The sequence below is a fragment of the Coffea eugenioides genome, chromosome 10 (assembly GCF_003713205.1).
Source record: "Coffea eugenioides isolate CCC68of chromosome 10, Ceug_1.0, whole genome shotgun sequence".
Lineage (NCBI taxonomy): Eukaryota > Viridiplantae > Streptophyta > Magnoliopsida > Gentianales > Rubiaceae > Coffea > Coffea eugenioides.
This window is the reverse complement of record NC_040044.1, coordinates 3657108-3723963: the sequence shown is the minus strand read 5'-3', so window position 1 is coordinate 3723963 and position 66856 is coordinate 3657108. Positions and strand designations below refer to the sequence as shown.

At 36.8% G+C, this 66856-nt stretch overlaps 12 protein-coding genes across 16 annotated transcripts; 6 read left to right on the top strand and 6 right to left on the bottom strand.

The window, feature by feature from the left end:
* Positions 1–3251: 3251 nt before the first annotated feature.
* LOC113749968 (patatin-like protein 2) lies at positions 3252–5527 on the bottom strand. Its single transcript, XM_027293861.1, has 7 exons — positions 5316–5527; positions 4994–5175; positions 4702–4891; positions 4448–4609; positions 4028–4330; positions 3724–3896; positions 3252–3412 (listed from the first exon to the last, which is right to left on the bottom strand). The coding sequence occupies exons 1-7, from the start codon at positions 5445–5447 to the stop codon at positions 3331–3333; spliced, it is 1224 nt and encodes a 407-aa protein (XP_027149662.1). The 5' UTR covers positions 5448–5527; the 3' UTR covers positions 3252–3330.
* A 7840-nt stretch (positions 5528–13367) lies between these two features.
* Positions 13368–16914, top strand: LOC113749206 (26S proteasome non-ATPase regulatory subunit 14 homolog). The gene is made up of 6 exons (XM_027292883.1): positions 13368–13593; positions 13731–13908; positions 15221–15302; positions 15921–16097; positions 16187–16354; positions 16457–16914. Exons 1-6 carry the CDS (start codon positions 13452–13454, stop codon positions 16646–16648), a joined length of 939 nt encoding a protein of 312 aa, XP_027148684.1. The 5' UTR covers positions 13368–13451; the 3' UTR covers positions 16649–16914.
* Positions 16915–17129: 215 nt separating this feature from the next.
* LOC113749620 (probable carboxylesterase 2) lies at positions 17130–18287 on the bottom strand. The gene is given in 2 exon segments (XM_027293421.1): positions 17130–17392; positions 17394–18287. Coding segments are annotated over 2 exon segments (939 nt in total). The 5' UTR covers positions 18200–18287; the 3' UTR covers positions 17130–17259.
* Positions 18288–21779: 3492 nt separating this feature from the next.
* On the top strand, positions 21780–24355 carry LOC113749108 (succinate dehydrogenase subunit 5, mitochondrial). Its single transcript, XM_027292769.1, has 4 exons — positions 21780–22035; positions 22927–23237; positions 23324–23509; positions 24004–24355. The coding sequence occupies exons 1-4, from the start codon at positions 21858–21860 to the stop codon at positions 24058–24060; spliced, it is 732 nt and encodes a 243-aa protein (XP_027148570.1). The 5' UTR covers positions 21780–21857; the 3' UTR covers positions 24061–24355.
* A 711-nt stretch (positions 24356–25066) lies between these two features.
* On the bottom strand, positions 25067–26154 carry LOC113749852. The gene is made up of 2 exons (XM_027293720.1): positions 25803–26154; positions 25067–25622 (listed from the first exon to the last, which is right to left on the bottom strand). The coding sequence occupies exons 1-2, from the start codon at positions 26052–26054 to the stop codon at positions 25179–25181; spliced, it is 696 nt and encodes a 231-aa protein (XP_027149521.1). The 5' UTR covers positions 26055–26154; the 3' UTR covers positions 25067–25178.
* A 1062-nt stretch (positions 26155–27216) lies between these two features.
* On the bottom strand, positions 27217–29482 carry LOC113749803. Of its 3 annotated transcripts, none has more exons than XM_027293662.1 (3): positions 29193–29482; positions 28500–28916; positions 27217–27926 (listed from the first exon to the last, which is right to left on the bottom strand). In XM_027293662.1, exon 2 carries the CDS (start codon positions 28883–28885, stop codon positions 28511–28513), a length of 375 nt encoding a protein of 124 aa, XP_027149463.1. In that variant the 5' UTR covers positions 28886–28916; positions 29193–29482; the 3' UTR covers positions 27217–27926; positions 28500–28510. The 3 variants fall into 3 exon arrangements, with proteins under 3 accessions (XP_027149463.1, XP_027149464.1, XP_027149465.1); XM_027293663.1 differs by having other exon boundaries at positions 27217–27640; positions 28502–28916; XM_027293664.1 differs by having other exon boundaries at positions 28500–29482.
* Positions 29483–29909: 427 nt separating this feature from the next.
* Positions 29910–31891, bottom strand: LOC113749727 (DPH4 homolog). The gene is made up of 2 exons (XM_027293554.1): positions 31693–31891; positions 29910–30572 (listed from the first exon to the last, which is right to left on the bottom strand). Exon 2 carries the CDS (start codon positions 30538–30540, stop codon positions 29992–29994), a length of 549 nt encoding a protein of 182 aa, XP_027149355.1. The 5' UTR covers positions 30541–30572; positions 31693–31891; the 3' UTR covers positions 29910–29991.
* Positions 31892–37879: 5988 nt separating this feature from the next.
* On the bottom strand, positions 37880–44574 carry LOC113750218. The gene is made up of 7 exons (XM_027294196.1): positions 44023–44574; positions 43721–43809; positions 43455–43593; positions 40197–40292; positions 39338–39460; positions 38794–39056; positions 37880–38658 (listed from the first exon to the last, which is right to left on the bottom strand). Exons 1-7 carry the CDS (start codon positions 44213–44215, stop codon positions 38548–38550), a joined length of 1014 nt encoding a protein of 337 aa, XP_027149997.1. The 5' UTR covers positions 44216–44574; the 3' UTR covers positions 37880–38547.
* A 2191-nt stretch (positions 44575–46765) lies between these two features.
* On the top strand, positions 46766–49628 carry LOC113749703 (origin of replication complex subunit 2-like). Its single transcript, XM_027293528.1, has 6 exons — positions 46766–47015; positions 47112–47218; positions 47338–47470; positions 48315–48609; positions 48795–49022; positions 49106–49628. The coding sequence occupies exons 1-6, from the start codon at positions 46887–46889 to the stop codon at positions 49303–49305; spliced, it is 1092 nt and encodes a 363-aa protein (XP_027149329.1). The 5' UTR covers positions 46766–46886; the 3' UTR covers positions 49306–49628.
* A 1940-nt stretch (positions 49629–51568) lies between these two features.
* Positions 51569–55104, top strand: LOC113749129. Its single transcript, XM_027292796.1, has 7 exons — positions 51569–51998; positions 52678–52735; positions 52830–52910; positions 53128–53163; positions 53421–53660; positions 53754–53895; positions 54462–55104. The coding sequence occupies exons 1-7, from the start codon at positions 51820–51822 to the stop codon at positions 54953–54955; spliced, it is 1230 nt and encodes a 409-aa protein (XP_027148597.1). The 5' UTR covers positions 51569–51819; the 3' UTR covers positions 54956–55104.
* Positions 55105–55921: 817 nt separating this feature from the next.
* On the top strand, positions 55922–58202 carry LOC113749130 (putative dihydroflavonol 4-reductase). The gene is made up of 5 exons (XM_027292797.1): positions 55922–56232; positions 56329–56460; positions 56589–56756; positions 57073–57378; positions 57780–58202. Exons 1-5 carry the CDS (start codon positions 55939–55941, stop codon positions 57918–57920), a joined length of 1041 nt encoding a protein of 346 aa, XP_027148598.1. The 5' UTR covers positions 55922–55938; the 3' UTR covers positions 57921–58202.
* A 3073-nt stretch (positions 58203–61275) lies between these two features.
* Positions 61276–64988, top strand: LOC113749946 (B3 domain-containing protein Os06g0194400). 3 transcript variants are annotated; one of them, XM_027293834.1, is made up of 7 exons: positions 61276–61516; positions 61643–61738; positions 61884–61918; positions 62039–62204; positions 62811–63017; positions 63366–63494; positions 64583–64988. In XM_027293834.1, exons 1-6 carry the CDS (start codon positions 61379–61381, stop codon positions 63429–63431), a joined length of 708 nt encoding a protein of 235 aa, XP_027149635.1. In that variant the 5' UTR covers positions 61276–61378; the 3' UTR covers positions 63432–63494; positions 64583–64988. The 3 variants fall into 3 exon arrangements, with proteins under 3 accessions (XP_027149635.1, XP_027149636.1, XP_027149634.1); XM_027293835.1 differs by having other exon boundaries at positions 61276–61519; positions 62039–62159; XM_027293833.1 differs by having other exon boundaries at positions 61276–61519.
* Positions 64989–66856: the final 1868 nt, after the last annotated feature.

The following is a 66856-nucleotide window of genomic DNA, read 5'->3' as shown; positions in this document are numbered from 1 at the left end:
CTTGTTTTGGTTAACCAAAAAATACGAATGAACATGCACGAAAATTGAATGAGGATGTTATGTTTGGAGGAGTTTTAATTGAGGTGAAATTCTTTAATTGGAGGACTCTTAATTGGAGTGGGGAACGTAGGAGGAAATGTGGGAAGATGATTATAGGATTTGGGGTTAGTGGCATCGCAAGTTACAGCAACGTGCCAGTGGCATTTATAACCCACTACTTGTTACGTTCTTGGGATTTTTTAGGGGTAAATATAGTAAGATCCTTAACTTTACATTTAACTGCACTTTACCCTCTCAACTTTACATTTAGTTGCACATTTGTGATTTTTTTGAAACGTGATTGTAATTTGCAAAGCTCATTTGTAAGGGTGGTTATAGGGTTAGTGTGGTGAGAAATATTTCTTAATTATAAAAATGTAACATTGTATTAAAATAGCATACGAATGAACATTTGTCTTTAAGGAGTAAAAGGGATTTAAAGTATAAGTAACAAACTATAAACGGTTATGAAGTATATAGTGGGAATATTTTAAATTTTAAATTTGATTGGTGATAGGGTTGGTTATAACCCACTACTTTTGATGTATTAAAATAAATATAAAAATTTAAAAAAAAGAATGAAAAGTTTGGAAGCTATCGAGAGGATCTCTCCTAAAAGCTTACTCTGCAATACATATAGATATAGATATAGATAACCAAAGTCAAGGTTAGTGGAAGTTGTTTCACACTTTCACAAAAGTTTTTCTAGCGAGACTGTTCCATGGAGGAATAACACCCCGCAAAAGGTCGAAGATTACAAGGACACATCACTTTAACGTGGCGATAAGGGTCCAGGATCTTGTGGTTGCAATTACTGGCAGTCCCATAAAAATCTCTTCTTGCAACCAACTGAAATAAATTATCTTGCAATTGTTTATGGAAATAAATTAGACTTTATTAAATAGGGGTACTTCAGGATATTCATTTAAAGTTTTGACTAAGTCAATTGGAATTTTAAGATTTAGTTATTAAAATTATCAAATCTATGGAGATAGGTATAGTTTTTAAATTTAAATGGAACTTGATGTAATTGTCAGGAACCCCATGAAGTCTTCTGCAATTATCCCTTTGAATAATGCTAGTTTTGGAATTATTCACAAAGGTGTTTGGCCTTTTCCGCCAGTTTGCCCTACCTTGCACGCGCCATAAATGGTGCGCTGGTCCATCAACCTTTTGTCACCTTATGTTACACGATGCTTCTCGATCATTAACAGTACGAGCCCTCGCATCACCATGCACAAAAATCTTTAGTCACTCCTGATGCACTTGCGACTTTACAGCATCCTAGCATCAAATGCACTTGAATAAGCAAAAAGTAAAATGAAAGCTGGGGGAAACACCCCAAAAAAAAAAAAAATTTATAAACATGACAAAATGGAAGAAATGCAAGGATCATGCATCTTTACTTGTAGAAAATTCAGACAGATCGAGCGTCTTGCTGAGATTAGGCTAGAGACATTGTTGCAATCTGTAGCCCCTAGGTTCTTGGGTCTGACTGCCGCCCCTCCTGGAGGTTAATAAATAACGCTCGTGGATGAATTTTACCAAGCTCGATCAACAACTAAGCAAAATCAAAAACCATCTCAGGAGAAGGATGTACTTGGAATTATCTAACGTACAGTATATGTTTATGGGTCTGATCCGTGGAATCTTCTTAATTTAATTTTTCCTGAACCAAATGAGGAGGTAGGAGAATTTTTAACAATTTCTTCAATGTTTAGTAGTTTGAGCTAGGATTTTAATCAGGATATTTTATATCTACTCAGAATTGTTTTATAGATAGTTAGGTCTTGTAATTGAGTAGGATTAACTTTGTTCAGTACATTTGCAGATTGTTTATCTGCATCTGACTATTCCCTTGCTAATCTATAATGCTGATTTTACCTTTAAAAAAAGTAATAAAAAAAAAAAACCATCTTATCCTAAGAAATCCATTGTGTGAATGATACTGCAACGGTCCAAATTTGATTTGGCTATGGAGATAAGGGTCTGGGTCCTTGCGGTTGGTCATAATTTTTTGACTCTCTACGTAGCGTTTGGCTAAGTGGATTTGCATGTTGAAATTGAAGATATCGCTATCACACCTAGTGCAGGAATCGCGTCATTTTTGGTAAAGGCATTTGCTGCTTGCAATTAGTTTTGTTAATGGGACACCATCTAGGATTTTTTTTTTTTTTGGGTAAGAAAAGGTTCGAGTGAATTCGACTCCGAATATCACCACTGGTTAGAGCTATAAATCACCCACTAATACAACTCTAATGTCGGTAATAGAAATTCGAATACATGACATTTTGTGAGGAAACAACCTATCATTACCAATTGAATGAACTTGTAAATTTTGTGATGCGTGAAGATTTAGACAAAGTCGGATTCATTTAGCATTGGTACCATCTGATAGTGTCCATAAAAAGGAAGCCTACAACCAATTCCCCTTAGGTGAGTTGGTTACTATGTGAAGCATAAAGTGTAGATGTGATTGTAAGTTAAAGGGTTCAAATCTCTGAACCTTAGTGCACTCATGAATCAAGAATTCAAAGATCTAAGTTGAATTTGATAAAAATGAAATTTGAATATATTAAGTTATTGAATTTTTAAATATTAAATCTGATACATTTGAATGTATATCACATTAATTAATAAATAAAAAGTTAATAACTTACTTTTTGGGAGCAATTTTTATCTAAAAAATTTACTGCTACTTAATTAATTTAAGAGTTTAATTTTTTATTATTAAACATATTTCAATACGTTAAAATATGAATCTATTAAATTTAAGCATAGAATTAGATTACGCCTAACGAACATTATGATATATGAATGCTGCACGTTCAATACTTAACCAATGGCAATGGGCCATCCTCCATAGTTTTGGATCTTGTTCACATCGAAAAGGGAAGTTCACCCTAGAAAATCAATAGAAACCGCTGAGTTTGGGGTTGGATAATTAAGTCTCAAAGTTTGTCTCAAGAGTTACTGGCTTTTAGGATTAAATTTCGAATTAAGTTTAATTAACTAACTTCAAAAGTCTGATTACAAAAAAATAGAAACCGCCGAAGTAATCAACAAAAGAAAGTTCGTGTAGAAGAGCTTTAGAAACGAATAAATGAATTGATTCCATTCAAAAGCATTACTGCAAAGAATTACAATCCCTTCCCCACCACGTGCGTACGTGCATGCATGAGTGGGGGAATTTTATATACTTGTATTCATACAAATAATTAAAATCTTCAAACAACAAAAACTTCAGTTGAATTGTTGAGCTCTAAATAGCTTGTTGAGGACTGATTAGGATCATTTCTGGCGCTTTGGCACATGCGAAGTCGGTGATCTCAGATCCCGAAGCCGCTTCTCCTTGGAGAGTGTCTCGGCCAGCCTGTGCAAAGATTAAACTTGTAAGCATGTTTAGGTAAAACTCAAGAAATCTAGCGACTAAGAGCTGGTAATTAAGATAGGTGATGTTAAGAACAAGTGGGATTTTCTCGTCTATTCCAATTTAAATAAGAAAAATGTAATTTCAACAATGAAGTATTTTCAATTTTTATGACCGAAAATTTCTTAGTGCCGCTCTTCTTTGATCAGTTCATTCTTAAATATTTCAACTGACTAAATGGAATGGTAAGAGCATTAACTTCGAAAAAATATATACTTTTAAGTAAAAGAAAATGGGCTTCAGTCGGTTTCTACCTTTTGAGAGCCTCCTCATTTGTGCCTTTATTCAGAGGCTGAAAAACACCAGTCTGCAAATTAATCCTCGAAACTGGCTTCTTCAACAAATTCTCCCCAACTTTGACAAGATTCTGTAGATTTTCCTCCGTTGCAACATCCACGGAAGCCAAGTCTCCTGTTAATGTGTCATCCTGCATCCGTGATGGACAAGAAAAGTCATTAAACAATGGAAGAAGACTGAAAACTAGCAGCAAAAGGTTTTCTAATTTTAATATACGTTAGCAGAAAAAGAAAACCAAAAGAGAGAGAGGAATGTAGGTACCTGAATTCGTAAATAATTTTCTTCAGACTGCAGTGTTTGGAAAATAGTAGAAAGGTGAAAGTCAACCATATCGCTACTTGCTTGAGAGAATACATCCACTAGCGGAGTTGAACCACCACTTGTGAGCCAACCCAGAATTCCCCATTTCGCTGCTTGCTCTGCATCATACTTTCCTTCCTCTTTCGCTGTACCAGTTCCCAAGGATAGAACAATGAAGCGAGTATATTCCTGTGATCTAATCGAGAAGAAGTCGGAATTTCCTTGGCTAACCTCCTTAGTCACATGGTTCATTGCAACTAAAGCCTGAAATTTTATTTCATATTTACCTTAATCGTGAGAAAAAATGATTTTTTTTTTTTTGGCTAAAATATACACAATCCAAGTTTCTCAAAGTAACACGATAAAGATGATAAATTATACCGGATTGTTAGCAGCCACGCCACCATCGATAAGGTTAAATTCTTTGACGCTACCATCAGAATCTTCAGTTTGGAATTTATGGGCAGGAAGATAAGTGGGAGCAGCTGAAGTTCCTATGCATATATCTCTCAATAAGGCGTCTAGGCTTGGATGGTGCTTCAACTGAGCCATGCAAAACATCGGAATATGAGTTTCTTTTAGAAGGAACATGTAATACAATGATAAAAAAATGAAAGGGTTTGATCGAGACGAACTGCATAGCTGGAAAAGATGGTGGGCTGGAGCAATTTGATGTCGAAAGTAGGGATGACAACATTAGTCAGTGTTTGGTGCAACTTGGTCTCACCCAGCTTTTGCTTGAGCAGATTATGGAGATATTTGCCATCATATTTGGGTCCAGTCACGGCTTTAATTAGCTTTTCAGCTTGTCCCAGCATTAAGTGTCTGGTCATGAACATGAAGCATGTTAGTTAATTGGCACTAGCGGGTCGATATAGTAACTTAATTGTTTGGACAATGAAGATGGTATATAGTCAGGCTGATTACGTTTCTTGCGGGAAGATTTGAGGGCAATTGTCAAGGTAAAAGTCCTTGATCTCTTTGGCAGCAAAGAGAGGCCGATTCTTGTCATTTGGAGCGGCAAGCATTGCAGTCACAAGACCACCAGTGCTGGTGCCCGATATCACATCAAAGTAGTCAGCGAGTCTCGCATCTTCACCATCCAATTTCTGCACCAAAGACATATATCACATGAATTATTACACCAAATAAGAGTACCCTATGCAACTTAACGCACGCATGCGAAAGTCACAAATCGGGTTTATTCTCTTCATGAAAGATTGGAAAAGAAAACTGATGCTTGGCAAACCTGAAGCTCAGACTCTAAAAATCCAAGGATTACTCCAGGGATAATTCCTCTGATCCCTCCGCCATCAATGCTTAAGATGGTGATGCTATTTCCATAGGTTGGTGGCTGTAGAAATGATCTGGGGCTTTCCATGACAGATTGTAAGGTTAAATACAATATCAAAAGGCAGATACTGAATTATTTGAGAGCTAAAGATGAAGAGTTAAAGTCGTAAAATACAGCCTTTAGCTAGATATATATATAATGACAGAGATACTGAGAAGGCGATGAAAACCCTTTTGAAACTTTTTGAGTACTAAAATGATGACGAACTTGGGGTATTTATAGAGTTTCAGAAGTATCTAGCATTAATATATTGTTATCTTCTTTTGTTGACTGAACCTCCTGTATACGTTTGACCTGAAAGATTTGACCAATTATTCTATTATGACTGGGCCGTAGCCCTGTACGCAAAAGAAAAGTTCAAAATCCTACCCATGCACGGAAGTTTTTTGTGGCTTTGAGAAAAGAAAATAGTAACTAAAGAGGATTGTAAGTTTTTTTTTTAATGGAGTTTATTGAAACTTGAAAATTGATTGTCGGCTTTCTATTGGCACTCTCTCTACTTATTGTTAAAAAGATAGAGACGCCCACGTTTTATTAGGCTAAAGCATACTTTTATTTGGTTGTGGATGTCTTATTAATTAATTAAGCCATAAACCAATGCCAGGGCTCAGAAAAACTTTTTTTTTTTTAAAGGCACTGATCTACTTGTCTTAAGTTCTACAGACTCACAAAACTTCTTTTGGTCAAAAAAGGCCTCCACTAGAACAATCAGAATATTTGTGTATAATTTTCCCACGAAACACGATTTTATCAAGACTTGCTGTTTCCCTGAGCCTGCCTGTATTGAAAAGTTACAGCTTGTTTGGCATGGTTAACATTTATTAAATGCCCATTTTCATTAAGAAAGATGGAAAGAATTTCAATCATCCCATAAGAGTTAACGAACCAAATTATCCCATGAGGATAATGATCCCAATATAGTCTTCCGACCATATTGGGAAGACTATTCTAACGGCCTAGCCAAACACCCTAATTTATTTCCACGGGCAAGTGGTCCTTAATTCTTATTCAGGAAATAGCACCACCCAGTAATTATGAAAGTAACTATTTTAATTAGAGTGTTTCTCACTCTTATGCAGTATGTCTAATTGACGAGAATTAAAGGGTTGTGGATCATTTGGATTTTACCCATATTGAATATTATAGTGTATGTTTAAAAATTATCCCTAATTTTAAAATAAATTTGAAAAATAATAGTAATTATCTTAATGATATCTAAAATAACTTTAAATAATAACTAATCTTATCTTAATGATATCTGCTTTCTATCAAATTATTAAATAGATCAAATTACAATTATTAAAATCTTATATATTCAATAAATTATTTCCTTTCATCATCATATTGTCGATTAGTATTCAAATTGCTCATCATCTCGTCCCTTAATTTTAATTAACTTAGTTAAAAAAAAGAATTAACTGTTACACCGACAAAACTATCAATATTACTGGAAACTAAATATTTATGGATGAGAAAAAGCGGATTGCTGGATCCTTTCTACTTAATCTAATGTGAATATATAGTTCTAGGTTTATAGTCATTATAAAAATTTAAATTATCTAAAAGAATATTTATAAAAAAAAATATCTACCAAATTCTTTATATGGGATATACTATTTGATGTATACTATCATATTATAGAGAAAGTATGTAAACAAAATTTTTTAAAAATTAGTAAATAATTGAACATTTAGAATACATTAACTTTTTAAAGTTAATATGAATGAATATGTAGGATTGTTATTATTCATATTTGTATAAATTCACAACAAATTTTTTTTTTTATATAAAAAAGACCGTGCTAAAATACGTGCAAAATTCTAGTTCTTCTGTTCCGATAGCTACATTAATTAGCAGAGTTTGTGAATTTTCTAGCCTACCATATATAATGGTAGAAATGAACTTTTTGATTTGAAACTCAATAACATTTTTACCATACGCTGAGGGAGAATGAGGAAGCAAAATGATACTGTCTGTTAAAGACTCTTTGTTTTCTCATCTTAAAACGAGATTTAGAAACTTGCGATTTCTATTTGTGTTCCTTCTCTCTTGCGAATAATGAATGTTTTTGTACTTCAACAATCACAACGGTGATAGGGATTTACCTCTTATTAGTTACGTGCTCTAAACCTATATCATGTGAGGTAGACTGTTTTTTGGAGAATAATCAGTCAAAGGATTTCTGATAAAATTTACACTTGATTTCGCAATTTCATCTCCATACAACGCTGCCAACGATTTAGAGAACATTTCCAAGAAAATGCGTTTGAATATGGAACTTTCAAACACATAAATTTCACTTAGTAAACAGCCGAAGCTAATTGCAGGGATGAGAGTTGATTCTAACGGTGACGTTCCACTGCAAACATTGCACTAGTACATGACTGAACATTTCTTCTGAATATCAGCAATCAAGTCACTACTTAAATTACGTCATCGGTGATTCAGATCCATGAATGAATTGTTTCCTTGCTAGCGGCGCCATGCATGGAATTTAATTCCAGCTAAGTCACTTATTCCACGGGCATGCAAACCATTGACTTTAAGTGCAGGCCCTCAAAATAATAATATTTAATCAAATGTATATCACAAACAATGGACACAGAAACAAGCCACAAGGCTTGCTGTTGAAAACAAGAAAGGACGAGTGACAGCCCGAGGCCAGAAACGTAACTGAAAAAGACGGGAAGCAGGGGACGAAACTTCGGAGGCTTTTTATTTATTAACCATCAGAATGTTTTCACACTTGTATCAATGAACCAAGAAAGGGCCATTGAATGATAAAATCCTGTAAGGATTAGTTACGTAATCGGGAACCATAATTGAATGAAAATAAAACAAGTAGTTTCCTAAATAGATAAGGATTAAGTTTTTATCCATTGTCAGTGTAATTATTTTTTTTTCACACCAACAATAGGTAAATGTATGTCATTGATAGGTCATAATTTGTTGCTAAATCTATAATTATTCTTCCCTTCATTTTAGCCGAATATTATTTTAATTGTCGGATTCTACTTATATTTGGTTAATGGTGCTAATTGTAGGAAAATGAGCAAAACATGATTAAAAGTGGCAATTTTCCAGTTAATTTGATGGTGGTACGTTCGAGACCTACATTCAAGGCCAAAAAGTCGGAATTAATATTGGGCAATCTCCAAATCCGAATCAATTTCCTAATTTGATAGCTATCAGGACCGTCCTAATTTCGCGAGATCATTCTCAAGTGATTGGGAGAGTTTTTAGGAAATTAAATTGTAATAGGAAACTCCTTAGGAATCTGATTGGTACTAGGAAACCAATCAATTGAAAAGTCAGCAAGTAGAATCCGTGGGGGAGACCCATCGTTGGCAACATAGGAATTTCTTGTCTTTGCTTTCCTTTGAACGGATTTGAGGAAGAGCAAAAAGCCGGATCCTGCGTGATTAAGAGTCGGCCAGCAACAAATTCGGGGAGTCTTGTTTTTCTTAAGAAGCTACAAAATAGGAATGGAGAGGACGGCTGTGACTCGTCTCTTTTCTTTGTCTTCTTTCGTTAGTCTTTGGGGGAGGAACGAATGGTTATCAAGGGAGTCCTGCGGATTCCCCTGGAAGATGTGTAGTTAAATCTCCATTTTCTAGTCGAGAGTTAATTTGAAGACGCGGTTTCAAACATATGTGAGATCGAATTATTTTACTTATTCTTTTTATTCATTTGTATTCGTACGTTTTCTGGTTTAATTGCTTATGATTGTTTTGTTATTTGAATGTCAAGGGCCCGATATTCGAATTAACCTAATAATCTCCTATCACATTAATTGATTGAATCTGTAATTGTTCAATTGATTAATACTAGTGGCGACTAGCGTGATTGGTTTCATGTTAGGGAAACACATGATCTAACTTAAACAAACCCTCGTAGCGTGTTTGTTGGTTAGGGTTGGGCTTTTCTAATTCTTAATGCAATAGAGGAATTAAATCCTACGGTCGTACCTAGGGTTATTTCTTGGTTAGAAAAATAGTTAACAGTCGTACCTTGACTATCGAAAAAAAAAGGAAAGGTTAGTTGTTTATCGCGTGTATGACAACTATAACCAATCTAGTACTGAATAATTAAATTATCTTTGCATCGATGATCAGTTGAATTGATCGTGTCTGAAAAGTTTTACCTTTGGTTAGAGTCGTATTGGTTATTGATTAATTCATGTTTATTTTTATTAGTTATTTCATTAGTTAGTTAATTAGTTATTTTATATCCTCCAAAAATCTCCCATACTTCGGACTCTGGAAGAAACAAAATTATCTCTAGTCCCTGTGGATTCAACCCTATTCACCGCTATATACAAAATTTGTATTTTTCTCGAGTAGGTATATATTATTGCACAGGCTCGACACCTGTCAGTCACCTATGTAAAAAGTAAACTTCAAATTTAAAATTAAAATAAATGGCATGTATCAATATTCGCTTGCGTGTACCTTGACAGTGCATAAAAAACTATACAATAAATATACTAATACTAAAAAGGCTTAGTTTAGAATCCTAGATTACCTCCCTTAAACCAATGTTTTCAAATTTCACTATACCAATCATTTTTTTCAACTTGAGAAATAGTTCCACCTTTAATGGCTTCATGAAAATATTTGTCACTTGATTTTCACTCTTGCAATAGTCAATAGCAATTTCTTGATTTTAAACTAGTTCATGAATGAAGTGAAACTTGCTCCTCTCATAAAATACAAGATTCTTTGACAACTTAATTGCAGACATGCTATCACAATAGATTTTGGCAGGACTAACTTGGTCATGCCGAAAAAATTCAAAAATTCTTCTCAACCATATATAATGTTTGAGTAGCACTATACGCAAATGCCATATATGCCATAGAAGAGTGATGTTTTGAATCAGCGGAATCAAATTTTCAGAGGATGAGGATGAGGCCATGGTAGAAACAATTTTAAAGGCCGAGGTAGAGGCAATTTTTACTAGCAAAGAGATAACAATAATCCCAATAATAAGCATGAAAATAATAATAATTCTCATAGACATAATATTCAGTGCCATAATTGTAAAAATTTTGATTATTATAAAAATGAGTACTGTTACAATTCTAACAATAAAGTTAGGCATGCTAATATGGCAAAGAATGATATTGAAAATGATGAAACCATTTTATTTTCTAGCTCAAGAAGAGAAGAAAATAAGAAAAATAATGATTTTTGGATTCTAACTATGGTAATTATGTGTGCGGTAATAAAAATATGTTTACTAATTTGGATGAGTCTTTCAGATTTTCTGTTAAATTTGTTAATAATGAAAGGGTGCTTATGCTTCAAAAAGAAAAAACTGGTATCACTTTGACGAATGGTAAATCTAATATTATCTTTGATATTTTCTATGTGTCAAACTTTTATCATAATTTGTTGAGTTTTGGGTAATTTTTTGAGAAGGGATATGATTTGCAATTTAAAAATAGCATTTGTATTATTACTAATGATTGTCTGGAACTAATAGTAAAGGTATACATTAATATTGGTTGTTTATGACCTATATCAATGAATTGTCATTATTTACCTTACTTTAACTTTATTGTATTTGATGATATTTGTTTATGAGACATGCATCTTGGTCACTTGAATTTTGAGAGTTTGAATTTTCTTACTAAGAGGAATATGGTGTATGGGTTGTCTTCTATCGATTTTTCTGCTAAACCTTGTGAGTCTTGTATTTTGGAGAAGAAACACAGAGATCCTGTTCCCAAAGGCAAGACTTTGTGAGCTAGTCAACTATTATAGTTGATACATTTTTGGCCTGTGCTCAGTTGAGCTACCTTCCACCAGTGGTAGAAAATATTTTGTTACCTTCATTGATGATTTTAACAGAAAAACTTGGGTATAATTTTTAAAGAATAAATACGAAGCCTGTGATATTTTTAAAAATTTTAAAGTGTATGTTGAGAAGCAAAATAGTCAATTTATTAAAATTTTGAAAATTGACAGAAGCACTGAGTTTACCATTTGTGATGATTTTTTTTTTTATAAACATGGAATTAAGCACTAGTTGACACTCAGATACATTTCTCAGTAGAATGAAATGATGGAGAGGAAGAATCGCGCTCTAATGGATATGGTGAGATCAATTATGCATGCTAAAAATAAACCTAAAGGTTTTTCAGCAGAAGCTATTTTCTATGCTGTTTATGTTTCTAATAGATCTCTTGTGCAATGCAATTTTGAGAAGACACCATAGGAGTTGTGAATTAATAAAAATAAAAAAAATTTCATTTGAAAGTATTTGGTTGTCTTGCTTATTCCGATGTCCCAAATTCTATCAGGTAAAAAGTTAGATGACAAAGTAGAAAAAGTGCATTTTTATTGACTATGATCATAAAATCGAAAGTTACGGGCTGTTAAATCTAGACGCCAGGAAGGTCATCATAAGCAAAGATGTCACCTATGATAAGCAATAAGCTTAGAATTGGTTTAAAAAGTGTTAAATTTTATGTCAAAGCATCCATCAATGCCATCATATTTTGATGAAGAAACTTCTTCTGATCAAATATATGTTTTAGATATACTTGATTACGCCACTTTTATCCAATTAACAAAGCAGAGGATAGAGGATATATATTTTCTCCACTTTTCACCCAGCCGCCCTCTTTCCTTCTTTGACAAGAAGAAGGAATGTATCAACCAATGTAAAACTAACCTAAAGGTATGGGCCAAGGTTTGACGTACAAAGTACATAGCGCAAGTGTATACATTATTTATTATTGAATAATAGGAAAAACATGTTGACATTTTGTTTCTTTCCGATCAAATTATCTGAAAATTTTAAAAAAAAACTTCAATGAAACTCAAATCTAGGAAAAATTTCAGAGTTCGATGATAAAAAAATCAAAAACAAAAAAGGTAAAAAAAAGAAAAAAAAGAAAAAATCTTGAAAACACTATGGTAATCATCGAATTTAAGATGTAAGTAAATAAAAATATTCTTATATTTACCAATTACCCACCTTCAAATGCTACAATACGTTGTAAGGATAACCAAAAATCAGTAATATAATTTTTTTTTGCATATGTTGAATTAAAAAAATGAATTACCCATGCAGCTGGAGTGGGGATGGCAACCCGCGGGGCGCTAATTTGGGAGGGGGGGCGGGGGGAATTTTTTCCCCCGTTTAGAAATGGTTAATATATATATATATATATATAATTATATATATAGTATTTAATTTAATTAGTTACAAACTTATGATAATGATATTATTAGTTATGTGTATTATCTAATGTATATTAGTATATGTAATATAATTGATATTATCAATTATACTAATAATTATATATGTCTACTAATAGAAATTATTAATTAGTTATATTAAATTTACTAATACATTTATAGTAAATTTCTAATTACACTTAATACAATAACACTTTGTTCTAAAAAAAAAAGGCACAAAACACAATAATGAATTAGTGATTGTATTTTGGGAAAATGACCTGTTTCATCCCTCACATTTCGTAAAAAAATTCTTTTCGTAAAAGTGAAAACTTGACTACTTTAGTTGTATTTATTTCATCATATTGGATTGTATTCAAATAACTTTTGTTTGATTATTTCTATGAGTTTTAATTGTGAAATTATAATAAATAATAACTTGGTGATGTGTTGATATTTTAATATTTGATTATTTGCTAAAATTTAACTATAATAAAATTATATAACAAATTTTTATTAGCCCCGTAGAGAAAGCGGGATAGGGTAGGGATTGAACGGGGGCCGGGGGGGTGGGGGAATTAGTAGACCCCATCCCGCCTTGTTGCCATCCTTAAAATGGAGAATTGAGTTAGGGGTATAATTGCATGGTCAGGGAAATAAAAAAGCATTTTTTAATTAATTTAAAGTTAAGGGGAGGTGAGTGCTATTTATCTATAACACGTGACCAACTCATAAAGGAACACTGGAATTGGACTAGTCTTGTTTCCAAAGAAATCGAGCTCAAAAGCCCTGTCCGGCAGCAGGGAAAAAGAAAACTCCTGAGAAATCTAGAAAATAGACCATGTCGGGAATGGAAAGACTGCAAAGAATGTTCGCCGGCGCCGGGGGCGCTTTAGGCCACCCTCCACCGGACTCTCCGACTCTGGATTCATCGGAGCAAGTCTACATCTCATCTCTCGCCCTTCTCAAGATGCTGAAACACGGTAAACAATCTAGGGTTTCTAGTTGCCATCTATTGCTAGTTTCTTCCCTATACATGCTGTTTATTGGTTGATTTGGTTAAAGTTATTCGGGTGTTGGGGTTTCGGTCATGTAATTGGCTAATTAATTGGTTTTTTAGGGAGAGCTGGGGTACCAATGGAAGTGATGGGGCTGATGCTTGGGGATTTTGTGGATGAGTATACTGTGCGTGTTGTTGATGTGTTTGCGATGCCGCAGAGTGGTACTGGAGTGAGTGTTGAGGCTGTGGATCATGTTTTCCAGACCAATATGCTTGATATGCTCAAGCAAACTGGCAGGTACTAGACTACTAGTCCTTATATTGGATTTTTTGTAATTTTTGTAGATGTTCTAAAATTTTGATGCATGACGTTGGCTATCGGGCTATGAAAATTATTGGTACTTGGTCTGAGATTTACAGAGTAATTTCTGGTTCAAAGTTTTGGGAGAGCTTTTCTCCTTTCCTGGTTTGTGTGGGTCGTTGGTGTAGTTAGTGGAAATTAAAGAGATCGTCAAATGCGATGTAAAAGAAAGGAAAAATGTCAACAAATGTTAGAGTGGTTGTCCCTAGAACTTATTATTAAGCCCAAGTCCTATGCTAACACATAATGTTGTTTATTCTGTGTTGACTTTTGTGTTGCAAAATTTTGCTGTTTGGATTTCTGACTTCATTTTGGGGGAGAAGCTGTTGTTCTTGAGATAGAAATTGGATAAAGGAAACTATCTAGGACTTTTTGTTGTGGTAGTGCTTGATTGTTCTCTGAGCTTGTATTTGTAATATCCTATCCTGTGTTAGAAATCACTATCTAGGCAATGTATGTTAGGTTTTGATGCCAAAGTTTGAAGATAACTTGTCGAGTAACTCACTCGATTGGTGTGATATATACAACAAGAAGAAAAAGTCATACCTGTTTAGATAAGTATCTTTTAGGGCTTCTAGCTACATACATGCATGGGCACTAGTCTCCTCTTCCTATTGGTAGATTAAGCTAGATGGTCCACCTATTCAAAGCTTGTGAAGAATTTTTTGGCTTTTGTAATAGCTCTAGTTCTAATTTCGTGATCCTGTTGTTCGCTTACTTTCTTTGAAGGACTCCATTAAATCTCTTAGAATTTTTTAATTTTCTGGCTGAAAGGCCTGCATTTTTGGTGCTGCATTTCAAACTTATCTTATGTCTTAGTCAGTTATCAGATGTACGACTCATCTCTTCAAGCCCTCGAAATGCTTTGAAATAATCACTTCAAATGTGAAGTAACAATGACCCAAAGAACATCCTTTACGATTTTTTTTGGCCTTGTATTTTTCATGTTTCTTAATGTATAAATTAAATCTATCTGTTAATTGTGAAAGAACCAATTCCAATGTTGTGTTCATTTGAATTTATACCTCGGCTCAACTTCTCCAATAGCACATAGAGATATTCTGTTATTGGAATCCTTGGTGTCTGGTTTGGCTTACTTTTCGCAGTTGTTCAAGTGATTTGTTTCATTCCTCTTTCTATTAGCGCCTCTAATGTTTTAAGATTGCCTTGAATTTTTTCTTCTCAATAACTTGTTATGGTTCTTTCTACTTTTATACCTTTTTGTCTCCCTGTTGGCTTATTGTCACAGGCCAGAAATGGTGGTTGGTTGGTATCATTCGCATCCTGGATTTGGATGTTGGCTTTCTGGTGTGGACATCAATACTCAACAGGTTTGTTTTCTACTATAGTATCATACACTTTCCGTCTTGCCCTTTCCTTTTAAGAGGTTATCACATCCAACTCTTTTTTTTTTTTTTTGTTTAAACACTATTACTAGTAGCTTTCAACTAGTCCCTTATTATTCTTATCCTGGTGTATTCTGGCATTTATTAGTCATCTAGCACATAACTAAATTCCCCTTTCCTTTTTCTGCTCTTTTTCTTCTTTCAATGTAACGTTTGGACTTCTGTTTATTCTTGAAGTAACATCAAAACAGTTTTTGTATTTCTACTAAACACTATGCATCTGCAAGCATGTCATTTCTTTCTTTCTTTCTTTCTTTCTTTCTTTTTCCTGATATAGTCATCTGCAGGAATAGTGTTACATGCAGGTTTTACATTCTTTCTTCTAGATACACTGGTTGGTTTGTATTAGATTCTAGTTCTCGAGCATACTAATATTTGAGTGTTTAGTCATTCTTCATCCATAGATGGTCCTTTAGAATATAGTATCACTTGGAAATAGCTAATTTCTGAAATTTGACTAACTTGCTTGCATTTTGTAGCTTAAGCTAAACGGCTAGTTTTTAGGTATCAGTGTTGACTAGTCAATTTTGTGGTGCTGTGCAGAGTTTTGAAGCTTTAAATCAAAGAGCTGTGGCAGTTGTGGTAGATCCAATTCAGAGTGTTAAAGGAAAGGTGGTAATTGATGCATTTCGGTTGATTAATCCTCAGACTATGATGCTCGGGCAAGAGCCACGGCAGACAACATCCAACCTTGGTCATCTAAACAAACCATCAATCCAGGTCAAGCTGAAGGCTTTCTTTGGTTTTTTTTTTTATTGGATATCATAGTGTGATAGGTTCTAGTTGATAAATTGGTCTCTCTTTTACAGGCATTGATCCATGGTTTGAATAGGCATTATTACTCAATAGCAATCAACTACAGAAAGAATGAACTTGAGGAGAAAATGCTACTTAATCTTCACAAAAAGAAATGGACTGATGGGTTGACACTCCAGAGGTTTGACACACATTCTAAAACCAACGAGCAAACAGTTCAGGTTTGATTCAGTTTTATGGCACTGCAGAAAGTTCTCAAGTGAATTGTATTGAGACAACTCTATTTATCTGTAAGTTTTATAACCTTATGGTGTTTGTTGCAGGAAATGCTAAACTTGGCCATCAAATACAATAAAGCAGTTCAAGAGGAGGATGAGCTGCCACCAGAGAAGTTGGCAATTGCAAATGTGGGAAGGCAAGATGCCAAGAAGCATCTCGAAGAGCACGTTTCTAACTTGATGTCATCAAACATTATTCAGACCTTGGGAACAATGCTTGATACAGTTGGCTTTTAATGACTTTTCTTTAGGAAATGCCAAAATGCTTGATATTTGATTCTGCTGTCCTATGAATGTGATCACTTATTTATTTATTAAGGTTACAGCCCTCAATATTCATGATTCGCACTGTCTTTCTGATGTTGCACTTGGATTAGAGTGATCAAAACATTTCCATGAACAGCATTGATTGTAATTCAGTTGTCATCGTACATCTTTTCTCTTGTTTTGTTTGAAGTCGTCTTTTTGTGGTTTAATGAAATTCTGCACTGATTTCTCTCTCATATTTCCTCTTAGTTTATTATTTGATTTCTTCCCGTAGAGTCGGTTAGAGGGATAATGACGGGAGAATATCCTTTTGCTTGCACTCCTGATGAAAGGATGTTATCAGGACCCAGACGGAATTAACTTTTGTTCTTTATTACTAGTAGACAAATCTTCTGTTCGTGGCCTTGCAATAATTTAAAAGTCTAAATGCATACACAGTGGATCACCAGAATTATTGAAGGTGCAAAGCACGTTTTTTTATTCTACCGTTACGCAAGCAAGAACTGAACTTTTACATATTGTTCGACATATAAACAAACAAACCATGCACAAGATGATCTGAACTTTTTCACCATTGCTGCTTATACCTGATTTATGAATGAAGCACAGCGCTTAATCAGCATGCGAGCTTTATCTGAATAGGGATTAAATATATGGAAAACATGATCCTCCCCTGGTGTCTCCACCATCTCTGCCTTGCCTTGCTCTTGCTCTTAGCGAACTCAGCCTATCGCTTTGTGCAACAAATATGATGATAAAATCACAAGCCAATCTTGAGAGACTTTCAGCACCGCCATCTACAAATGGATTAATCAAAGGATCATCACAGCCTTTACCAGATGGACAAACAAATTGCCACCATTTATCAACCATGCCTTTTCTCACCGGATCTTTAGCCTCTATCCCAATTGGATCTTCGCCCCAGAAATATGGATGTATCATAATAGTTCCTCTCAACTTAAGTCCCCCAATCCTAGGGGGGTCAGCATAGCCAGCCCGAATTGCCATGTGGTGCGAAAGATTGGCCCCTGCACTGTCCCCTGCTAGGAACACTTTGCTGAAGTCAACGCACTCCCTTAGCCAATCTTCAGAGCCTTCACCAGAAATATGTGAGGCAACCCATTTTAGCACTGCCCAAGAGTCTTCATAGGCTGCAGGAAGCGGGTGCTCCGGGACAAGTCTGTAGTCCACAGAAACAGCAATAATTTTAGCCTCTGCCACCAGCAGGTTGAGACAATTGTGGTATTTTGGATCAGAGGGAGATGATATGCAAAATGCTCCCCCGTGAAAGTAAACGAGTAGAGGGAGTCTCTGGGTTTTGGTAACCAGATTTGGACGATACAACCTCGCGGTTACACCGGCTTCTGGGATGACTATGATGTCTTTGGATGAAACGCCAGTTTTTGAGTCGAAGGCTGCTGGTGTGATTTCAGTGCCCAAGAGTCTTTCCACGGTTCCATCTTTGTAGACCCTTAGGTAGGGGGGAACTTCGTCAGCTATTTCCGAATTGTATGAGCCCATATTGTGTGCGAAAGACACCGAGAAAGACGGGAAAAGTGAAGTGAGTTGCTGAACTGCGGAGACAGCTCTATGCACTAATAAGTCTGGAGGGGAAGAATTTGTAGAAGTGCTGTAGGACAGGCCTTGGACTCTTTAGAGTTTAGACAAGGCACCCTTGGCAGTGCTGGCAACAAATAATTGCTTTAGTTGGTGGGCGCCATATGCTGTTGTTGGAGCAAACCATGCTGGGCAAATAGCCACTATTTGGCCAACAATGCACAATTTGAATGCGTAAGGCTGAGACAGCACAATGGCGTAATTATGATAGGTGGTTGACAGTCCTAACGAAATATTACAGAAATAAATTACTACATTTCCATTGCAAAGATGCACAAATTTCTTTGTGATGATTGACAACACATTTAAGACGTAGTATTATTATTTCATGTCTTTCCCCGTGGAGGAGTATGCGATTGGATAAATTACTATAGTTATGGTTTCATACATTTTAGGTACTTGGGCAGCCATTAGCCAGAGATTTGGAAGAGAGAGTGTTCGGACCCTAATTAAGTCTGTTTTCTGTCTGTTGCTGAAGTGGAAGAGCTACTAGATTTCCGAATTGCTGAAAGGCTGTCCATCGTCAACTGTTGTTTAAACATTCTTTAGAAAAATGCTATAAGCCAAATTGGTTTATTGATTCAGAACAATTTCCCCCTCCCAGCAAAGGAAAGAGTGTAAATTTCACCTCAATGTTCTTCGTTAATTCATCACAACCATGCATATCTAGCATAGCATTTTCTTGTCCAAAAGACATCAAGAACTAGGTCGGTAACTTACCACACGATACGATCCTAATAGAAAATTATAGCACCGAGGAGGAAGAAGACGATAATTCATGGTAATCCTTTTCTCTACATGACTATCTTCCAATCCCCACAAACGACTAATGATCTCAAAATATAACCTGACTCGCCGTGATTATTGGAGTTGAATCTATCAAACTTTTTCCTTAAAAATAAGAGGTTAGTTGTCTAGCTGACACTTGACATGACCAAAAAGCATATATAGGACGAAGATGTTAGCAAATAGTAGTAGTAGTTGACAATTTCCTTGTCCAGGAGTGAGACTTTTCTAACCTACCGCGAGTTTGACCAAATGCAAGCATAAACGCCCACGATTCTTGCCTGATCCTTCGGGGAAAAAAATATCAATGAACCGAATGCCAGACAACGCCTTGCGACAAACTGAAAATGATTTTAGAGTATATATACATGCAATTGGCTTCCCAGATTTATTATATTGTGAATGATAAATATCAGAACCCATGTCATTGTAGATTACGATGATTAGAAAGGAATACTATGCGTTTACCTCAGATTTAATATGCAAATTCGTTGTTTGGTGATACTGAAGTTTTGGGATGAAGGGATAGTTTTGGAATGTAGAGCTGTGAAGAATTGCATTTTTATTCTTTTATTTTTCTTTCCTTTCGGGGGTTAAGAACTCTGGTTCTTGAATTCTACTAGCACCAAAGAGTAATTCTCAACAATCAACTTGGTTGTCCAGTCCTCCGGATCCAATCCATGGTCAAAAATGGCTTTTACTGAAGATTAAAGAGGAGTTGAGCTGGATCTCTTGCTTTCTCATGGGACTTCTTGTGCGATATAGCGAAACAAACTTTAAACTAACGTTGTCGTTCCTAAGAGGAGATGAAGATTGAATTAGATTCCACACTACTAATTAATCCCATGCTTAACCACAAGAATGTCTGACCATCCCTTCCCTGCCTATCCTGCTCCCACAAGAAAATTATAATTAACGAAAAAGGAAAATGATGTAGCCATGTAAACAACGGATTAAGATTTTAAAATGATGTAGCCATGTTCCCAACATATTCCTTTTGAAGCTAAATAAAGCAAGGAAATCCATCAATGAAGCAAAGGAGTCATGTCCTTGTTGAAGAAATCAGCCAATCTTGGGATCAATAATATTTTTTGGCCTTCTCAGATTGCAAACTGTATAAAGGCAAGGCATGGTCCTCTTCTTCAGTCTCTTGGATCTCAACCACCCCCATCCATCCGATCCGACCCAATACTTGATAATAAAGCCACCCTCTATCCTTCAAGATGTCTTTCTCAGCCACACCACACAAACAAGCAAAGCACCATCCCTTGCCCCACCATCTACCACCGGGTTGACTTTCCTATCAGGGTCTATGGACTCCGACCCGATAGGACCGAAACCCCCAGAAAACGGATGCACCAAAGCAAGTCCAAGAATATCCAAACCCAACTTCAACTCGGGTTTCCCAGCAGCCATAACCAGATTATGAGCTGTATTACCCACAAATAAACACATGTCCAAAGTCTGCATGGCTATCCAACCAAGCGTCAGGTCCGTCACAATTACGGTGAGACGCAACCCACTGGAGCGAAGCCCAAGAATCCTCATGTCCAATGGGAATTGGGGAGAGGGTGCTCCGCAGCCCTTCTTCTCTACAGTGAACGGAAACCGCAACCACTTGAGCTTCGGATACCATGGTATTGAGGTAAATATGGCAGTTGAGAGTGGAGGGCGTGGAAAGACAAAAAGCCCCTCCATGGACGTGAAAAAGAAGAGGAAGTTTATTAGTAGTATTATTACTAGTACCATGATGGTTGATGCTGCTGAGGTTTGGGAGGTAGATTCGAACGTAAACTGCAGTTCGAGGTGCGATGTTAAGTATGTCTTTGGATGCGGATCAGTTCCTAAGAGTCTTTGGACGTAGCCAACGCCTGTTTGAGGATCAGTCCCTAAGAGTCCAAAGCCATTTTTGTAGACTCGTAGTAATGGAAGGAACTCAAAAGTCTAATTCAGCCTGCTCTGTATCCATTGGATAATCTGAGATGAAGGGAAAGGAGGAAAATTGGAAGAAGGGTCCGTTTGGTTCCATGAAAAAATTTTGTTCTTTAGTTTCATGATTTTGTGGAGTGTTTGGTTAGCTTTTCAAAGCTCCTTCAAATATTTTCCATTGCAATGACTCCACCATAATATCATGCGATAATTTCAGAAACCTTCCCTAAAATTTTTAATAATTTCACTAGCCTTCTCTAAAGTTTATAATATTATATAAACCTCCTTTGAGATTAAGATTTTTATAACAAAATTAATCCAAAAAAAAGTAACATTAAAACATTATATTAAGGAAAGAAATGAAACTTTTATTTCATAAATACCCCTTGTGCATGTCTATAAGTTGTATTAATAAAAAAATTAAAATAATTAAAAGTCGAAAACAATTAATACATACATTTTACCAATCAAAAAGTTCACATTCAATAAATTAGACAACACAAATAAACAACAAAACTACACTAATGATCATAAAATTTAACAAAATAGACTAATCATTTCTTTTAACATAATATTTGCTATGATTTTTCTAATTTTGAACAGAAAAAATTTTCGAATGATGCTGCAAGGACTAAAAGTTCAAAAATTATTGAAATTTTGACTAAAAAAATTAAAAAACCAAAAGCTTCTCCGGTCCAGTATAAATCATCAATTTCAAAAATTTAGTTAATTAATTAACTAATCAATTATTATTAAAAAAAAAGAGCTGCAGAAGCGGGATTCAATCTCCTGCTGCACTACTCTAAACAGGTTACAGCTGAGGGAAAAAAGAGAGAGAGAAAGGAAAATGGAGAAGACGATGGTGCTGAGATCATTATATCGGGCCTTTTGCCGCGGATCTCTGGGTATCTCCTCTTCCTCCAGCGGTAGCGCCGCTGCCGTCGTCGCCGCCGTGAACCACGTCCGCCACCTCCATCTTAATCGCCCTTCCATTCCGACGTCTTCTTCCAAACCACTCGCTTCTGGTACTTTCCAATGGCTTTCTCTATCACTTAGTCTTTTTTCTTTCAACATATCCCTGTATATCTATTTGAGGTCTTGGAGGATTTAATTTTCAGGAATTTATTCTTGAATTTGCTTCTATATTTACCTTTGAGTGTACTAATAATGGCCCAAAAGATAAACATATTTACGCTGACTCTTAATTTCTGAGTAATTAGTATATTGATAGAGTGTTAACCTATTTAGCTCAGATGCATCATAAGAAATTGCTCAATTTGATTGTTACTATCACATATCTGTTGACCATGAATTCAGTTATCACATAAAAATTATTTTCCCCCCTCTTTGGTAGCTTTCCACGGGAACCAACTAGATACATTCAGCTATATTCGATTTGCTTAAGGGAAGAAACTTGGATAGACTACCTAGGGCTACTAGTGGACCAATGCTTTAAATACATGCACTGTTTGAGGGATTAGGGGCCTCCAGAGCATAATTTACGATCACAATTGAGTTGGATTAAATATAAATGTTTAAGGTTAGAAGTTATACATTTTGCACCAAAATGTGTAGACATCCTTGTTGGCCACGTTTTGGAATGAAGCTGAAGAGATCTTCTGTAAGAGTGTACGAATTTTTTTTTTTAAGATGTGCATCCTACATTACATTCCCCTATGATGAATGCGGATGCCCCTGCGCCACATTCTGGAAGGTACAATAACTGATGCACATGGTAAAAGTATCTTTCTATGTAAACTAAGTCTGGTTAAGTTTTTTTTTATTTTTTTTTATTTTTAAGTCTGTTTAGGTTTTTCCCTTGCTTTGTCCTCTGATCAGTTTCTATTGTATAAGTTTATCATTCTTGATTGCGCTTAGAATCTAATTTTCTTCATTTTGACATCACTGAATTATAGATTTTCAGAATCCTTTTACCATGAGAATTGGGAATGCTCGTTATTTTTCTGAAGATGTGGCTCATACACCTGACATAAAAGACTCAGAGATCGAATGTGCGTTTAAGGACTTAATGGCCACAAACTGGGATGAGCTTCCTCCAGCAGTTGTCCATGATGTGAAGAAAGCACTGTCTAAAGGAACTGATGACAAATCTAGTCAGGAGGCATTGGCCAATGTGTTTCGTGCAGCAGAGGCGGTTGAGGAGTTCACTGGGATTCTTACTTCATTGAAGATGGCAATTGATGATAGCATTGGGCTAAGTGGTGAGGTGAGATGAGTTCTATGAAGTTTTGGACTGACTTATTTTTAACTTTCAGTCCACTGCCACATGCTAAAATTTTGTTCTTTATGCAGGATGTGAAGCCATTGCCAAAAGAAATGGCTGATGCACTAGAAACTGTCCACCAGCGCTATGTTGCATATTTGGGCGCATTTGGTCCAGAAGAGGGCTATCTAAAAAAGAAAGTTGAGACTGAGTTAGGTACAAAAATGATACACCTAAAGATGAGGTGCAGTGGCCTTCATTCAGAGTGGGGAAAGGTACGGTTTTCCATCCAGTGATTTCATGAGGCATTCTTCCTGTCTTAGCAGAAATCATATTCATTGGGTCTAGGCTGGTTTTGTACATGTCCTTCTTCATTTTTTATGAATTTAACATAAAAGTATTCATTATAGTAACCAATCTGCTGGAAATTAGGTCTGCCTTGTGTATAATCTGTCTGATTTGTTTCAACTTTCATGATGTATGTCTTGCATTCAAAGGATTTTATGATTCTATCTCACTTTGAAGAGTTCGTGCTCGTGTTATAACTGAATATGTTTTGTCGACATTCTTCTATGAAACTTATTTGTTCCAGAAATTAGTATTAGAAATGATTTTCTCAACTGCATTGTTTGGTAGTGGCAGTAAATGGACGTGACTTGAAATTAATTATCTCTCTTGCTTTATAAATAAACAGTGACTTGTGAACAAATGATACGTATGCCTGATGTGGATGAAACATTGACTTGGCTGCTTGCATTCTTGACTGCAGGTCACAGTTCTTGGGACTTCTGGACTTGCTGGTTCTTATGTTGAACAAAGATCTTAAGTTTGAAATGAGGATTATGGAGCCTGGTCTTTCGATGTTTTCTTCCCTTGAAGAACAATATGGAGGGCCTATTGTTGTTTTTAAGTCCTGATGCTGTTGGCTTTATATATGTTTCGACTTCTGTTAGCAAGTTTGACTACAAATTTTGGAAGTTATTAATAATGTCTAGCAATGCGTGTAGAGAAAACTGGTGCATCCGCACGCCTAATCAATGTCTCTATCCATCATTTCAGAATCTAATCTTTGTTCTTTCAGCTAAACTGTTCGCAATTTTCTCTTGCTGCACTTTAGTTTATGTGATGCAAAATTCTAGTATTTAATTTCTTGTGTATGTTTGACAGAAATTCATGTAAATGTGTTTCTTTCTAAGACCTATTTTTCCCCTCCACGGTTTATTTTCTTTGTCACCCACAAGAAATTCTGCAATCTAGGACATGTTCTCGAGCCAATAGCAATGATCTGGCTCCAAAACTTCTTCTGGACTTAGTGGGTGAAATAAAAGTGGTACTCTACCGCGATTATTCAAATTAATTCTCCCCAAGTAACTGTCATTGGCAAATTCTGAAGCCTTTTTTTTTGGCTCAAATTCTGAAGCTTAATGCTTCTGTTTACAGTCTTTGTGGCTCATTATTGAAATTTTTGTTTTATGTGGACAATTACATATTCATAATCCTGCTGTAGTTATGTTGCTAGTATAATTACAATAGCCTCCACCTGTCGGTCTTTTGGTTTCATGCTGTTGATTATGTGGATTGTCAGTTTTCCCCTCTTTTGATTTTGCAGGATTTTAATGGCGGGCAATTGCAGTTGAAGTTCATGTTATGAAACTGACGTTGCAGGAAAGATGGCTGGTTCCTTTTTCTTAATATTAAAAGCTGCTGTGGTGCTTGGAAAGTTAAAATTGGATCTCAAAAGTCAAAACGAAATCCATTTCCCATAAAGGACAACTAGACCTTCTTCTTTTATTCTCTGTTTACAGTTGCCTTTTTTTGTTTATTTGGTGTCGTGAAGTTCGAACTCGGAAACTTTTCTTCTCCTTCAAATGTGAATTACTTCTGAAAAAAATATCAGCACAGGACAGGAAATACAGGATGGGTCTTGAAACAAAGTTAAATTTGTTACAGTATTTTGATGACTCCAGTAGATTTACGCCATAACCAAGAATCTGAAGGGGATTTAGGTAGAGGAGGCAGCAGCAAGGCCTTTCTGCAGAGGCCGAATGGCCAGCCCTGGCAATGACTCAGCTCCTGAATAATTGAGTGGCGTCTCCAGAAATCCTGGAAATCAATCCTGCCCAGGCTGGAGCTGCGGGTAAATGCAGTTTTAGCAGATGCAAATGCCCCCATGCTGGAAACAGTTGAACAGCGAGAGAGACGACTATGGGGCGAGAAGTAGTCATCCATTGGTTCATCATCATTGCCCTTTTGATGCATTGGCTTGGGAGTAACAAAGAGTTCTCTGGTTTCTGGAGATAAAGCCCAGCTGAAATTATCCACTGTAAGCCCGGAATTGCGGCTGATTTTGGACTCCATGTATGTACTTATGATGGCTGAGACAAATATCTGCAAGCAACAAACCCATAAACGTGTTTTTAGGTGCTCTTTTAGGTGAAAAAGAAGAGTAAAAGGAGGTGGTTTTTTTTATCGCTGAATCGAACTCCCCCCACTCAGCACTGAATCTGAGTGCTTCATTCTTAATGAAACAGAAAATACAAAAACATTTGACATCAATTAGTACAGTACTTCTTCATCATCATAGTCACCGTAAGGAAGATGATCATCTTCTGGGGTCGAGGAAGAAAGCCTTCCACGAAAAGTATGGCAGTCAGAAAATGCATCCCTCAGAGTTGAAGTGCGAAATTTGCATCTTTTTGAGGGATCTGATGACTCTTCATGGTGGGTGCGGCAGTTGGAAAATGCATCCTTGAGGGTGGCAGAAAGACATTTGCATCTCTTGGTTGTATTTGGTGGTTCTTCTTGACGAGGAATACTCATATCGCAAGTAATGATGATTTGTTGAGTTGGATGGAAGTTGCAGGTGAAAAACAGGATACAGAACTAAATAAGCGCTCGTATTTGCACGTCTCATTTGATGTTCGCATTGAAATACTCGGGTGACAGTGGCCTTCCAACCCATCTCTGTCTTATCTCTATCTAAACTTTTTTATCTTTGGTGTAAAGATAAAGTTAAAAGCAGAGAAGAAAGTTCAACTAATTAAATTCTGAAACCCATAATTATACATGGATTCCTGAATTCCTTCTGACCCAAAACAAAAGTCTGCGGACCTTTGGATCCTGCAAGCTTTGTGTAGCTAGTTTTAGTTTTGCGACTATTTTCAGTTTTACTTCATCCTAAAGTAAAACTAGTTAGTATAAAGCACAAACTTGATACCAAACAATGACTACTAACTGAAAATTGTTGTTAAAAGTGATGCTTTGTCCATGATACTATTATTACTCGAAAAGAATATAGCAATTTGGTATCATATGTAGTTTGAGAAAGTGATGTTAGCAACTTTACTGAATTCAACACAAGGAGAAAAGGTCCTGAGAGCAATAATTGTGAGCACCTTTTGCCTTTTTCTTTTTAAACACATGCTTTCACGTATTGAAGTTCCCATAACAACTTTTTGCAAGGCACGACTTTAGATCATCTGCAATGGTCCCAATAATAGCATGCGTCGCATTTACTAAATGCTACCTGAACTTCAGCAATCTAATGCTGGAACTACACATCAATTTGATCTCTTTAGTCACTCTAGTTTTTCCTGCAACGAACGTACTGAGTTTCCTCCCTGGAGCTCTGAATCAATACTAAAGATCAATGTACAGAAACCCTTTAAAAATAATGAACTCAACATGGAAGCACAGGAATCCCAAGTCTGAGCTGATGATATACAGACGGTAAATTGTCTTAGCGTTTTTTAGATTGTGCGAAGTTTTAGCTCCCGTATGAACCTGGCAAAATATGTTATCTCCAGACATTCAATTTGTGAGCTTATTCAGAGCATTATTCATTTCTCCCTTGTAAGTGGGAATACTATCAACAGGCTGAGATGTGCAGGCTATTAGTAGCCAGTCATTAGAAAATTGAATCTCAAACAGAGAACTAAAACCACCTGATAAACAATCGTGTCTTATCCATAATCCATGGGCATCGAGCGTTACATTCATACTTGTACATCATCCAACTCAAGTTTTTGTACACAACTTTAAAGACCAGATAGAATATCAACTTACAGCAGAAGTGGTATAGCAGCAACTAGTTTCGAGAATGTCATTTTACAATTTTCAGATCCTACCAAAACTAGTTTCCCTCTGCCATGCAACTATTGAAGTATGATCTTCTATCTCACATATGCCTTCAAGAAATCATCTCAAAGCGAGCTATAATGCACAGAAACATAATATTCAGCCGCGCCAACAACAAAAGTGGGCCAGAGCTGAAGATGCATATATTCATTGACCAAGGCATTGGAAGCTCAACACCCATGTCACAGCTGATGATGCTACCACCAGTGTTTTGAGATGTTCAAAACCTTCTGATATTTGTCTCTTTCATCAGCACCCAGAGCTATTTTCTGAGCACAGACATGAGAAAAATTAATTCACGAGAGAGAGGAGAAAGATATATTGTATGCAGAATATTATGCATGAGCTGACACACCTCTGTCACGGGGACAAAGTCTCTTCCTTGGATTAAGAAGATTAACGCTTGTCATTTGTGTGGCTCATCACGATCAGTTTTTGAAAATTCAGCAAAAGGAGTGATAGTATGATGTATACTTGGATTTCATAACCAGCGACTTTACTTTTGGGGTATTGACTCTGTCATGAGACCTAAAGCTTTCCCTTTCACATCTAACCCTGCTCAAGAGCAAACATGTATGAGATTTCCTATTCATTTCTTGTTAGGTACTAGATAAAGTTTTTATTTTTAATTGAAAAAAAGGCCGCCAAGAGCATCAACAGGAAAACAAGATTACAAGATGTAGTCTTTTAGATGAAAGAGAATACTAAAAGTAGTTGTCTGGCTTAGATGAAAGAGAAAAATCACATGCGCCTTCATTTTTATATCTTTGTTCTTCCTTGAAACTATTTATCTTCTCCTCAAAAGTCTAGAAGTCGAGTTTAGGACTTAGGAACCTCCCATACCAAAAAGCTTCTCGCTGAACCCCCAAAAACTCTCTATAAGGTTATATTTCTACCTTTGATTGGTGCTGATCTGATCCTAGAAAGTTTAGACTATATATTGCTACAGCGGGCCAGTAGACAAATTAGTTATACGATCCAAAATTCATCACGGTAACTTAAAAAAAGAGGGATACTCTAATTAGAAGCCGTGACATGAATACTCATCAAAAGAAAAAGCCACACGATAACGAACATTATGAGCGAAAGAGGAAAGGAACAAAATGATACCAAAATCAAGTATCTTACACATAGAAGAATCAGTTGGAGGAGTTTCGAAGCTGTTGAGATGTGACAGAAATAAGAGACTGAAGCTTAGCAACAGCAGAAGTCTTATCAGGCGGGCACTTAGCAAGAGCAATATTTAGGAACTGAATGGCCTCATCAAGCTTGCCAGCAGCCATGGCTGCCATCCCTGCTTTATAAGCTTCATCTGCCTTTTTAGCATCGTATTTAGAACTTAATTTTCCGTCGTCACTTTTACCAACAATAGAATATAAGAAAGCAGTAGCTCGGGCATACTCCAGTGCAGAAATGGCAGAATCGATCTCAGCAATTACTGCATCAGCTGATGCTGGAATTGTCTTCACCCCATCAAACACAGACCAGTGAGGCTCTTCTTCTCCATAACCCATCTCTTTACTTTCCCCACTGAATTACCCACCGCTGTCCCGAAACCAATTGGCAGCATAAAAATAAAGAATTGCATCACTTGCAATTTCATTACTTTCTTTTCTTTTCTTTTCTTTGGGGAGCAACCCATTTAAAAGACTAAATAAATAGACAATTTGTCCCTTTGAATAACTCCAATTACTGTTCTAAATTAATTTTTATCTCTACTATTGCGCACAAATTTTATAACAGTAGGAAGTTTCTTGAGAAAAGTAACAAACTTGAAATATTTTTCCATAGCTTGGGTATGACTATACTGTATTAGCGTACCTTGTGCAAAGCTGATGCCACCGGCAGCTTGCTGTCCGCCGGAGCTGGTTAGTGGTGACAGAGTCGTCGAGGCTGAAGTTCGTTTTTGTGCTCCAAAGACTTGCGACGACGTTTGAACAGTTAGTTGAATGTTGATGGTGACTGAGTCAACTATTGCAGCAAAATTGCCCTTATGGTTACGAGGTTAGGACCACATTTCTTTTCATAGTAGTTCCAAGTTTGCAAGGGGAATTTTAGTTGAGTATCGTCCATCATATCCGTTCTGGGAAATTCTTGCATCTTACGATGTAAACAAATGACGTTGTCCTGTATGTATTTGAGAGACACCTCTTGCCAAATGCCAAGCCTCTTCTGTCAAAATCCCTTTTCTTATTCACAACTCATACGCAAATCATTGGTTCGGAAAACCTTTAGTCCTTAGTGGGCTTCATTATATTTTTTTCAGCCACTTTGACGTTCACCGAGCAACGATGAAGCACATAGAATTGCGTAACAGAAAGGCAGTATCAGTCAACAAAGTTTAGGATAGCCATGGATTGTCTGTCTGACATGTTGGCTAACTCCCAGTGGCAAAATGGTTTGAAATAGTATATTAAAAGATCCCCAAGAGGGAAATCTCGTTCGACCACCTTATTCGATCTCAGACGCTTGTAAGAAAGCTTGATTCATGTCAAAGTAGCAAGCAAATGGAGAAAAACTCCAATAGAATTGCAAAGAAACCTTTCAAAGTGACCTACTTTCAATCAGAAGGCAAAACTGCATTCCTTAGTGAAAGGAATAACATAACGAAATTCACTACTCATGAATGACCATCAATGTGAAGCTTAACATCTGAATTGATCAACAAACGGATTTTAAGAGAGCAAGATCCACAGGGAAGAATAATAGATGCTTGCGAAGATTTTGTTGTGTGTAAAGTGATTGTATTCCCGTTTCTTGACAATGGATAGCCAATCTCTGTCAACTCTGAAGAATCAATTACAAAGTAATCACCACACCTGCAACTATAAGAAAGCTCTAAACTATCATCAGCTTCTTCAACTGTAAGATCCTCCAAGCTAACATCTTCAGAAGTCACTGCATCCTGCCTCAAAGTATGCAGTTCACTGTCATAAATGGCACGAGACCTTGGGTTGCTGAGGGTTTCCCAAGCTCGCTGTAACTCCATGAATCTGTCACCAGACTTGTGCTCAGGATTCAGTTTTTCACGTTCCTTTAGCAGTTTATCAGGATGAGAACTAAGGATGGAAGAGCGATAGCTTGACCGGATCTGTTCATAGGTTGCATCTTCTTTCAAACCAAGGATTTCGTAGTAGGTTCGCTCGATCAAGTTCCCACTGATGATCATGTTTGACTTAATGCTACTAGAATAGAAATTCACTGCAAAGTAAATCAAATTGAATCACAAAATAAGTTTTTAGTAAACGACATGTGACAGGAGGTCAAGAAAGAAAAATTTCTAATGGGAAATGGAAGCATTTTTGTGAGATGTCATGTTATTATTTCATGATGAAAGCAACAAAGATCGCAATATGGCCACCCTCTCCACTAACCAAATTCCAAAATAATAACTGCATCCAAATTACAGTAAGTTCTCCTTGACTAATCACCAAAAGCAACCATTCTACTTAATGAAAAACTGTCCTTTCAACCTAATATGGTGAGAGCCCAATAAAGCATCAGGCAAGTGGTTGCTGAAGAACTTGTAAAATCTAAGATTGGAGGACTGAAAGTACAGTGCACTGGACACCATCATATCCCACTTCCAGCAATCTATTAGGAGCAGCCAATAGCATTAAGAACCAGAGATCAGTTTGAGAGTTAGCTATAAAGATAAGCACTTTCGTGTTTGTAGCTTCAAGTTTGAAGACGCTCAATATGTGCTACATGCACATTCTATTAGGCATGTAACAGTTTCTCCCCAAAAGGCAGACAGGGTAGTAAACACAGTAAACATCCTTATTTATCTCGCGGGAATTTCGCCATTTTCGTCTCTAAACTTTTACACTAAAACCAATTTCATCCTTTATGATTTTTTTAGCCAATTTAGTCCTCCAACTATTTTGAAGTCTCCTTCAAATTTTGCTTCAATTTTCCTTACCTCGCTTCTAAAGGTAAATTCCCAATTGAGCTGTAACAATTTTACAATATCTTTCTTCCACTAGTCCCAAAAGTTAGCTGCTTTGGTTGCAAAGTATCCATCTTGCCAAGAATTGTCTTCAAGTACACACCAAAGCCTACTGTTTTAGGGGTGAAGGAAGGGAAAGGGGCAAAAGCAAAACTAGAACAAAGATGCAAATTTGTAAACAAGTAGCTGGGCAATGGTTCAGATAATTAACAGAATTTACGTTCTCGACTTCAAAAAAAAAGCGGAACCCACAAATCCTATCAAGTAAACCACGTACAAAATCCACAAGAAATCAACCCAAAAAAACCCGAAGAACAAATTGCATGAATGATACAGATATGCAAGAAAGAATTGAAAACATGAAGAAATTACCCGGATTTCAAGATGTACAAGCCGAAGGAAGGTGTCTAGATTTCCACGCTTCCGGATTAGGGAAGGGATGGGATTATAATCAACGTTAGTTAGAGAGAAAACGGAGGTCCAGGGCAGGAGGCGGCTCTTGCGCTTTTCGGAGGGGGCACACGCACCGAAAGGGGTAATACAAAAACGTGGTCGTCACCAAACGACGGCGGCTGTTCATCCAATTGCGAGTTTTGGGTTATTTTGTTAAAGTCGGACTCGGGGGTTGGAACATATAGTGCGCATGTGTCAGGAGCAGGGGCGTAATTGCAATTGGAACAAAGTTTTAGGGGTGTTAGTGTAATTAGTTGTTGGAGCCAAAAAGCTGTTAAACGTTAGTTACAACTGAATTCGTTAGCATCAGATCAGTGCACGGAAATTCTGTGTCAATTGGATTAGGATCCATTAGTGGAACTGTATAAATCCGGAACAATGTAATGGATTGAACAACAAGTAATACAATCAGAATTCTTTCCTCCAAATTCTCATTCTTCTCTCTCTCACTCTCTCCAACTCCTTCCCTCCCTTTCTGTTCTTTCACTCATTCAAACTTCTCCCAAATCCTCTGGTTACATTTTCTCCTTAATTTTACATTGAAGAGCCTGACAAATTGGTATCAGAGCTGACGAATCCTCGGCAGCTCGGAGATCAATCAATGGCAGAAAGTACACGCTTCAAAACCTTGGAAGAACATCTCCGTAAACAGGAGCTCAAACTGCAGGAAGTCGTGGAAGATATGAAGAACATACAGCTACAAGTGAAGGAAGAAATGGCTGGCAGGGACAAGAGAATGGATACGATCGCGCTAGGCATGGACCAGAAGTTTGAGGCACTCACTGCTATGATGAAGACGCTACTGAGCAGAGAGAAGAGTGCAGAAGAAGAAGTCAAAACTGGCAGAGATCGTATGCCATTACTTCCCACTCCTCCTATATACCAGAAGCTGAACTTGGGAGCAGATGAGGAAGTTAAGAGTTGCGAGCTCTTGGGTAAGATTCCTGACTATAATCCTCCAAAAATTGAGTTACAAATGTTTAGCGGGGAAAATCCTAGGGAATGGATCAGAAAATGTAATAAGTATTTCCTGTTGAATAAAGTACCCGAGGAGCATAAATTGCTGATAGTAGAGATGTTTTTAGAAGGAAGAGCTGATAATTGGTTCCAGGGGATCAAATTAGAAAAACCAAGGCTAACTTGGGGGGAATTTGGGGAGCTGCTATGCCAGAGATTCAAAGGATCATGCTGTAGAGATATTGTAGAGGAATTCAATAAACTGCAACAGATGAGCACAGTGGAGGCTTATCAGGAAAAGTTTGAGGAGTTAAAAACATTAATGCTATTGCAGAACCCGAGCCTTAGTGAAGAATACTTCATTTCCAGCTTCACCAGTGGTCTCAAGGAGGAGATTAAACCTATGGTGAGAATGCTCAAGCCAAATACTCTCTCTGGAGTTATGGAGGTAGCTCATTTGCAGGAACAAGCTCTCAGGTTACAAGGAAGGACAATCAAGGAGGGCAACAAGGTGTTGGCTGAACCAAAGTTTGGAATGTACAGACATCCAACTCCTGCCAATGGAGGAGTCAGCACTTACAAGCTACCACAGAACAACATACCTAGGGGAGATCCCAGAAATCCAGATAAGAGTCCAGAATTTAAGAGACTATCCCCTCAGGAACTGCAGTTCAGAAGGAGTAATGGACTGTGCTTTAAGTGTGGGGAGAAATTTGGGGTAGGACATCAGTGCAGAATGAAACACTTGAACCTTATGATGTACGAAGAAGAGGAGGACACTGAATTCCAGGATGCTCAAGGGGAGCAAGACGAGCTGACTGGGAATCCAGGAGAACCAATTGAAATTTCACTCAATGCTCTGTCAGACTCACTCAAGCGAAATACTATCATGTTGCAAGGACGAATGGCAGGGGAACGTGTAAAAATTTTGATGGATACAGGTAGCAGTGACAGCTACATTCACCATAGGCTGGTGACTACATAAGGCATTCCCTTTGAATATGTCAAGCCTTTCACTGTCACAATGGGGGATGGGAGTTTGGTAACCAATGGAGCTCAGTGTCCAAAGGTCCTGTGGAATGTTCAGAATAATAAATTATGCTTTGACCTCAAGATTATGGAACTAGGAGATTAGGACATTATTTTGGGGGTAGACTGGATGCACAACTACAGCCCCATAACTTTTGATTTCCATCAACTAAAAATCTCCATGTTCCATCAAGGAGAGGTGGTCACATTGCATGGAGCAGTTAATGATGCAACCATGAAACTTATCAGGAGGAAGGATCTCAGAGGTTTTTTGCAAAAGAAAAGGAGATGTTGTGCCATTTCAGCACAACATGGAAAACAGGACACATGGCAGCCAGGAATTCCAGATTCCAGAATCAATCACTGCAATCCTGCAGCAATTTTCAGAAATCTTTCAGGAGCCTACTCAGTTGCCTCCCAACAGGCCATTGGATCATCAGATTCCCCTTAAGCCAGGAGCACAAGCCTTCAAAATGAAACCATACAAATACCCTCATTCACAGAAGACAGATATTGAAAAGCAAATAGCAGACATGCTGAAGTCTGGAATCATCAAGCCAAGCAATAGTCCTTATGCTTCACCTGTGTTGTTGGTCAAGAAAAAGGATAACACTTGGCGTTTTTGTGTGGATTACAGGCATCTCAATGACTTGACAATCAAGGACAGATATCCTATTCCCAACATTGATGAGCTACTAGACGAGCTCTATGGAGCCAAGTTCTTTTCCAAGATTGACCTCAGATCAGGTTACCACCAGATCAGAGTCAAGTTGGCAGATACACACAAAACAGCCTTTCAGACTCATCAAGGACACTATGAGTTCCTAGTGATGCTATTTGGACTCACAAATGCACCAGCAACATTCCAAGCATTGATGAATCAGGTTTTTGAACCATTCCTAAGGAAGCATGTTTTGGTCTTCTTTGATGACATTTTGGTCTACAGTGCTATCTTGGACCTTCATAAGGAACACCTAAAACAAGTGCTGGAGGTGCTTCAGCATCACCAGTTGTATGCCAAACTATCCAAGTGCTCTTTTGCCCAGCAAGAAGTGGAGTATTTGGGGCATGTGGTGTCCAGTACAGGAGTAAGTATGGACACGAGTAAGGTGGAGTGCATACAGTCATGGCTTACTCCTAAGAATATTAAAGAACTCAGGGGATTCCTAGGCCTCACAGGCTATTATAGACGTTTCATAAAAGTCTATGGAACAATCAGTAAGCCTCTGACAAACCTGCTGAAGAAAGATGCCTATGATTGGAGTACAAAATCAACCAAGGCCTTCAATTGTCTTAAGCAGGCCATAACTAGTGCTCCAGTGCTTAGGCTACCCAATTTTGGTATTCCCTTTGTGGTGGAAACTGATGCAAGTGGACAAGGCATGGGAGCTGTACTCTTGCAGGAAGGTCATCCCATAGCATTCATCAGTAAAGCATTTTCTCTCAGGAATCTGGGGTTATCTGTCTATGAGAAAGAGCTGATGGCATTGGTGTTTGCAGTGACCAAGTGGAAGCATTATCTAGTGGGGAATCACTTCATCATCAGGACGGATCACAAGTCACTGAAATTTTTGCTAGAACAAAGGTTGACCACTACTGCTCAGTATAAATGGTTGACAAAGCTGCTAGGATTGGATTATGAGATTCAGTACAAGAAAGGTTCAGAAAACACTGTTGCTGATGTTTTATCTCGAAGAACCAGGAAGGAACTACAACCTGAACCACAACAGCTGATGGCCATTACTGGGGTTCAACCTCTATGGTTGCAGGAGCTGCAGGACAGTTACTTTGCAGATACACAGTATAGAGAATTAATGGGCCAACTGCTACTGGATCCTACACCACAAGACTCTGATTTCCAGCTCAATCAGGGGATACTTAAGTATAAAGGGAAGTTGTTTGTAGGGAATAGCAGGGGAATTAGGCAAAAGCTAATCAGAGCTCTGCATGAATCACCTATTGGAGGACATTCTGGTCAGAGGGCATGTATACAGAGGGTGCAAAGCATATTTCACTGGCCAGGAATGAAGAAGGAGATCATACAATTCATACAGGAATGTGAAGTCTGTCAAAGGAACAAAAGTGAAAGGGTCCCCTATCCAGGATTGCTGCAGCCACTACCAATTCCTACCCAAGCCTGGTCACATATTACTATGGACTTTATAGAAAAGTTACCCAACTCTAGGGGATTTGACACTATTTTGGTGGCCATAGATAGACTGACGAAGTTTGGCCACTTCATGCCACTTTCCCACCCATTCTTAGCTGTTCAAGTGGCGCAGGTCTTCCTGGATCACGTCTACAAACTCCATGGACTACCAGAATCCATCATAACAGATAGAGACAAGGTATTCACCAGTAAATTTTGGCAGGAGTTGTTTAGGATGGCTGGAACTGAGCTGCACTATAGTTCTTCATACCATCCTGAAACTGATGGTCAGAGTGAGAGGTTAAATCAGTGTTTAGAGACCTATCTGAGATGTATGGCCAGTAAGAGTCCAACTCAGTGGAGTCAGTGGCTCAGCTTAGCAGAACTATGGTATAATACGGCCTATCACACCAGCTTAGGGGTGTCCCCATTTGAAGCTTTATATGGTTACAAACCCCTATCACTACCTATAGGGCCCTATCACGATACAATCATTCCAGCAGCTCACAACATGCTGCAAACCAGAGTTCAACTGCTTCAGAGAATCAAAGAGCATTTGCAGCAGGCTCAAAATAGGATGAAGTTGTTTGCGGATAAACATAGAACAGAAAGGGAGTTTGAGGTGGGGAATTGGGTTTTCCTGAAGTTGCAGCCATATAGGCAACAAACTGTGGCACTCAGGAAAAATCTCAAGTTGACTGCAAAATTTTTTGGACCTTTTCAAATTGTGGAGAAGATCAGTGCTGTGGCATACAAGCTCAAGCTTCCACCTGGTTCTAAAATACATCCAGTATTTCACGTCTCTCTTCTTAAGCCTAAGTTGGGACCTCATCAGGTTACTACTTCTGCACTGCCAGAATTTAATTGTCAAGATCAGTGTCTTCTACAACCTGCTGCAGTTTTGCAAAGGAGGGTGATCATGCGAAATGAGGTCCCTGTGATCCAGTACCTCATCAAATGGTCTCAGCTAGGAGAGGAGGAAGCATCTTGGGAAGATCAATCTTTTATCCGCAGTCAGTTTCCTGAGTTTCAGCCTTGAGGACAAGGCTGCTTTCGAGGGTGGAGTAATGTCAGGAGCAGGGGCGTAATTGCAATTGGAACAAAGTTTTAGGGGTGTTAGTGTAATTAGCTGTTGGAGCCAAAAAGCTGTTAAACGTTAGTTACAACTGAATTCGTTAGCATCAGATCAGTGCACGGAAATTCTGTGTCAATTGGATTAGGATCCATTAGTGGAACTGTATAAATCCGGAACAATGTAATGGATTGAACAACAAGTAATACAATCAGAATTCTTTCCTCCAAATTCTCATTCTTCTCTCTCTCACTCTCTCCAACTCCTTCCCTCCCTTTCTGTTCTTTCACTCATTCAAACTTCTCCCAAATCCTCTGGTTACATTTTCTCCTTAATTCTACATTGAAGAGCCTGACAGCATGTTACAGTGTTGCGGTGGAAACTAGTTGGTCAAATTAGTTTAGGGTTGCCTGCTTGTTGAAGGAAGACAGCAAAAAGGTTTAGGTAAAGAAGATTGCTAATGGATAAATGTGGAGTTTGTTTGGATTGGGCTTTATTTCTCCAAATTTATTTGCTTACATCATCATTACAATTTCCAATACACCTTTTTACCTTCCCAATTACCTTTTTATCTCACATACATCACATTACAAAAAGTGCTACAGTAAAAAAATCTCTAATAATTCACAATCCAAACAGACCTTTCACCACATGATTCGTGTACTTTGGCAAAAGGTTTAGAATTTTATGGGTTTCACCATATGTTGTTCCATTTTTTTTTTTACGTGCCTAATTTGAGTACAGATATCTCTTCAGGAAATATGATTTTAGGCATGAACATAAAATTCTATCTGGAGTTTGCCTTCTTCAACAAAAAGCACTACGTTGACATGTGGTGTATTTTCACCATTCCATGATTCCGTTAGTTGGGTTTAAACTCTACACAAGGAAGTCTGTTATTTGGTCAAAACCCCTTTGTAGAATTACTTGGAACGGAGCACAGGAGGAGGTACGATGTCTTCTGGTAAAGTTAAGGAAATGCTGATACATTTGAGGTAAAGCAAGCAGATCCTAACTCAGGGCAACTGCCAAAGTGCAAGATCAACAGATAAACAAACTTTCTTGAAGGTTTCAAGCTCAACTTCAGGTTGAAGGTTTCAAGCTCAACTTCAGGAGCTTGAGGATCATTTGCCAACTTCAGTTTTTGACAGCCTTCATACTGCGATGACACCAGTTTTTCACTTCTACCAGTAACAACAATGAGCTCCGACAACTTCAGATCTGAATTAAAATGAAACAGTTCCTCGTATTACAATCATGGCCACCTTGTGGTATCTTCCACTATTCTCAAACCATTCCATTCGTGGAATGGATTATCCCAACTTAAAAGGCCAAAGGGCAAACGAACTAAGCTAACCACCAAAGTAAACCAAAAAATCAATTGCCCAACCAATACTTCATTTTCCTCCAGAAAACAGACAAAATGGAATTGTGAATGAGAAGCAGGGTTCGCAGATCCTCCACCAGTCTTCTGCATTTCAGCAACTAGTAACACCTTTGCCACATCAGGGATTTGCAGCTGTCTAGAAGATCTTCAGGCAATTGCCACTTCAATAACATACGTATTTTATACACTAACCACACCTGCAACCCATGCAACAGTAACCGGTACATTCCGGTGGCTACTTCTATAAGAGTCAGGGTATCTGTCCTTAAAATTTAATTTCGGTTCTTCAGCCTGCATTTGACAATAAAAACAAGAAAATGAAATGAAGAACAAACTTAGTTCGCACAATTTTCTGAAAGAAGGTACTTAAAGAAATAAACAACATACAAAAGGTTAGAACATAATAACAAAGGGCCTAAAACTTACATATTTAAGCCAGCACTCCTGGTTTTTGTGTTCATAAATATCTGGTGAATAGCAACCCGTCTCAGATGGACAATAGACCCATATGTTGCATTTCTTCTCATTTGGCTTGGCCATTTTAGCTTGATCTAAACAAGCCATACAACAATCATATGCCGATTCTTTCGGGTTCGTAAGACCCCATTTGACAGCAGCGCCATCATAATCTGTATGGAGTTCAGCATGACATTCGGGTGGAAGTTGCCGTCCAGGCAAAATTTCACGGTCTGCAAAGTAAATTGCATTCAGTTAACCAGAATTACATTGGAAAATTAATCAAAACAAATAATACAGTAAAATCCTTCATCAATCAAGCAAGGCTCAAGTAGGAAATAGAAACCACAATCCTTCACTGGCTAAATTTAGAAGCCATTGATCACGGAAGTAGAGATTTGAATTTCTTTTTCCCTACTTTGAAAATTTTCTCTTTGATTCTTTCTTTGATAGGAGGGAGAAGTGGGGGGTGGTGGGTGTTGATGAGCAAAGAAATCAAGGACAAATTAATTACCGAGGTCATCCACACCCTCAGGCTTGTCATCATGCTCTTCATGAATGATTTGGAGTGGTATCCACAAACCAATTTCTTCTGAAAACTCAGCCCAACCAGACCCTAAAGCTCTTACAAGCACTCCTGTGAAAACATTGCTTGAAATTTTGATTACTAGCATAAAGTAAAGCAGAGATTAACAAGGGGTCTCAAAAAGAAAATCAAGCAAAATGTTCCTCCGCAAATTCTGTTGTGTGTTATATTAGAGTAATATCAATTTGAACTACATATGTAAAGGAATTAAGATAATAAAAGGAAGAAAAAAAATTAAGATCCAACTTTGTTTATTTTCTTTTCTTTTTTCTTCTGTTTCAAATAAGATACTTCCAAGATTTGTTATAAAGTCAGATGAAATTTATGAAAATACAAATTTTAAAGACCTGATATTCAATAGACAATCTTTCTTCGGGTATTTTAAATACCATGGTGACAATGCAGCCAAAAAAAATTACAGACCCCGGCATTTTTAGTTTCCCTTCAGTAATTTCTGCATAAAATATATATGCATTTCAACCCGCTATACAGGATGCCAAGTATGAGCCATATTTATATGACCCAAGAAGAATAAACCTGTTACCACAAGCTTAATAATGTGCAGCTAAAGTAAAAGCTTCCCTATCGAGCCATATGGTTTATGCAACTACTGCAAGTGGGTTCTAACAGGCAACCAAACTTAGAGACAGCTATATAGCATGAGCATAAGCATAAGCAAACTATATGTTACTACCTTGATGGTTGCTTAAACTACAACTAAAGCCACTTTAGGCACCAGAAAAATAGATAAAATAGCAAAAAGTAAAATCTGGAACGGGAGCCATACCAGCTTCTTCAGGCAGAAAAGTCGAATTTGCAGGCTTTCCACGAGTCAACAGTCTTACTTCTCTTAGTTTTTCCTTTCGCCAACCCTCAACTGCCTCTGCTTAATAAAAACAACAAGGATTGGCATGTTACTCAGTACAACTTAAAATACTACGAAAGCAAATAGAAGCTACGTCCAATTAAACATCTCACCACTGCAACCATTCTAAAACAAATTTGAGCAACTAAATTTCAAATTTAAGGACTAGCAATCTCGAAGATTGTAAGGAAAAAACACTCTTTCTTTCCTTTGTACTATTTTGTTTAGCAGACTCGAGCAATAATGTATGTGGGGATTTATACTCCAATTAGAGCATCTTGGGAGACAAATTGTACAAGTGATGTATCTTGATATACTAGGGTAAATCTAACACATCTATAAAGCGAAACCAAATATGACAGCATCAAAAGGATCAGGTTAGTCAAATCCAAAAGAAACTCATGACATGTCTGAAAATGAATTCTGGCACTAAGACAAATCAAAGAGACAATCTAGCAACTCAAGTAAGGCTTTTGGGACAAATAAGTGCAAATAAGCCACTTGAGTTCTCTCGGCAGCAAGATGAAAAGCATTTTAGAGGAAAGAATAACTCCTGTCCCCTACATATCTTGCATATGTCTCATCATTGCTGACCCCTTGCCCCACTCCAAAAAAGACTAATGAAAAATAAAAATAAAAACTCACCCAAGGAGTACCAACCTCCCAGACCATTGCTCGTCCAAGGCTTGACTGGCACAACATATGGTCAAACTTGAGATACTTAAATGACATTCACAATCAAGCTTAAAAGGGGTTATATATAGATCTTAAATGATCTCGCCTGTGTACTTTTTGTAGGTATGTTTACTTTACATCTTGAAAGGTTTTTGTGTAAAATGTGAATGATTCTTTTGAATTCACCCCAAATAAAAAGGAATAATCTTCTTTACCGTGCTTCCAAACTCCCAAAATTCATTGCTAATCCTATATAATATTGATCCTAACCTACAAGCTTGTTCTTTGAATAGATCATTTCCAGCCACTCATCTCTGAACGCTCATGCAATCCAGACTCAGTCTGTAACATTGTAATGATTTTAGCAATAAAAAAACCATTTCGTTTCACCACTATCCCTTCTCAACAGTAGCTCAGCTAAGGAATCTAGGGCTTCTTGATTTGTACCCATTTACATCATCATATGTTCACAACAATGGTGAAAGCCCTTCAGAGTTTGCTCTTTTACGAAGGAATGTAGGGCTTCTTGATATGTACCCATTTACATCATCACATGTTCAAAACAATGGTGAAAACCCTTCAGAGTGTAATTTATTTCAGGGTGTACATGAATTGTGAATTCCTTGTATTCTTAAACAGAGCAAATCTCAGTTTTAGTACGAAAATCCATTAGTTATGTTTTACTGGAAGTGCGTTAATTCAACTGTTTTGCTCAAAAACATACTGATTTCAATCTTTGCATAGCCTTAATAATGTTTTGGCATGTTCAGCTATATATTAGACAGTCAAAGCAACCTTTGAGATGATTTTGACTATGATTTTTAGTTCTCAAAAACATTGAAAGACAAAAAACATCCTTTCAGTTATTCAAACAATTTCCTAAGGATCACTTTCCCCCAAGCACCTTTAGAAAAAGCAGCAAACAAGATGAGGCCCAATGCATCACGACGACTGATCTTCACACAACTAGGAAAATAAACAATAGAGAAAATAACTTAGACTACGTCTATGAGTTGTAATTTGAGGATATATTTACAAGTATAATGGATCCGCAATATAGAAGATCCGCTGACATGGTGCCAAAATTAATAAGTTAGTGTTAAACTTGAGTCATTAGTTTGAAGTAGAACCCTGGTTCTGCTCTGAAAAGAGATCGAAGGCAAAGAGAGTGAGGAAAAATGCTAGGCATCTGCTAAAGGAAAGAGAGTCAAGTTGCTCCATCCATTATAAATCAAGTACTAAGCTTATTACTTCTCACACAATAAGCCATAGAACTAACAACAAGATGAAGATCTGCCACATAAGACTCTTTACAGGGACAATCACTGAAAAATATACACCACTCCATGAAACAACTATTCTAGATTCCAATGTGTGGCATGAGATGAACACAATAAATTGAGGCCAAACGAATTCCAGATAAATGCATTGAGGTTTTGTGAGCAAATAAAACAGACTGTGTTAGAGCTAGAAAGATCCATTCTCAAGCGCACTAACCAGATTGTTGTTTTTTCTCAAAGCCCATGATTCATGACTACATCTTCATTTCTTATGACCAATTTCAGTTAGTTGGGAACTTAACTGTAATAGTAACTGTTATTAGATTTCACCACCATTAATTCATAAATATATTTGTTGCAAAGACAAAACAGTCAAGATAAAACCGTATCAATTAAACTAGAGCAAGATATGATCATATAGTGGATTTTATACACCATCAATGTGCAATCAAAAGTTTTGTGTAATTTTGAAAGGTAGACCTCAATCATGCAAGCAAATGCAGTAAGTTTTATGCCATGATTAAGCGAAGCTTCAGAGTCTTAACTACATGAAGCTCTACCTGTAAGAGGAAATTTAAGTAAATTCACGAATTATCTGTAAAATTCAAAACAGGCATTGTAAAGAAAAGGTCATGATAGGCTAAGCAGAGAGAGAGAGAGAGAGATCTGACAACACCCTCTCAACTGAAGTGCAACAACAGTAGGGAAACCAACTTAATCAAGGCTTCATGGTATTGCATTTCAAGAATCTAAGCTGTTTTTTGAGTTCCAGCTAGTTGATTGATGTCAATTACAGACTTAGTTTGACACTTGCTTAATACATTGATTTCTAAATCCAAAGTTATTCTGCACTCCACGATCTTGGCAATTACTCTTCATTCATGAATTAAGGTAATGATCACAGCCAGCTCTTCTCTAATCTGGCAAGCATGTAATGCTTTTCAACCAAACCTTTTGTGCATCAGGCATAATGCATATACAAGGAAAGTGTATACTTCATGTTAAGTTCCAGAATTGGAAATTTTCGCGCATGGAGAGGTATTGTTTAAGACAACATGTCAACTTGTCAAAGAAAAACTCGTAACAAGAATCCAATAGTCGGTGAAACAGTAAATACATTAACTTTACCACCTATGTAATACAGAATAAGCTGCTCCTAAGACTTGAACTGTTGAAAATATAAGAATGGAGGTTGTAGAAAAGGATAGAAAAAGCATGTACTCACCTCGCTGCACAGTTGAGTTGCCACTAGCATTCACGGCTCTTAATCTTAGCAGTAGCTCATCTGCTATCTTTTGTTTCAAGGAAAGTGGCACTTCTACCACCCTTTCTTCCCGTAAAAATTCTTTCTTTAGCTCTTCTACCTTAATTGAACCCAAAAAAATGACAATTTCCTTATCAAGCTACAAACACTAATAGAAATACTAATCTCTTCCAAACTGACCCACAGAAAACTTAAATAAGAAGAGCATAAAGACCACGGGATCTTACCAATTTTATAAGCTCTGTAGGTTCTGATTCCTTTCGTATTCTAATTGATTCTTTCATTTTACTAATCTGATCTGAAGTATACCTAAATGCTGCGAAAAACAGACAAAATCCCAGCACTAAAACAGACCTCAAAACAACAAAAATCCCAACTGGGCCATGTAAAAAACCAAACTTGGAAAGTTTGTCTTACTCAGAAAACCAAAATAACAAAAGGGTCATCCCAAAAACAGCAAAAGAAAAAACAAAAATCAAAAGGACCAAAAATCCTATGTAAGGAGAAATTATGAGGTCAAATAGCTTACCATTTGTTGAATCGTTGTATGGATACCGGTAAAGAGAAGTATAGAGGGAGTGGAGCACAAAAAGGGCAACAACAATGTTGATTGAACAAACCACAAGTGTGCTTCTCTTGTACGAACACAATTTCCCTCTCCCATTATTATAAATACCACTGCTACTATTATTATGATAATTCGCCCACTCTGCTCTAGCCATCTCCTTTCTTCTTTCTTCCTCTCAACTCCTGCTCCACCCCGTCATCTCTCTCTCTCCCCTCCCATCACCTTCTGTCTTTAGTCCTATTGAGTGTAGTCTCCTAAAATGTATATGCTCGATTTTGAAGAATTTTAGCGGGGATTTTTCTGGGTTTTTGATGTTTCTTTGTATAGATCGCGGTGACGGGGTCTGGAATTTTCTGGGGTGGTTTCTGATTAAACAAGAAGTCCGGGGAAAAAAGAACAAGGAAACTGATCTTCGGCTTTTGTCGTCTAATGCTCTTCTTAATTGATGGGAACATATACGGATACTGAAATTCTATTTACGTATGATCAATATTTTTCTTTCAAGAGAAATGTGATCTACAATCTAATTAATGGCTAACCTGCCAAAAAGAAAAAGAGAAGATTTGAATGTTCATTTTTAAGATGTCCATTTATAGTTTTTTAAAACTTGTAAGATGGTTAAGGATTAAAAGAAAAAGTCTAACACTGTAGAATTATTCAAGTGAAAAAGGATATGGAAAGTTGCTTTAATTGCTCGTATAGTTTATGGAAAGTTCGCCAAAGATGCTGCCTAAGCATCCTTGGTAGAGCCAATTAAACCAGTACAAGATTACAAAACTGAGCTTTTATTTATTTATTTTTCCTCAGTACAAGATTACATGTAGCTCAAAATTACAATTAACTCAAATTTAATGTGATAATTATTACTATAAAGTTACGTTAAACTCTTAATCGTGCTAGAATTTAAACCTTAATCATGCTCAGATTAGCTTGCTAGAAATTTAAAACTTCTATAATATGTGAGTTTATATTCCTAGCTTAAGATGGTGCATTTGCTACAAATGGGTTTTTTGGCAGGAATTAATGAGATTCTTTCCTTGAGAGGTGAATGAATGTGATGGTAATGGCCATTTTCTTTTCTTTTTTGGTCCACTTTTTAAATGGTTTGTTTGTGGGTTCAAGGAAATTTTTTTCCTTTTTTATTTTTTGGGGTAGAATGTTGAAGGAATTTTAAAGCCGCAAAAAGCCAAGGAATTGGGATTTCCCAATAAAACTTTATCTGTTTGATAATAGATTAATACATTCATTATTGTGTCTATCAATCATCATCATAATGAAAGCATTAGCAAATTACACTTTGCTTTAATGCAAATGCTTTATTTAATCACTATGGCCATTTCTTGACAGTTGGACGGTTGAGTTTTTGTCTGAATAGTAATTGATAGACAGCCTAACCTCCCATCCTAATAATTTCTGGGATTTTCTTCATGCTAAGCAGGCAACCGAACCAACTATTGATAAATATGCCTCCCCTCATTGGCTTGGAGACTGTTCAGTGATCAGGCTTTCAAGTTTCAGCCATCCAAAATCTGCTCAGGCTTTCATCTATCCCATTATAGGGAAAGCATTTTTTTTAAAATTTTTTCTTGTTTACAAGGAATGATGAATGAAGTAATAAAGCTTAAAACCGCTAGGGGGTAAATAGAGAATTCGTAAAGAACTGAACTCCCATCGGATCAAACTGATACTTTTACACTCATTGATGAAATTTTCAAAAAAATTCTGGACAAAAATGCAGGTCAAGAGACGAGAGCTTTAAAGTTCTTCCCTGTGGTCAATTACTTAGTTGCTGGAGGGACTGTTCAATGGTTGGTCAACCACCATTTCCCTTATGGATGAATTTCAGCAAACAATTGAAGTCGCCAACTCCTCGGGAGCATTTGTTTTTCTTTTGTTAATAAGAGAGGAGCTCGACAGGATAAGAAGCAGGACAGCCAACAGATTTTCACTCGATACCAGTCCACTTTGTTATTTTGGACTTTTCTTTTCAAAGACTGTTCAGAATAAATACTAATAGTCCTTGTCATGTGTTTATATTTTAATTAAATACTAATATTGTTCTCAATAATTCATTCATGTCATATTAAACAAACTCCCTTTCTGGTAAGGATATTAAAAGCTCTTTGACAAATGCCTGCAACCTTCCTACCACATTAATTTCGAACCTATTCGACATGAATGCGACCTAAGGTAGAACAAGGCAACAGCCCAAACCACATTATTTTTTTCGGAGATCAACTGCTCGGATCAAACTCAATGGTCCCTTCCATCCAATCAAACCATAGGGGATAAAGTGTACATACGCAAATAATATGCGTATTTACCCTAGAAGAACCAAAAAAAAAAAGAAAGATGTAAATGATAAGATACTAGACTAGTACTTGTTAACCATAACCCAAGGTTACTTCTTTTTTGTTTTTTTCCTTGGAAAGATCCAAGGTTACTTGTATAGATAAACAGTGAACTGTCCATTCAAGATAAATCTGCATGAATTACTCAATTTTACAAATTGCTACACTCCCTCCCTTGTATTTATTATTTAACCCCTCTTGAAGAACTATCAAGGGCCATTCTGAATTTTGGGCTGATATGGATCCACGATTATAAGCCTAATGAAAACGACATAGGGCCAATACCTCCTACAAAAGACCTAAAATCTATCGACGTCCAGTCCAATTAAAATATCCGCTCACACAACTAAAAAGCGCGGGAAGAATCCTCCGCCTCTCTCGGCCACTCTCCTCTGCTCTGCTCGCTACCTCCGCCGTCCCGTTCCCCTACTCCTTCCCTCTCATCATCAGGTTTAGGTTCGTCAAAACCAGAAAATGGAACAACATGACATCGAAGAGGACGAGTTCGGATTCTCTAGAAATTATTTCTTAGCAAAAGAATTAGGCAATTCCGGTAAGAAATCCGGCCACAAGCTCGCAGATATCGATGTCGTCGATGAACAGGTTATACTCTGCAATTTTTCTATATCTAAATTTTGGTTGGTGGTTTCCTGCAAAAAGAGTTACCTTTTTGGGCCTTTTCCTTACTGAATAATGCAGGAGCTAAGGGAAGCCCTGGCCAATATCGAGCAAAAACATGAGAAAGAAATTGATGAATTAATCAAAACTTACAAGAGCTCGTATCAAGAGTGGGTTTGTGAGTTAAGGTGCGGTGGGATATAAATATATATGTGGTTTTTTTAATTACTTTTGTCAAAGTATTGATTTAGACTGTCATTGTAGAAATGTTGGGTACTAATTCTAGATTATGCTGGATAATTAACAGGTGTGGATTTGGGCTTTTGATGTATGGGTTTGGGTCAAAAAGAACATTGCTTGAAGATTTTGCTTCGACTGCATTGACTGAGTATTCTGTTGTTGTAATCAATGGTTATCTTCAGTCCATAAATCTCAAGCAGGTACATCTACTTCACCACCCCTATATGCTTTGTATTCTATTTCAGTGTAGGATTGTTGTTGAAGTATCAGCTAATTTTCGGAGTTTTAAGTTAATCATTGCTGATAAAGCCGTAGAATGAATAGGCTTTATAAGTCATAGCTTGCTTTTTTCGCTACCCGAATGTAGAGTTGTATAATTTACTTTAGTGCTTGGTAATCACTGGGAACTGATTCAGTTTGTTGAGTGTTATATGTTATAAGAAGTACTGGTAGGCTTTGGCAGCATAGGGGTGTATTAATGATGAGTCTTACATGGATATTTGAGAGGCCTGAGTCATGGGGATTGTAGTTTCTAATGCATCTATGATGTTGAATTGGTGATACAATCAGCACTAGTTTATCATGCTGTTTGGATGGCAGTTAAAAGTCAGCTTTTCCTGTGAGAGAGTACATAGACGAAGTGCAGAAACTTTAATTTGTCTCCTTGCCGTGGTTGCCTTTGGTGAGGTTCTGACCTGATTTTGCATGATCCCTTAATCCTGATTTCGAACAAGTGCTTTGATCTGATGTACGAGTTTGTAACTTTGAACTTGGACAACTTCTATGGTTATGTTTGTGTCAAATAAGATTAATTTTGCTAGCATATGATTCTTTAGCTTGAGGAATGCTTGGTATCGAACACTGTTCTGGCTGATCATGCTGGTGCTTCTACCATGATTTTCATATTGATGCTTTATATATGGGTTTTCACCCATAAAAGGCAGGATCCAATTCTTCTCTTTTACTACAATAAATGTCTTCTCTGCAGATAGAAAGTAGAATGGCCTTTGTTTGTGATACAAGCATTGTTATTTCACATGGTAGGTTGTTATAACCTTAGCTGAGCTTCTATGCGATCAATTGAAAGCCCAACAGAAGTTTACATCCAGGAGTTTGCATAAGCAACAACAACCATTTGATACTCGATCAATGGATGATTTAATAGCATTTTTGGATCAACATCACCTGGAGGACAGTGATTCTTTTATCTGTGTTCTTGTCCACAATATTGATGGGCCTGGGTTGCGTGATCCGGACACACAGCAATATCTTGCAAGAATTGCTGCTTGTTCCAATATCCGTGTGGTCGCTTCCATCGACCATGTAAATGCACTTCTTTGTAAGTATTTTATCTGATTTTGCTAATTTAAGTTAGCAGTAGCTTAAGCTAGCCGCAAAAGGACCTTACATTTGTTGACCATTTGTATCAGTACGTGCTAGTCGGCCTCTGTCATCAATGATTCGCATGTTTCTATGTTATATTTGCTGTTGAAAATGCTGAGAGTACTAATTTTGGTCTGCTAGTGTGGGATAAGAAGATGGTTCACACGCAGTTCAACTGGTATTGGCATCATGTTCCTACCTTTGCTCCATATAAGGTCGAAGGAATGTTTTTGCCTCTCATTCTTGCTCAGGGTGGGAGCTCCCAGAATGTCAAGACAGCTTCAATTGTCTTGCAGAGTTTGACGCCCAATGCTCAAAGTGTTTTTAAAGTGCTAGCAGAACATCAGCTGGCCAATCCTGATGAAGAAGGCAAGTGACTGGCTTACTTGTTTTCTGTTCCACAGCATTTTGCAACAAAAATCAAAGTTATTTATCCTGAATATTTTCTCTAGGGATGCCAGTCAATAACCTATACGCAACCTGCCGGGAGCGCTTCCTGGTCAGTAGCCAGATTACTCTGAATTCTCATTTGACAGAATTTAAGGATCATGATTTGGTCAAGACCAGAAGGGATACAGAAGGCCAGGATTGCTTGTACATTCCCATCCCAAATGAAGCACTTGAAAAAATCATAAAAGATACAAGTCAATAGAGAGGAGTTCCTTGTCAGCTGGATGTTGCAGTTTGTGCGGTAAACGAAAGATGCATGTTCATCATTTCAGGGACCTCCAGTATTTTTCTGGTACCTCATAGATCAGCTTATCGAGTCTCGGACAATTAACAAGAAATAGTTGCAAGATTCTTTGGGGTAACAGCATGACTTGTCACTAAACTGTGGGGTAATAACTCCTCTAGCTGCTGGAGATCAAAACAGAAAGTAAATACTTTTCAACTTATCATGCACTTGTTTGAGTAGCTGGCTGCTTGAAGGCTAAACCTACTCTGCGTTTGTGATGGCATCATTTTCATCTTTCATTTTCAACTTTTTTTGATATATATCAGCCACATGAAAGTTTGATATCTATTGGTCTCTTCTCTCTCTCTCTCTCTCTCTCTTTTAAACATTGGCCTTCTCTTTGCTTGCGAGATTGCAAGTTCAGACAGGGCTTTAGGCTGGGCTACTAGTAGATTGTACTATTTTGCAACTTTGGAAACTCAATAATGGGTCCTATCCGATGTGGAATCCGACCACAGTTAGGCTTATTATTAGGAGCAGAACACGTCACTATCTAATCCATGGAAAACTTCAACTTGGTGATGTGATCCTTTTCTTGATATGGGCAAATTCTTAAGGCATTTACTAATGATCAAAACAGAGTGGAGTTTCTTGAATTCTGGATAGTAACATCAGCATGGCGGCCCAATTTTCTGAACTACTACTTGAAATGGGACCAAAGCTACTGAAAAGGAGTATCATTATCAGCCCGAGATCTCTTCTCTTCTTAGTTCTTACTCAATCTCCCGAGATCACCTGGGGTATAAGCATAATTAACTTCTTCACAGTAAACTGGGCAAGCACTAATCAGGTGGAATAAAATCAAGATCAAGATCAACATCCATAAATCCAAATTCCATTTCCATTCACGTTCTCAAAAACTGAAATGAAATGATTTGTGTAGAAGTTATTTTGAGTTCTGAAATTCAACTCCGTCGTGGAAGCAATGAAATGTTTATGTTCAACGTCACCAATATAAGATAAGAATAAAATAGTAGAGTGTTAACGTGTAGTCATCCACAATTGTGCTTCCTTATCTTGTAGTATGATAATATTTAATTTTTGTTTAACCAACCGAGCCTATATAAATTATTATTTGTTAGCTAATGACTGAAAAAACAGATACATCATCAAGGAAATTAACATCCCGGAGTCCTTAAGGATTTTAATGCTCTTATTAGAAGGAAATTTGATTCCCATGCAATGGAATGGATTGGATAGTTCTGTCCTAAAAAGTAAATAGGGGTTTGTTTGGACAGAGTATTATTTGACTTTTTGTGATGTAACGTATGTGAGATAAAAAGATGGTTGAAAATATAAAAAAGTAGATTGAAAAATGTGTTTATGATACAAGCGAAATTTTATTTGAAGAATTTGCTATCCAGACACTCCCAGTGTTTTTTTTTTTTTTTTTATTTACTCCCAGGTATGAAAAAGGTAAACAGTGTTGCTTCATCGTTTTAGAGTTCATTCAATATTTATTATGCAAATGGCAACTTCTTTTTGAATTTTGATTGTTGGTCCAAAACCATAAAAAACTAGAAAAAGAAAACTTTAACAGGGAGAGATCTTTTGTATTCCCCAGTCAACAATAGCCTCAAACATAATGGGTAATTATCCTCCGCGACCAGCCACATCTCAGAATCTAACATCACCAAATCCTTTTTCTTCCAAGCTTGACCTTCTTTGTTGTCACTTACCATCATTTTGTCTTGCTCTCTGTTTCAATCACCTCCTAAAGTTCAATCACCTTATTTCAATAAATTAGAACAAAAAAAATGAAAAAAAGGGTCGATCATAGAAGGACGAAAAGATCCTTTAGTACCTCTTAATTACCTCTGAATGTCACACTACTATCCTAAGGTTGAAGATTAATTAGCCATATGATACTCAATTCCAATCAAATCTTGAAAAATAATAATGATTAACATTCCAACTTTGTCTTAATTTTGACCAGAAAAGTAAGATATTTAGAATTGGCATCCAGCCTCTTGTAATAAGAAAAAAGGTTTAGAAATCACACAAGATCAAATCATATGTCTAGACCCAAATTCAACTGAAAAAACATAAACACATTGCAGGAGCTAAACAACTACCAACAAATCCCAAAATTCCAAAAGTGTGGGCTTTGGGCTTTGGGCTTTGGGCTTTGGGAGCCTTGCACGCCATTTTTTTTGTAGAGGTGAAACTAGAAAAGCTGCTTGTTATCACTTCACAGTCTTTTTGACTTTTTTAGAGTATTAAGCAAAGGGCCAAAAACAAACCTCACCAGCTCCCCCATTCTCACGTCTCGTTGTCGCTTCGTTCTTCGTTTCCCCGAAAAATCAAAGCTTTTTTTGCTCGTCTCCAATATGTTATTCATCTAAAGCACAATTGATTGTGTGCTTTGACTTGTTTTCTCATCTGGGATTTGGTTTTCTTTTTTGAGGAAAGGAAAGCAGAGGAAAGAAGATGTGGGGATTTGGAGGGAGATACTATTGGGGAAGAAAGGAAAGAGGGCGACACGTGGAAGGAATAGTTGTGGTATTTGCATGGATGTCAAGTCAGGAGAGGCACTTGAAGAACTATGTTGATCTCTACTCTTCCCTTGGCTGGAATTCTCTTATTTGTCATTCTCAATTCCTCAATATGTGAGCTCTTTATACTCTTTTGCTTTGCAATCGAAGTCCTGTTTCTGTTTTTCGCTTTCTTTCCTTTATAACTTCATTTTTTGTGGGATTAGTCTTCTCTTTAGTTTGCCGCTGCAGGTGAAAGTTGGGATTTTTATGGGTTGTTCTGTTTGTATTTTTTGGTCTGTTCGTATTATTTGCAGACATTCTGTTGGGATAAGGTTTTTTCATTAAAGGATATTTACCATGATATTTTTATTCTAAACTTTTATGGCGCCACAGAGCCTTAGGAAGCTAACATTCCCGATATTTTTCTGTGGGATTTTGATCTGAGTGACCATCATGTTTTGCTTTTTATCCATTTCTTTTGTTAATCTTTTTCTTCCTGCCAAATTTGTATGTTTTCCATGAGCGACCAATGTACCTCGTAAGTTTTTTCTTTATGCTGCTTGGATCATTGAGCCTAAGGGAATCGTAACGGTGTATTTTAGTAGAAGGAATTGGTTTGCTTTTAGATGTTGATTATCAATTCGTGCATTGATAGCTCAACTGAGGAACTTCTGTACTCCTTGAGACAATTAATTGGTATTACTCATTGAGGCTAGATGTTGCAAACGGTATTATTGTTGGGACAGCAGACGTTTCGATCTTGTAGTACTCAAGGATGGATCAACAACATAAAGCTTTGTTTTTCTTGCAGGTTCTTTCCTGATAAGGCAGTTTCATTGGCACTACAGATTGTTGGTGAACTTGTCAAGGTAATTTGTATTAAACTTTACAAGCTGCATCTGCATTTTATTGCATAGTTGTTGTTTTAACAAGCGCTTTGTTTGTTTTGTTATTTTTATGCAGGAGCTTAAAATAAGACCATGCCCAGTTGTCTTTGCATCTTTTTCTGGTGGTCCAAAAGCCTGTATGTACAAGGTTCTTCAGGTAATCTTGTCAGGAAAACTGATTTGCAAACCACTTCTTTTTTACACACACACCAAAAAAAAAAAAAAAATTAAGCGAAAAGATAAAGAAGCAAAGAGGAAGACATCCTGTTTGTTGGATAATTGACATGTTATTTGCTCAAGAAAAAGGACATGATATTCTTCTATTCGACAGTATGAACCATTGTGTACATAAAACTTTTTTCTTTCGACTGCAGATTATTGCGAGCAAGTCTGAGGAACAATTGAATATGGTATTTTTCTTCTTTCCCTTGTTATCCTTTACATACATTTGATAGTGGTGTCTGTTAATTGTTAATTCACCTATCCAAGTAAAATGGATATCAAGAGCTTTCCTGCCTGTAATGACTTGGTTGCTAACAGGGTAATAACTCCACATGTTTTTGTTTGATGACTGACGATTGTAATACCCATGATGTGCAAACTTTATCAATTAGCACTATAAAACTTGAAGGCTGGGTTTATTAATCTTGTTATACTTGTCATGCAGGATGAGCACCAACTGGTTAGAGATTGTGTTTCTGGGTTCATTTTTGACTCTAGCCCAGTTGATTTCACTAGTGACTTGGGTACGAGATTTGTTCTTCATCCAACTGTTCTCAGAATGTCCCATCCTCCAGTCCTGGCTGCTTGGGTTGCAAAAGGAATTGCTTCCAGCCTGGATGCCCTCTTCCTTAGCAGATTTGAATCACAACGTGCCGAGTATTGGCAGACGCTGTATGCCACTGTAGTAAGTATCAATTTACTTATTGGTGCTACAGCCTCTCTCTCTCTCTCTCTCTCTCTCTCTCTCTCATGGTCCTTTACTATTATCCTTGTGCAGAGCATGGGTGCTCCATATCTCATTTTATGCTCAGAAGATGATGATCTTGCTCCTTATCCAATTATTTGGAATTTTGCTCAACGGCTACAAGAACTTAGGGGTGATGTCAAGTTGGTCAAATGGAAAAGCTCCCCTCATGTAGGTATGCTACTAGTATTTTTTCCTTACTAACATGTTGACATTGACTGCCATAAGGTTCTACAGAGTTTTGGTTGCGTCTAGCTGGATTTGGGATTTAACCTAGAAGCAATCAATCATTGTATTTGCTTTCCTGATTGCTAGAACACTAAATTGGAGGACTATGCTAATTTTGTACTATTGTAAATTCCCCGTCATTTATAGCGTGCTTCTGGATGAGTTATCACAATGGAGGGAATTTTATGTAACGTAAGGGAAGTTAAAGATTCCTTAAGAAAGGAGTTTCGTATGCTATAAGAACAAGACATTGCTATTTTAGAAGTTGATAGAAGCTGTATGTACTGATTTGACCTGTTGCATCTTGTATCTTTTGCTATTCCATGTGGAGCAACAGAAGGAGGAACAGCATTTTAGCTTTTTGTGGTCAACAATGAATAACATTTGTAGCTTGTGTATTAATTTGTATCCAGAATTTGGGAACATGGGCGTATTTCCTGTTCTTTTTGATCTTTTAGTTCCTGAATCTTGGAAAGATGCAAATTTGATAGGTGCTATGTGCTCTTGACCTAGGTCATTATCGCCATTATTTATCAGAATACAAGGCTGCAGTGACTGAGCTACTTGCCAAAGCTGCTGTTAGTTATTCCAAACAAATTCGGCAGCTTGAAGGAGAGAAGATGGGCTTAGAGGGAACAAATGATGACATCTCTGAGCCATTTTGCAACCTGAGAAAGGCAGCAGCCAGTTCACAACAGAGCTTCCAGAGAATTGCCCTCGAGTTGAATGACCACTTCTTCGTGCCCAGCTCTGCAGAGTATCACGAGGGTAGAGATGTTGGATCTGTGCAGGATGAACGCAAGGAACGATATATCCCTCTATCGAGCCCTCCGAGCATGAATGCTCACGGAGTTCTTGGACAATTTCTCTTTGATGTATGTGTCCCAAAGAATGTTGATAACTGGGATGTCAAATTATCTCCCTCGACAAGCAGGGTATCTTTTACATCTGCACGAAGGCATTCACCTTTCAACCCCATGAAATGCATTCGTCGTTCAAAATTATAATATCCCTATTCGGTACTCTGCTGGGAGCTCTCAGATAATTAGATGGACCAATCAGGGTCTTGAAACTCTCCTGGAAAGTGCTGTACGATGTACATTGACAGGCTATAATTTATAATGGAGTTGTGCAATAGAGATGGACGTTTGCTGAAGTTTTTCTCTGCTCCTACTTCAGTTGGGGGGTATTACGGTGCAGCTGTGTGTTAGTCATGGCAGACTCTTTTCCGACAGCAAGTGTACAGCTAAGGCACTACTATGACTTCGAATTATAGAAGTACCTTTTTTGTTTAACCCGAATTATAGAGGTTGAGACATTGTATGAAGAATAAGGAGCAACGTAGACTTTCCTGATTCCTCAATTCCAGTTTTGGTTGTCTTAAACCTTTTGATTCTGCAAGACGGTGGTCAATTTCAAAATAGGTTTGCATGCCCGTAAAGGCATGACTCGTGAGTGTATGGTAGGATTAAGCGTACTAGCTTTACATTTCAAGGCTATTAGGGCAGTTAATAACAACATTTATGTTTTTGCAATTTTAACTGGTTGGGACATTTAACTCCAAGCACCATCAGCCATCCTCATGTTGATTATTGAGATGCTTAAAACACTTTGGTAAGCAAAAAATTGCCTCGTTTGGAAAGGGATTTTCTATCAAAAAATGTTTATGTTTTTCGTGAACATTTTTTTGTTTATTTTTTTATTTCATATATATTAAATCATTACAATATATTTTTTATAAAAATTTTAAAAAATTGCAATCCAAACACAAGCTAAAATATATATATAAGAAAATGTGCAAAATGCAATTTGGAGAATGAAATCTGAATCTACCCTAGTTTGCTCTGTTCTCCAAAGGTTGACTTTTCATGATGCACAGCGAAGTAGGAAGATTAGCAATCAAAAGTTTTAGGACACGAGTACACAACACGCCTCTATCCATAACTCGTTTGACTTTTGCCACTCGGGTTCGCGGATATCTCCACACAAAATGAAGAAGATAGTATTGGTGACCGGGGCTTCCGGTTACTTAGGTGGACGCCTCTGCCACGCTTTACTCAACCAAGGCCACCACGTCAAGGCCTTCGTCCGCCGTACCAGCGACCTGTCCTGCCTACCCTCCCCAACCACTGACAGCGGAGACCACGGCGGAGCTTTAGAACTCGCCTACGGAGACGTCACTGACTACCCTTCACTCCTGGACGCTTGTTCTGATTGCCATGTCATCTTCCACGCTGCTGCCCTCGTCGAACCCTGGCTTCCAGACCCTTCTAGATTCGTCTCCGTAAGCTTAATCCTCAGCGCCCCCCCCCCCCCCCCAAAAAAGAAAAAAAAATTGTTAACTTTTGCTAATTCTGCCATTTTTTCCCCCGAAAAATAGGTCAATGTTGGAGGACTAAAGAACGTACTACAAGCATATAAAGATACAGGAGGATCCATAGAGAAGATTATATACACGTCATCGTTTTTCGCTTTGGGATCAACTGATGGATATGTTGCTGATGAAAGTCAAGTATGGAAAAAAGTTCCCTGACCCGTTTTCATTTTATCCTCTTTTTTTTTTTCAATTTATTTCAAGTCTTGCTTTTGTTTTGATAGAGACAATATCTTTTTAGTTATGGTTGAATTTTGCTATGATAGATTCATTCAGGGAAATACTTTTGCACGGAATATGAGAAATCGAAAGCCATAGCAGATAAGATTGCTTTGGAGGCAGCCTCATCGGAGGGAGTTCCAATAGTGCCGGTTTATCCTGGAGTTATATATGGTCCTGGAAAAGTTACTGCTGGAAATGTAGTTGCCCGTTTGGTAAAAATAAAATTTTGTACTACTACTACTTGGCCGTTTATTGTTTCGGGATTCTTATTGTACTATTTTTGTTTCTTCTCTTCATCATTCTTAAGAGCCAAGTTAATTTGATCATGGATTATTCTAAAAGCTATATATACTTTGATTTGATGTAAAGTTGTAGCCTTTACTCAGTTGAAGTAGCAACTAATTGTGATTGAAATATTATATCCCTTTTTCACAATTCAAAAATAGTTGCTGCTGAATGCTTTGATGCTAAATGAACTGGGGAGTTTTATAGGATTGACTTTTAATTGTTGTTTGTTGATCTTGGCAGATTATAGAACGGTTTAACTGGCGTTTACCTGGTTTTATTGGGGAGGGGAATGACAGGTTCTCTTTCAGTCATGTTGACGATGTGGTGGAGGGGCATATTGCGACCATGAACAAGGGAAGGCCGGGTGAAAGGTATCTTCTTACAGGGGAAAATGCGTCATTCAAGCATGTTTTTGATTTAGCTGCAACCATCACTCGCACAAACAAACCCCAATTTGGTATCCCTCTGTTTGCAATTGAAGCTTATGGCTGGCTCTTGGTTCTTTGCTCTAGACTAACAGGAAAGCTTCCCCTTATCAGTCCGCCGGTACGTAACCTGTCCCTCATACTTAGTATTTGGAAGCTTTTTGTAGACTGATATGTTTATATCTTCCTGTTATGCTATTAGCCATCGATTTCTATACTTTATTGTCTTGTTTCCAAGGATAAGCAAATTGTGTATTCTGCAACTTCCAACACCCGTAGTTGTTTTCGAGCTGGGATAGTTCCAGCTTGTCTTTGTGCACAGAATATGTTGTGGGTTTTGCACCTGCTTTATACGAAATCAGAAGCAAACCATTCGAGATCTTCACCTTTTACCTTTGGTCAGGGTATCTTGCTGGAGTTGCAATTTTATTTCTTTCGGTTTTGTTTTACTGCTCCTACGAAGTCCTAAAACTCTCCCCCTTTGGTCTGAATGTGGTTCCATTTATGCTCCATCTTGAACAGACGGTGTACGTGCTAAGACATCAGTGGGCTTACTCTTGCGAGAAGGCCAAGGTAGAGCTAAACTATAGCCCCAGGAGCCTGGAAGAGGGTCTAACAGAGGTGCTTCCCTGGCTGAAGAGATTAAACATGATAAAGTATTAGAAGGATTTTGATCTAGACTTTGTTTCAAGATCGCAGTTCTCTATGTGTAGGCACTTCATTCAATGGCTACAAAAGAAATCAAGCTTTTGTTCTTCCAATCGAAGTATTTGGATCGTTTAAACTGTTAGTAGCTTGAGAGTGATTATGCATTTCTTTCATTTTCTTTGTTTCTGTACGAAAGAGTGATCTTGCATTTTCTCTTTGTTTCATTTCTCTCTTTGGATTGCATGACGTGTAGACAAAATGTCTACCGTTAATAGGGCAGATTTCATATATTCTTTTCTTTCATGGATTAATATTTCCTACACTGGCAGTGTATACACTGTTTGTTAGCATTGGATGAATGACAATTATGCAAAATTTATATCTAAAATTCAACTTTTGCACACATGTCATGAATCCAACGATGATAGTAATACACTGTCAGTGTATATAAGTTTTTTCCACTTCTGTCATTAGTTCTTATTCTCACAGATTAAGTTAGTTTTACATAAACAAAATCATCACTGACTTCTTTCAAGCTAGGCATAGTACATCTTTGTTGGTCTTATTATAAATTGGGGACTTTGGTCAATGGATTCCTCTTTGATAACCACCGGCCAGCTCGGTCCTTCATCTTTATAAAATGTGATCAATATCGGATCTTAGATTGGAAATTGAGGAGAATTAACAAAGCAATCCATTGCTAAATTAGAGGAGGAACAATGACTAATTTGGTCCCTTGCTTTTAGAATTTCAACCTATGCGGTCCTTATTTGTCATGCCAAAAAAAATTTAGAGTTGGTAATGAAATTGAGAGCACCTTATTAGTGTTCGTGCCATTGGTTTGGACAAAAAATATTACAATTGAACCAAAAATTTTTTTTTAAATATATAAAACTCAAAAATCAGTTAAATCAATGACAAATATGCTTTGTACCTTCAGAAGACCTCAAGTAAATAAACATAAATTTAAACATTTTCCCATTTTCTAGTCAAAGTATCATGAAGAAAAGATCTAGCTCTGAAATTCTCAATTTGTGTAATAATATGACAAATTTCATAAAAATGAAGTTAGAAAATTTAAAGACTCAAACTTATGTATCTTTTGAGCTCGTTTGAAAATTTTTAGTAATATTTTCGCTAGTAACAGACAACGTTTGACTTGTTGGTTTGAAACTTTTTTATTGTACTAACTCTTAAAAGTTTTTGAGATTATTTGGGACCAATTCAAAGTCCATTTTTTTCCCTAGACAAATGGCACCGAAATCACGACAACTTTTTCTCCAATTTTATCTTCAAATTGGATCAATAGTAAATCGCTTGAGCAATTGATGATGTTACGCAAGTAATTATAGGTATTTTTGCGTATTCTATGTAAAAAAAAAAAAAAAAAATGTACACTTGCAGTTTTTACAAGCATATTTGTACATTTGAAGTTATTATTTTCATTGTAGGATCTCAACAACTTTGTCTCACATACGTAAAACTTGGTAGGCTAATCTTTTCTTTTAAAACACCCTTCAAAACAAAATTCTGAAGGTATATTTGTTTGATAAAAAAGGGATAAAAAAATAGCTGATTGATATTTTTGTATTAAAGTAGAATGTCTGAAAAAAAAAGGTCCATCCAATTATCCAAAAACTACGTACTAATAAATAGCTGATTTATTTAGGTATTACCCCTGTGTGAGTGTACAACCCCCAAGCAAGTGGCAAGTGATAACCAGAGCGGAGTAAGAGAGCTAAGGTGGCGTTTGGTAAAAGGGTTTCGGAATTGGGAATTGGAATAAACCCCACGATTCATGTTTGGTTCACTACTATCGGAATTGAAATTTTGGAATGATAGCTAAAAATTTAGCATTCCACCATTCCTTAGTAAGTTGGTGGGTTTTGTCCAAAACCCAAGTATGATTCCAAAATCTTATAATTACATAATATTTAGTAAAAATAATATATATATGTTTATATTATAATATATACATATATATAATATTTTATAATTATAATATTTTATTATAAATTATATATTTTATTATAATATTAGTATATTATATAAATATATATTATAATTATTTAGTTAAATATAATTATATTTATATAATATATATTATAAATTTATTAATATTATATAATAATATATATGTATATTTATAAATGTATATTAAATGTGCATGTAATTATAATAGATACATGTATATAATATTAATAAATTATATAATTATAATTATATTTATTATTTTAAATATAATAATATATAATAATAACTATATTTAATATTAATATGCAGTATATTTATATGAAATATTAGTACAATTAATATTTATATATTATATAATTATAATTATATATTTATTTTATAACATTTGTATAATTATAATTAATTATATATAATATTTAATTTAATTAGTTACAAACTTATAATAATGATATTATTATATTATATAATTATATATTATAATTATTTAGTTAAATATAATTATATTTATATAATATATATTATAAATTTATTAATATTATATAATAATATATTTATAATATATATGTATATTTATAAATGTATATTATATGTGCATATATTTATAATATATACACGTATATAATATTAATAAGTTATATAATTATAATTATTATTATTATTTTAAATATAATAATATATAATAATAACTATATTTAATATGTAATATATATTATATTTATATAAAATATCAGTATAATTAATATTTGTATATATTATATAATTATAATTATAATTATATATTATAACATTCATATATTTATATATTTATATTTAATTTTATATATAATATTTAATTTAATTAGTTACAAACTTATAATAATAATATTATTCATTATATGTATTATATAATGTATATTAATTTATGTAATAAAATTGATATTATCAATTATACTAATAATTATACATGTTTACTAATAGAAATTATTAATTAGTTATACTAAATTTACTAATACTTTTATACTAATATATTTAATTAGTGAAAATTTCTTATATCCCATTTACAAAGAGCCAATGACTATCATTTACGATGTGGTTTATAATATATGTATTATATTCCATTCCGAAAGAGCCGACGAACCAAACATCAACTATAGTAATGATACACATTCCAGGTACTTGAACCAAATAGATGTATTGGAATGAATGACTTCATTCCAAACCCAAGATATCCGATTCCGAATCCGAATCCGAATCCGAATCCGACTCCGATGTGCGAACCAAACGACACCTAAGACTTAAAAAGAGTCGACCGTTGGAATCCCATTTTGAATAACTACCGTACTAGTAGCGGGAATAGCAAAGGAGTGTTGCTTTCCTGCATTTTTTCAGCTCCTCTTTCGTTTGTCTCTCTTTTCTTTCTGTCTGCTCATCCTCTAAAAGCTCTCAGCTTCCTTTATTCTCTAAAAAGCTTTAAAAAAGGGAAATTCCATCTCAAACGGTATAAAAGCTTTGGGGCAGAAATGGTGGTATCCAAGGTGAAGTATGAGCAGTTGCGGCAGCAGAGGATGGAAGAAAACAAGAAGAAACTGGAACAGCTTCATCTTCCTCTGCTCTCTCAAGCCCTTCAAAAAGCTGCCTTGTCTCCCAAAACTTCTCCTGTTGTATAATCGTTCTCAAGCTCCTTACTTTATGTTATTGTCTTGCCAAGAAAAAAAAAAGAGTTTCTTTTTTGTTACTACGTTCTAAAACCTGGCTTGTTTACAATGTTCTCGTTCAAATTAAAGATGAAGAAGGTCAAACCTCGAACAATCCGAACAGAGCTTGTCCCCGTGAGAAGATCAGGCCGTTTCACAAACAAGCCTGCTCCTCAATACAAAGAAGTAAGTAGCCTGTCCTATCTTGTTGCTTCTCTTCCTTTTGTTTTATCACCCTCAACAGATATAACCCAACGTTTTTGTGTTCTTCTTGAGTTGTTATTTGCTGTGATTGAAGGATTTTTAATGTGTAATCTCTTCCTGCAAACAGGTTGTCTTTTACGAGCGTGTGCAATTGCCTAGAAGGTAAAAGATTGCAACTTTGGGCTGTGATTTCTCGAAATTTCAATCTTTTTGCAGACACATTGCACTTTTGTGGCCTAATAGTAGAAGGGCTTAATCAACAGTTTCTTAATTTTTATGCAGCACTGTTCATCCAAAAAGGGATTTGTCCAATAGGGTTTACGCCTCTGATGAAGCAAGGGCCTGGGCAATTGAAAAAGCAGAGAAACTTGAATCCACTCTGGAGAGTGGCTATCCCACTTTGGTAAAACCGATGCTCCAATCCCATGTAACTGGTGGCTTTTGGCTGGTGTGTATCTTATAAAGTACTACCTTTTTGCATTTAAGGCTTATGTGCTTGTTTTGCTCTTATATAGAAGTAGAGTTTGAGGTGGATTTCCTTTTATTACGGTAAATGAGTCTTTTTTATGAGCTGTAGATCATTGAAAAGTCTACAAGGGAAAGGGGGAAAGGGAGGCGCGGAGGAGTGGTTATTTTGTGGTTTACTGACTGCTTATATGTTGCATTTCTTTAATTACCTTAATAATGGATACCAACGCAACCACTCAGTGTGAAATTGGTGATTTGGCAACTGTAAGGACGCCTGCTTTCAAATGATTGTTTAAGTTGTGGGCTGTCATTTTGTTGTCTTTCTAGATTGTGGGCTGCCATCTGGTTTATTTGTTCCTGAGACTGAGATATAGATGTTTTACAGCAAAAAAATAAATGGCCATTAAGCTAGAAAAGTGGCTGATCAAATTGTTTTTCCATTTTCTGATATAAGGTTGAATAGGCTGTCTAAATCCTTAATTCCTTGAATGAGAAAATAATTTTTGAATGTCCACCTATTTCCTGTTTGATTTATGGCTGATTTGTGTACCCTGCATCTGAATTAGATCGACTGTTCGTAATGCAGGGCCTTCCATCTCACTTTTCCAAGAGGCATCTCCCCAAACGAGATGACACTGTTACACTGGTAGATGAACAAGGAGACAAGTGGCGAACAATATATTTGGCCCGCAAAACAGGTCTTAGTGGTGGATGGAAAAAATTCTCAGTTGATCATGACTTGGTAGATGGAGATGCTTTGGTGTTCCAGTTAATTCAGCCAACAGTTTTTAAGGTCTCAATGCCAAAACTAAGTTACCCTCTATTGTTGTCTTCTCGTGACAGTTTTCACTTGTATTTGGTATATTCTTATCCCTTGTGCCTGCTGTGCTTTTCTGAATCATTCTGCCTGAACATTTCAAGGTGCTATTAGCGACTATTAAGTGTATTTATAGACTAAAGGGAACTTGTATTTTACAACTTCATGTATGCTACCTTTGTATGTTAAACATACATTTTCTGTCTACCCATTGCATTGTTGTCCTCTTTCCTTTCTTCTCCTCGTGGACCTTTGCTGATGAGTCCTTGTGCTCAAAGCGTGCTTGGAAACACTAACTATAGCTTTTTTATTGCTCTTTTCCAGGTCCACATTATAAGGGAAAATGGTTTTACAGAAGAAAATTCACATGAAGCCATATGCGATTCCTAGGTCGTGTAGTTTTGCAATAGTAGGCTCCGAAGTCCAAGGGCATGGATATATCCAAACGCAGAGGTAACATTTTCTAGCTCATTTTATAAGCCAGCCTTGGTAGTTAACTAGTTCTACTGCAAAACTACTTCTCCTACACAACTAATGATGTTGATCAAATCTGTTAGCCTGGTGATCCTTCCTCATTACATGGCATCCTGCTGCTAATTCTGGAGATGCAGTAGGATATTGGAATCCTTATTAGGCCACTTTCTAATGCCATCAAAATTTAATGGATTTTATCTTCATTCAGGATATACGTGATTCTCATGTTTCATCTTGACTTAGTACTCCTCCTATATCGTGTTAAATGTTTTATCTAATAGTTCGAGTAACTTCCTATTCTGCTCCTAGGTTTCATCATATATGTGACTCTTGTACATTCATGCGGATTGAGAGGGTGGCATTAAATGGTTGCCAGCCTAACTCACTCATACTGCATTCTATCATTACCAATACTTACAGCAAAATATATACAGCCATTGAGGTCGCTAGATTTGTACTCAAACTAAGTAGCATGCTGTAGCTGATAGGATTCTGAGATTTGGGAGACGGCTAAGTGCAAAGAAAAGTGAATGTGTGCAATTTCTCAAACCATAAGTCCAGACGTTTGGTTAAGTTTGCCGAGATTTGATGAAGAGCAATAGCACCATACCTGCTATCATTTGTCTTGGTGCATCTCAAGATGTGCTTGTGGCACATGGATGCCCGGAGACATTTTCTGGCAATACATAATCTAGCATGATAACGTTGTATGGCAGACAACTAAACCTATCTAGTGTGGTGCACAAAACTCGGTAGGGAATTATGTAGTTGCAGGATATAACTCCACATGTCTGTGCTAGTACCAATAGGAATTCAAGTAGCAAAACTCTGATTTGCATTCAGTGCCACATTCTGCCGTCATGTCTTACTTTAAATTCAACCATGGCTTCCCTTGTTCAATCTAGTGCTTAGCAAAAGGCATCTTTTTAGTAGCTCCGACTAAAATTTGAGCGCTGACTTGCACCTTATTTTTTCTGCATCTTGGTGGAGTGAATGGAGTGTAATCGTATTAGTACATCAGACAAGGTATCCTTATTGATTTGTTTGTTACTCTTATCCCTTTGCAGATCAGGAATGGGATATTGCAGTGCCACAAAAAAAGCCTTGATTGATTGCCCAAATTTTGTAAGAGCTCCAAAACTTAAAACAGTGGCAGTAAATATTTGTTGGACACTTTTGTAGAGAAAGAAGGAATGATATTAAGGATTTGAATTTGGAGCAATCCTCTTGCCATGACAACGCAATACTCCTCAGCTTAGGATGAATGATTGAATCAGGTTATTATTATCTCTGTGGCTACCGAGTTTCAACAAGATTCTTGGGACCAAATAGCCACTATATATGCTCCTTCTCTGAGTATTTCAAATTGGTATCACTCCCTGGTTTAGATCTACATATATTCTAGAAGTGACAAATCACATAGCAAGCAATGCCTGTCTCTGTCTGTCGTATTTTACTGCCTTAGTATAACGGGGTCTAATAGGTCTTGCATCATGTAATTGAGAAATGATCCATCAACCATTATCCTAAGAACTTGAGAGAAGAATGGGTACTGAGGTGGATGATCCAGGTTTACAAAGGTGTGTGTACACGAGAAACCTTAAATGGTGGTGCAGCTGTTAAATGTGCGCACCCATGAGACAAATATTCTACTAATAAGTTTTGCTGACAAATCCCATGTTCTTCCCCTATTCAGAAATATGGAGTTAGTTGCTCACAACATTTTCTTGGCGAGAGGGATGGTAGACAACAGACAATAGACAGGCTGTGTCGATAGTTACATTTGCTGTGGCTAGCTGGACCCCTGCAAAGCGCAAGTCCAAGTCAAGTAGTCAAGAAAACGAAATTCACAAACATGCTCATCACCAATCACAACTGGAACTATATAGTCTATTGCTGCTATACTACATTTTATCTGCTGCATAAACCATCTGAGTGAGATTGGCATCTGATCATTATGATCAGGTAACTTCTTTTTTTTTTTGGTGGCAAATCTAGATGTAGCTGCATTTATTTTATATCAATGCAACTTCAGGACTCATTAGAGGGTTATAAATCCATAGATCAATGCAAGGAAGATAAGTTACCAGTAGAATTTTGTCTGGCTTTAATGGTGGAGAGTGTAGTTGACAGCAATTAGTGTCCAACTGGCTGGGACTCAAACTCAATACCCAGTCTTCTTTCACTGGCTTTGCGGGGGCCAAAAGTCGAATAGACATTGGATTTGTTTAACGCGGAGTTTGTCTAGGTTCTAAGAGGAAAATGTTGGGCCAACGCGCTCTCGCAGCCTGTGGTGGCGCCACCACAACACCACTTTCTTTCTCTTTTTTATCTTTATCCGTTTTTTTTAAAAAAAAGATAATAATATATCATAAGACTGCTGTTTTGCATTGTCCGGTGGTTCTATTTTATAAGTTAACACCCGGTGTTTGTACTATTAAATAGTAGTGTTTGTTGGGCACCTATCAAACCTATCTTTATAACATCGGTTAATCTCTTTAATTCTAGAAGCCAAACAAAATGGTTCTTGAACTTTTTAACATGAGATTAATTATTGACAATTCAAAATTGTGTATAACTTTTATTGACAAAATATCACCTAAATAAAAAAAAAAAACTAACCTCAATTTCGGAGACAAATAAACATCAGTAACATTTTGTTTGAACGTACCATCAACTTGAAATCACAATCACAAAAAGATCATAAAACGATATGGGCATTAAACAGCAAATACTTAAGAGTTTTATTATTTCATTTTTGAGTGTACTACAAACAAACGTTCTTGAACAATTTACATAAACTTATTATTTAATCCTTTTGCAGGTTAACGCTACAAAGTTTGACAACATTAAAAGGATTTAACATTTCAACATTTTGAACTTCAGTGGCCTATTTAAAACTTTTGAAGCTTGGGGGACTAAAAGATTTTTTAGTAAATTAAATTTGAATGAAATTTTGCAGTTTATGGCGTTACATGATCCACCCATCGTAGCCCCCAACGTTGGGATGTGCGCGTCTTATTTATCTTGGTTATAGTAACATGTAATTGACGCCGAGGATTTCGGGACTCGTAACGCCCTCTCCAATTTCCAATTGGCGGTCAAAGATTAAAAGGTTGGTTGCAAGGAAGTGGAAAACCGGTGCCACAGCAAAGCGCTGACGGGCCCGGCCGCCGGTCCCCCGGAGACACACGTAAATCAGAAAACACGGAAAAACGTTGAAATGTCTCGCTTGGATCGTCATTTATTTTTAATAATTTTATTATTTTTATAAACACATTTTCTGATTTTTGTAAATTTTACATGTATCAAATCATTATAATATTTTTTTATAAAAATTT

What these genes read in the sequence shown, in the direction of transcription:
- LOC113749968 (XM_027293861.1), bottom strand. Translation starts at nt 5,447, where the DNA reads ATGGAAAGCCCCAGATCATTTCTACAGCCACCAACCTATGGAAATAGC. An exon ending in CCATCTTTTCCAGCTATGCA is followed by an intron (nt 4,610 to 4,701) that starts GTTCGTCTCGAT and finishes TGCATGGCTCAG; the next exon opens with TTGAAGCACCATCCAAGCCT. An exon ending in AAAATTATTTACGAATTCAG is followed by an intron (nt 3,897 to 4,027) that starts GTACCTACATTC and finishes TCACGGATGCAG; the next exon opens with GATGACACATTAACAGGAGA.
- LOC113749206 (XM_027292883.1), top strand. Translation starts at nt 13,452, where the DNA reads ATGTCGGGAATGGAAAGACTGCAAAGAATGTTCGCCGGCGCCGGGGGC. An exon ending in TAAACAAACCATCAATCCAG is followed by an intron (nt 16,098 to 16,186) that starts GTCAAGCTGAAG and finishes TCTCTTTTACAG; the next exon opens with GCATTGATCCATGGTTTGAA. An exon ending in CCAACGAGCAAACAGTTCAG is followed by an intron (nt 16,355 to 16,456) that starts GTTTGATTCAGT and finishes TGTTTGTTGCAG; the next exon opens with GAAATGCTAAACTTGGCCAT.
- LOC113749108 (XM_027292769.1), top strand. Translation starts at nt 21,858, where the DNA reads ATGGAGAAGACGATGGTGCTGAGATCATTATATCGGGCCTTTTGCCGC. An exon ending in GCATTGGGCTAAGTGGTGAG is followed by an intron (nt 23,238 to 23,323) that starts GTGAGATGAGTT and finishes TTCTTTATGCAG; the next exon opens with GATGTGAAGCCATTGCCAAA. An exon ending in TTCATTCAGAGTGGGGAAAG is followed by an intron (nt 23,510 to 24,003) that starts GTACGGTTTTCC and finishes TCTTGACTGCAG; the next exon opens with GTCACAGTTCTTGGGACTTC.
- LOC113749852 (XM_027293720.1), bottom strand. Translation starts at nt 26,054, where the DNA reads ATGAGTATTCCTCGTCAAGAAGAACCACCAAATACAACCAAGAGATGC. An exon ending in GTGACTATGATGATGAAGAA is followed by an intron (nt 25,623 to 25,802) that starts GTACTGTACTAA and finishes TGTTGCTTGCAG; the next exon opens with ATATTTGTCTCAGCCATCAT.
- LOC113749803 (XM_027293664.1), bottom strand. Translation starts at nt 28,885, where the DNA reads ATGGGTTATGGAGAAGAAGAGCCTCACTGGTCTGTGTTTGATGGGGTG.
- LOC113749727 (XM_027293554.1), bottom strand. Translation starts at nt 30,540, where the DNA reads ATGATCATCAGTGGGAACTTGATCGAGCGAACCTACTACGAAATCCTT.
- LOC113750218 (XM_027294196.1), bottom strand. Translation starts at nt 44,215, where the DNA reads ATGGCTAGAGCAGAGTGGGCGAATTATCATAATAATAGTAGCAGTGGT. An exon ending in ATACAACGATTCAACAAATG is followed by an intron (nt 43,810 to 44,022) that starts GTAAGCTATTTG and finishes TGTTTTTCGCAG; the next exon opens with CATTTAGGTATACTTCAGAT. An exon ending in TTTTCTGCCTGAAGAAGCTG is followed by an intron (nt 39,461 to 40,196) that starts GTATGGCTCCCG and finishes ATGTTTTCACAG; the next exon opens with GAGTGCTTGTAAGAGCTTTA.
- LOC113749703 (XM_027293528.1), top strand. Translation starts at nt 46,887, where the DNA reads ATGGAACAACATGACATCGAAGAGGACGAGTTCGGATTCTCTAGAAAT. An exon ending in TCGATGTCGTCGATGAACAG is followed by an intron (nt 47,016 to 47,111) that starts GTTATACTCTGC and finishes TGAATAATGCAG; the next exon opens with GAGCTAAGGGAAGCCCTGGC. An exon ending in GAGTGGGTTTGTGAGTTAAG is followed by an intron (nt 47,219 to 47,337) that starts GTGCGGTGGGAT and finishes GATAATTAACAG; the next exon opens with GTGTGGATTTGGGCTTTTGA.
- LOC113749129 (XM_027292796.1), top strand. Translation starts at nt 51,820, where the DNA reads ATGTGGGGATTTGGAGGGAGATACTATTGGGGAAGAAAGGAAAGAGGG. An exon ending in TTGTTGGTGAACTTGTCAAG is followed by an intron (nt 52,736 to 52,829) that starts GTAATTTGTATT and finishes ATTTTTATGCAG; the next exon opens with GAGCTTAAAATAAGACCATG. An exon ending in CTGAGGAACAATTGAATATG is followed by an intron (nt 53,164 to 53,420) that starts GTATTTTTCTTC and finishes CTTGTCATGCAG; the next exon opens with GATGAGCACCAACTGGTTAG.
- LOC113749130 (XM_027292797.1), top strand. Translation starts at nt 55,939, where the DNA reads ATGAAGAAGATAGTATTGGTGACCGGGGCTTCCGGTTACTTAGGTGGA. An exon ending in ACCCTTCTAGATTCGTCTCC is followed by an intron (nt 56,233 to 56,328) that starts GTAAGCTTAATC and finishes CCCGAAAAATAG; the next exon opens with GTCAATGTTGGAGGACTAAA. An exon ending in TTCCCCTTATCAGTCCGCCG is followed by an intron (nt 57,379 to 57,779) that starts GTACGTAACCTG and finishes CATCTTGAACAG; the next exon opens with ACGGTGTACGTGCTAAGACA.
- LOC113749946 (XM_027293833.1), top strand. Translation starts at nt 61,379, where the DNA reads ATGGTGGTATCCAAGGTGAAGTATGAGCAGTTGCGGCAGCAGAGGATG. An exon ending in CTCCCAAAACTTCTCCTGTT is followed by an intron (nt 61,520 to 61,642) that starts GTATAATCGTTC and finishes TTCAAATTAAAG; the next exon opens with ATGAAGAAGGTCAAACCTCG. An exon ending in CTGCTCCTCAATACAAAGAA is followed by an intron (nt 61,739 to 61,883) that starts GTAAGTAGCCTG and finishes TCCTGCAAACAG; the next exon opens with GTTGTCTTTTACGAGCGTGT.